Below are 71,457 nucleotides of genomic sequence, written 5' to 3'. Positions count from 1 at the left end.
CTGCATCCGAAATCTCTTCACCCCCAAATTCTTCACCCCAAAATCCTGCCATACAAAGCCCTTCATCCAAAGCCCTGCACCCTCAGATCCTGCACCCCAAACCCTGAAACCCAAATCCTGCACCCCAAAACCTTCACTGTAAACCCTTCACCCCAAACCCTTCACCTTGCAACTCTGTCCCCCAAACCCTTCACCCCCCAACCCTACACCCCTAAATCCCACACCCCCAGATCCTGTCCCCAAAACCCCAGACCCTGCACCCCCAATTCTGCACCGCAAAATCCTGTACCCCCAGATCTTGAACCAACAGATCCTTCCCCCAACATCCTGCACCCCCAAACCTTTACCCCCAAATCCTCCACCCCAAAACCTTGCACCCCAAAACCCTTTACCCTAAAAGCTGCATCAGCAAATCCTTCCCCCCAACAGCCTGCACCCCCAATTCCTGCCCCACCAAACCCTGCACCCCCTAACCCTGAACCCAAAATCCCTCACCCAAAAACCCTGCACGCCTCAAATCTTTACCCCTAAACTCTGCACCCTCGAAATGTGCACCCTTAAATTCTGCACCCCCAAATCCTGCACCCCAAATCCTTCCCCAACACCCTGATGCCCCAAACCCTGCACCTCATAAACCTGAACCCCAAATCCCTCACCCAAAATCCCTGCACCCCCAAACCCTGTACCCCAAAATCCTGCCTTAGCCAACCCTGCACCCCAAACCCTTCACCTCAAAATTCTGTCCCCCTAACCCTTCACCCCCCAACCCTACACCCCTAAATCCCACACCCCCAGATCCTGCCGCTCAAACCCTGAAACCCCAAATCATGCAGCCCCGGATTCTTCTCTCACAAACCCTGCACCCCAAAACTGTGCGCCCCCAAATCCTGTCCCCCAAAACAATGTGCCCCAAACCTTGAACCTGCAAACCCTGCACGCCCAGGTCCTGAACAGCTGAACCCTGCACCCCCAAATCCTTTAACCCCCAAACCCAGCAACCCCAAACCTTGTATCCCCAGATCCTTCCCCAAACACCCTGCACCCCCAAACCCTACACCCCAAATCCTTCACCAACACCTTGCACCCCCAAAGCCTGCACCCCCTAACTCTGAACCCCCAATCCCTCACTCAAAAGCCCTGCACCCCTCAAACCCTGTACCCCCAGATCCTTCCCCACAACACCCTGCACCCATAAATCCTGTACCCCCAGATCCTGCAACCAACACCCTGACCCCCAAAACCCTGAACCTCCAAACTCAGCCCTACCAAACCTTCACCCTAAAATCCTGCACCCTAAAATCCTTCTCCCCAACCCCAACCCTGCACACCCAAATCCTGCACCCCAAAATACTGCACCCCAAACCCTGCAGGCCAACCCCGGCACCCCAGAGCCCTTCAATGCAAAATCCTGCACCCCCAGTTCTGAACACACAAAACCTGTCCCCCCCAAACCCTGCACCCCAAAGCTTTGCACCCCCAAATCATTTTCCTTCAAATCCCACACCCAAAACTCGTACACCCCAAGATCCTGCACCCCAAAACCCTGCCCTCTAAACTTTGTACCCCCAAACCCTACACCCCGAAACCTGCAGTCCCAAACCCTGCATGCCAAAATCCTGCCCTACCCAACCCCTTCAGCCTAAACCCCTGTACCCCAAGATCCTGAACCCTCAAACACTTCATCTCGAAAATCTGTCCCCCAAACCCTTCACCCCCCAACCCTGCACCCCTAAATCCCGCACCCCCAGATCCTGCCCCCAAACCCTACACCCCACTACCCAGTACCCCAACACTCTTCATCCCTAACCCCTCTACCCTCAAATCCTCCACCCTGAAGCCCTGCACCCCAAAACCCTTTACCCTAAAACCTGCACCAGCAAATCCTTCCCCCCAACACCCTGCACCCCCAATTCCTGCCCCACCAAACCCTGCAACCCCAAATCCTGCCCTGCCCAACCCTTCACCCCAAATCCCTTCACCCCAAGATCGTGCTGCCCTAAACCCTGCACCCCCAAATCCCAAGTAAGCCTGCAGCACAAAAACCCTGAACCCCCAAGCTCAGCCCTACCAAACCTTCACCCTAAAATCCTGAATCCCATAACCCTGCACCCCCAGACCCCTTCACTCCCAAATCCTGCACCCCAAACCCTACCCCACGAAACTTTCCACCCCCAAATCCTGCCCTACCAAGCCCTCCACCCCAAACCCCTGCACCCCAAGATCCTGCTGCCCTAAGCCCTGCAGACCCATATCATCCTTCCCTAAACCCTGCACTCCAAAACACTGCACCCCAAAACCCTGCACCCCTAAATCCTGCTCCTCCAAACCCTTCCCCCCCAAATTTTAACCCCCCAAGACCTGCACCCGCAAGCTCTTCACCCTAAAACCCCACACCCCCAGATCCTGCACACCCAAATCTTGCTCCCCCAAATCCTTCCCCCAAACACCCTGCACCCATTAAGCCTGTACCCCCAAATCCTGCACCCCCAAGTGCTGAAACTTCAAACTCTTCACACTCAGAGCCTTCCTTGCCCCACCGTGCAACCCCAAATCCTTGCACACCCAAATCCCCCAAGTCCTGAACCCCTGAACCCTGCACCCTTCAAACCCTGCACCCCAAAGCCCTGCACCCCCAAACCCTGCAGCCCCACACTCTGCACCCCAGAACCCTGCACCCCCCAAATCCTCCCATCCTATGTACCGGACTCCCAAACCCTGCACCCCAGAACCATACACCCCCAAATCCTGCACCCCTATATTCTGCACCCAAAGATCCTACTGCCTTAAACCGTGGACCCCCAAATTCTGCACACCCAGGTCCCTTCCTTCCTTCCTTCCTTCCTTCCTTCCTTCCTTCCTTCCTTCCTTCCTTCCTTCCCAAAACCTGCACCCCAAATCCTGCCCTACCCAACCCTTCACCTCAAACCCCTGCACCCCACAGTCTTGCTACCCCAAATCCTGCAATCCCAAAACCTGCACCCAAAATTCTGCGCCCCAAACCCTGATCCCTGAATCATCCACCTCCAAACCCTGCACCCCCAAATCCTTCCCCAACACCCTGCACCCCAAACCCTGCACCCCCAACCCTGAACCCCAAATCCCTCACCCAAAAACCCTGCACCCCTCAAACCCTGCACCCTAAACCCTGCACCCTCTAACCCTGAACCCCAAATCCCTCCCCATCAAACCCTGCACCCCCAAACTCTGTACCCCATAACCCTGCACCCCCAGATCCTGCACCCCCAGATCCTGCACCCCCAGATCCTGCACCCCCAGTTCCTTCCCTCACACACCCTGCACCCTCAACCCCTGCACCCCCCATTCCAACACTACCAAACCGTGCAAACCCAAATCCTGCCCCCCTCAACTCTGCTCCCCAAACGCCTCACTCCAAACCCTGCACCCCAAAACCCTCACGTGAAAGAGCGGGAGTGCGGGGACAGGAGCCGCCCCACAGAGTGCCCAGAGAGCGGGTTCTGTGACTCTGCCCCGGGAACGAGCGACAGGAGGAGAGGAAACGGCCCCAGTGGTACCAGGTGAGGTTCTGACTGGAGCCTGGAAACTGTTCCTCCCAGCAAGGGCTGTCGGGCACTGAACGGGCTGACCAGGGCAGTGCTGGAGTCGCCATCCCTGGAGGGGTTTCCGCCTGAGCTCCTGAGGGACGTGGGGCAGTGCCAGGGGGTTGTGCTTGGACTCCAGCATCTTCGAGGCGTTTGCCAACCAGAATGGTTCTCGGATGCCGTCGCACACTCAGTTTTCACATTGTCATGGAGCCCGAAGGTCACCCCAGGGTTTGGCTCAGCGTGTTCTGGAACATTCTCAGTGGGTCGGGTCTGTGTCAGGAGTGTGGTGGAAACGGAAAGAGAGAAGCTGGAGAGAACAGTGGGGAGATGGAGGAGCAAGAGTGAAGGTGAATACCAACCTGCACCCATAAATCCTGCACCCCCAGATCCTGTACCAAACACCCTGCACCCCAGAACTCTGCACCTCCAGATCCTAAACCCTTAAACCCTGCACCCCAAATCCTCCCCCAAAAAACAATGCACCCCCAGATCCTGCTTCTCCAAACCCTGCAGCCCCACACTCTGCACCCCAGAACCCTGCACCCCCAAATCCTTCAGCCCCACAACGCAGACTCCCAAAGCCTGCACCCCAGAACCCTGCACCCCCAAACCTCTGCACCCCAAATCCTGCACCCCAAACCCTACCCCATTAAACTTCCCACCCCCAAATCCTGCCCTACCAAGCCCTCCACCCCAAACCCCTGCACCCCAAGATCCTGCTGCCCTAAACCCTGCACCCCCATATCATTCTTCCCTAAACCCTGCACCCCAAAATGATGCACTCCAGAACACTACACCCCAAAACCTGGCACTCCAGAACCCTGCAAACCCAAATCCTGTACCCATGAACACTGCACCCCCAATTCTTCCACCCCCAGATCCTTCCTTCCTTCCTTCCTTCCTTCCTTCCTTCCTTCCTTCCTTCCTTCCTTCCTTCCTTCCTTCCTCCCCAAAATCTGCACCCCAAATCCTGCCCTACCCAACCCTTCACCCCAAACCCCTGCACCCACAGTCTTGCTACCCCAAATCCTGCAATCCTAAACCCTGCTCCCAAAATTCTGCCCCCCAAACCCTGATCCCTGAAACACTCCACCTCCAAACCCTGCACCCCAAAACCTGCACCCCTAACCCTGAACCCCAAATCCCTCACCCAAAAACCCTGCACCCCAAGATCCTGCTCCCCTAAATCTTGAACACTCAAACCTTGCACCCTCAAATCTTGCACCCCCAAACCCTGCACCCTGAAAGCATTCATGACCAAATCCCACGCTCTAAAATCCTGCACCACAAACCCTGAAACCCAAATACTGCAGCCCCAGATCCTGCACCCCAAAACCTTCACTGCAAACCCTTCACCACAAACCCTTCGCCTCACAATTCTGTTCCCCAACACCCCCCAACCCTACACCACTAAATCCCGCACCCCCAGATCCTGCCGCCCAAACCCTATGCCCCAAAGCCCTGCACCCTCAATTCTGTACCACAAAATCCTGCGCCCCCAGATCTTGAACCACCAAACCCTTCCCCCAGCACCCTGTACCCCAACCCTCTACCCCCAAATCCTCCACCCCAAAACCCTACACGCCAAACCCTTTACCCTAAAACCTGCACCAGCAAATCCTTCCCGCCAACAGCCTGCACCCCCAGTTCCTGCCCCACCAAACCCTGCACCCCTACCCTGCACTTCCGTTCCTGCTCTCCATAGCCCTGCACCCCGAAAATCTGCGCTCCTATATCCTGCACCCCCAATCGCTACACCCTAAATCCGTCATCCTCAAGTCCCGAGGCTTGAACCCCCAAGCCCTGCAACCCCAAATCCTCCATGCCCATGTCCTGAACCCCTAAACCCTGCGCCCCCAAATCCTTGCCCCCCAATCCTGCCAAACAAAAGTCGACACCTCTAAATCCTGCACCCCAGTATCCTGCCCCTCCAAAACCCTACACCCCCTAAACACTGCACCCCAAATCTGCACCCCCAAACCCTGCACTCCCAAATCCTTCACCCCCAAGGCCCCCCAGGCCGTCACCCCTCAGATCCTGCACCCCTGAAATCCCGTTCCCTAAGACCCTGCACCCCCAGGTCCTGAAACCCAAACCCCTGCACCCCAAAATGCTGCACCCCAAATCCTGCAGGCCAACCCTGGCACCCCAGAGCCCTTCAGCGCAAAATCCTGCACCCCCAGTTCCTGAACATGCAAAACCTGTCCCCCCGCAAGCCCTGCACCCCAAAACCTTGCACTCCAAATCATTTTCCTTCAAATCCCACACCCAAAACTCGTACACCCCAAAACCCTGCCCCCTAAACTTTCTACCCCCACACCCTGCCCCCAAACCCTACACCCCAAAACCTGCAGTCCCAAATACTGCACCCCAAAGCACTGCACCACTCAACCCTACGCTCTTAAATCTCGCATCCCCAGATCCTTCCCCCAACACCCTGCACCCCCAATTCCTGCCCACCAATCCCTGCACCCCCAACCCTGCACCTCCGTTCCTTCTCTCCACAACCCTGCACCCCAAAATCTGTGCCCGTAGATCCTGCATCCCCAATTGCTGACCCCTAAATCCCGTCATCCCTCCCCCAAAAACCCTGCACCCCAAAAGCATTCATGCCCAAATCCTGCAACCCCAGATCCTGCCCCCCAAATCCTGCACTTCAAAACCCCGTACCCCCAAATCCTTCAGCCCCATTTCCTGAACCTCCAAACCCTGCAGCCCCAAATCCTGCGCCCCCAAAGAGTGCATCCCCAAACCCTGCACCCCCAGATCCTTCACCCAAAAACCCTGGAACACCAAATCTTGCAACGCGAAATCCCTCCCCTAACATCCTGCACCCCCAAACCCTAAACACCCAAATCGTCCACCCCCACATCCTGAACCCTCAAACACTGCTCATCTAAACCCTGCACCTCTTAAATCCTACACCCCAGAATCCTGAACCCCCCAAACCATTCACCCCCATATCCTGCATCCGCAAACCCAGTACCTGGAAATCCTGCCCTCTAAATGCTGCAACCCAAAAATCTGCGCCAAACCCTGCCCCCCCAAACCCTGCCCCCCAACAGTGCACCGCCAAATCCCTGCACCCAGAAAGCATTCATGCCCAAATCCTGCATCCTAAAATCCTACACCCCCAAGCCCTAAAACCCAAATCCTGTACCCCCAGATCCTGCACCCTAAACCCTTCACCTTGAAATTCTGTCCCCCAAACCCTTCACCCCTCAACCCTACACCCCTAAATCCTGCACCCCGAGATCCTGCCTCCAAAAGCCTACACCCCAAACCCTGATATGCCAATCCGGCACCGCCAGATGCTGAACCCCAATCCCTACACTCACAAACACTGCACCCCATATCCTGCACCCCAACATCCTGTTACCCTAAACCCTGAACCCCCAAATCCTGCAGCCCCTGATTCTTCTCTCACAAACCCTGCACCCCAAACCCCTGCACCCCCAAACCCTGAAGCCCCAGATCCTTCCCTCCCATACCCTGCAGACCCAAATCTGAATCCCCAAATCCAGAACTCCAGGGTCTTGCACCCCCACACCCTGTACCACCAAATCAGGCCCCCAAAACTCTGCACCCCTAACCCTGCACCCCCAAATCCTGCACCTCTAATCCTCCACCCCCTTAACACTTCACCCCCAAAACTTGCAGCATCAAATCTTGAACCCCCAAAACCTCCCCCATCCAAACCCTGCACTTCAAAATGCTGCACCCCGAATCCTTCTCCCCAACACCCTGCACCCCCAGATGCTGACTTCCTTCCTTCCTTCCTTCCCAAATCCTGCCCCCCCAAATCCTACCCTACCATACTCTTCACCCCAAGCCCCTGCACCCCAAATTCCTGTTACCCTCAACCCTGAAACCCCAAATCCTGCCCCCCAGATCCTGCACCCTCAGATCCTCTGCCAAAAACCCTGCACCCCAAACCCTGAACTCCCAAACTCTGCACCCAAAGTCCTGCACCCTCAAATACTGCACCCCCAAACCTCACCCCAAAGTCCTGCACCCCCAGATCCTGCTCTACCAAACCCTTCACTGCAGACCCCTGCACCCCAAGATGCTGAATTCCAAAGTCTGCACCCCATAATCATCCAAACCCTGCCCCCCCAACAGTGCACCCCCAATTCATGCCCTACCAAACCCTGCACCCCCAAAACCTTCACCTCAAGACCCGGCACCCCAGAATCCTGAACCACCAAATCTTGCCCCCACAAATCCTGCCCCCATAAATCCTGCACTTCAAAACACTATTCCTGAACGCCCAAGTCCCCCACTGCCACGTCCTTAATGCGCAAAATGTGCACCCCAGATCCTCACCACCCAACCCTGCACCCCCTAATCTTCCACCCTCTAATAATGCACCCCTAAACCTCACACCCTGAAACCTGCACCCCCAGGTCTTGAATCCCCAAACCCTGCACCCCCAAATCCTGCGCCTTTAAATCCTGCCCTCCTAAAACCCAGGACCCACATAATTTGCCTCCCCAAACCCTGCACCCCAATACCCTGCACCCCCAAACATGGCACCCCCAGGTCCTGAATACCCAAACCCTGCACCCCCAAAGAATTCACTCCCAAACCTTGCACCTCCAAGTCCTGCACCTCAAAGTCCTGGAAACCCAGGCCCTTCAACCCCATCCCTGCAACACCAAATCCTGTACCCCAAATCCTGCCCTACCAAACCTTTCACTGCAAACCCCTGCACCCCAAGACTGTGCTACCCTCAACACTGAAGCCCCAAATCCTACACCCCCAGATCCTTGCCTCCCAAAACTCTGCACCCCCACATGCTGCATCCCAAATCTCTCACCCCCAAATCCTTCCCCACTGAATCACAGCATCCCAGAATGTGAGGGGTTGGAAGGGACCTGGAAAGCTCATCCAGTGCAATCCCCCCATGGAGCAGGAACACCCAGATGAGGTTACACAGGAAGGCGTGTACCCCACCGCCCTGCACCCTCAAAACCTTCACCCCCAAACCCTGCACCCCAAAACTTTACACCTCCACATCCAGAACTCTGAAACCCCGCACCCCCAAATCCTTTGCTCTAGTGCTCTGCACCCCACACTCTGCAATCTTAAGTTTCCCCCTCCAAATCCTGAACTCCGAAACTCTGCACCCCAAAACCCTGCACCCCCAAATTCTTTCCCCAAACCCTGCACCCTTAATTCCTTCACCCCCAGTTCCTGAACCCATAAGACCTGCACCCCCAAACCCTGCACCCTAAACCTTGCACTCTTAGACCTGACTTCTAAACCCTGTACCCCCAAACGGCGCACCCCCAAATCCTGAAGCCCCAGATCCTTCCCTCCCGTACCCTGCAGACCCAAATATTGAACCCCCAAATCCTGAACTCCAGGATCTCAAACCCCCAGACCTTGTACCCCCAGATCAGGCCCCCAAAACTCTGCATTCCCAACCCTGCACCCCCAAATCCTGCACCTCTAATTCTCCACCCCCTTAGCACTGCACCCCCAAAACCTGCACCACCAAATCTTGCACCCGCAAATCCTGACTCTCCAGATCCTGCACCCCCAAAACCTGCAACTTCAAAAGCTGCACCCCAGATCCTGCCTCCTACAACCCCAAATCCTGCACCCCAATACCCTACACCCCCAGAACACTGCACCCCCAAACCCTGTACACCCATATCCTGCACCTTAACACCCTGCACACCCAAACGCTTCAGCCCCTGACTCCCAAAATCCTGTCTCCTCTAACCCTGCACCCCAGAACCCTGCACCCCCAAATCCTAAACCCCTTAACCCTGCACCCCCAAATCCTGCAGACCCATGTCCCGAACGTCTCCCAATTCCAGCACCCCAGACCCTGCCCCCCCAAAACCTACATCCCCAAATCCTGCACCCCCATGTCCTGAACACCCAAAATCTGCACCCCCAAATCCCTTAACTCCCAAAACCTGCAGCCCCAATTATGCCTCCCCAAGACCTGCACCCCCAAACCCCACACCCCTAAATTCTGCACCCCCAAACCCCTGTACCCCAAATCCTGTCCCCCACAAGTTGCACCCTAAAAACCTGCACCTCCTTATCCTGTCCTACCCAACCCTTCACCTCAACCCCCTTCACCCCAAGATCCTGCTGCCCTAAACCCTGCATCCCCAAATCATCCCTCCCAACCCTGCCCCCCAAACCCTGTCCCCCTAAAGCCTGACCCCTAAACCCTGCTCCCCAAAACCCTGCTACCCCAAATCTTGTACCCCCAGATCCTGCACCCAACACCCTGCACCTACAGATCCTAAACCCTTAAACCCTGCACCCCCAGATCCTGGCCCCAAACGTGCACCCCAAACCCCTGCACTCAAAGATCCTACTGCCCTAAACCCTGAACCCCCAAATTCTGCACCCCCATACCCTGTAGTCCCAAATGAGGCCCCCCAAAACCCTGCTTCCCCAGCCTAGCACCCCGAAATCCTGCACCACGTAATCCTCCACCCCCTTAACACAGAACCCCTAACACCTGCACCACCAAATCTTGCACCCCCAAAACCTCCCCCCTCCAAACCCTGCTGTCACGGTTGAGACAGACAAACGACATAGACCAAATTCTTTCAAGATGAAAGTGAAAGGTGCCATTTATTGCTACAAGTGCATTTTTATACAATTCTACCAGTTCATGTGTCTTTTCACTATTGGTTACAAGTTACAGCACTAACATCTCATTGGTTAATTTTTCTGTCATCCATGTTATTCTTCTATCCCCTTCTCTCTCACGGGTATAACTCCATATCTCCGGATACTCCTTTACTCCCACCCTTCTCAAGGGTAAATCTTAATATCTTCAAGGCTGATCTCTACTCCCGTATTTTCTGTCAAGGATTCCACAGACCCGCTGCAGCTTCCCACAAAAATCTTCCCGGCGCTCATCAGAAGTCCTAGCGGAAATCCTGAAGGAATTGGACAAAGCGGAACATGGTGGGTATATATCGCTCCTAAGCAGAAGATTTGGGAAGCTGAGCTTAGGTGCACGCCTGGACAAGCTGTAGCCTACACGGCAGGAAGGGATCGATCAGAGCAGACTTTTCCTGGGCTGCAGGCCCGGCCTGGCCAGGAGCAGAGCAGCCCCAGCTCCCCGGCCTGGTCCAGCCCGGCTGTTCTTGATGTCTGAGGACTCTCAGTGACACCCTGGGGACAGGGACAGGGCAGGCTGGACACCCAGCCTGAGGCCAGACACCAGACTTAAAGGCAGCTAAGAATGAAGGGCTCTGAGTTCAGACCCAGGCGGTTCAGCTCTCCCTTTCTAGTTGTGTCTTAGATAACCTGGTGGTAGTTTTCCTCTTCTTTTGGGGGACACTGGGCTCCTAACTGCCACTTGTGAAAGTGCCCAGAATACAATAGCAGAGCTCGCAGTCCAGTCCACCCTGTGTGTCTGTCACTCTTCCCATGGGATGGAGTTGGCGTGATGGGAAGTGCTGCTCACTAGGGCTCTTTCCCTGGCTGAACTGGCTGCAGCACCTTCCTGTCCTCGGGGAGGGAAGTCATTTACCATCATCTTGCAGTTTGCCAAAAGCTCACTGGGTGGAATATGAACAAGATCACATGCAGTCTCCTAGTCCCTCAGCAGGTCAGGATTTGCTGTCTGCTGGTAAACTGGAAAGTGTCGAGCACTTAAATTTTTCTCCATGAATGACACGTTGTTTGGACTACTGACTGGATGCAGCCTCAAATGTCCAGGCTTTGTTTCTAAGTGTTATTAATGTATTCTGAGAAGTATTGCCATCTGAAGATATTGTGTCTCTGATGAGAAATGGTTGCTTCTAATTAAACCAACCCAATTCCTTTCTAAAGAGCTGGACCATGAGACTGTGGAGAAGGAGGCATTTCAGAAAGGAGGCGGCCATGCTGTACCAGTCTCTGATGAAAAACCGCGGGCAATTCAATCACCAGGCACGCTAGGTAATTGCTGACCTTCAGTCACGCAGTGTCATAAACCAACGTAACTCTGACAATTTGGGAATGAGCCCATCTGAACCACGCTCAGCAGATGATGGGGAACACGACTCTTATCGACGGTACCTCCCGCAATCCCTGCATCCCAGAGCTTGCCATGAGTCCCCCCAGGCACAACAGAGGGGGATCCCTCCTGTCAGCTGAGGTCCAAAGGGATGTGCTGAGAGATCGAGCATGGGTTAGAGGGAACCTGCACCATCCTCCCGCATCCTCTGTGCCTGAGCCATGCTGAGAAAGGCTTTACCTTTCTTTGATTCTTGGCAGTGCTGTCCAGCCCCAGGGAAGCCTGAAACACCGAGATACATGACTTTTTTCAAATTTCCAGGCACGGAGCAGCCTTGCAGGGAGCCACCAGTGGGAGACAAATCCTGAAGGCTGGGGGCATGCAAGCGGTGCAAAGCTGGAGCAAAGGCAAAGAGGGAGAGCGAGGTTCGGGTGCCCCCCGAGAGGGCCCAACTCTGTCCTCCTGGGCTGTGGGTCCCCTGGGGAGGGAGAGCTGGGGGCGGCATTCCCTGACACAGGGATGGGTTTTGTCTGTCTCGCTCAAAGGGACAGCTGGTCAAACAGCTGCGCTCCCCCACCTGCTCTCCCTCTGCCTCGCGCGGTCTGTCCAGTGGGACAGCTTGTCCCAAAGGGTCGGAGGAGCCTTCGTGCAACAGCACGAGTGAGCCTTGGAAAGGGAAGGTGGGCGAGCGCAAAAGAAATGGTGTGCAAATGGGAAGGATCACCAAGAAGGGGGAACAAAGCCCGCACTCTGGGAAAACTGGATTATGGCCATGCCAGAGTGTAAGCAAAGCTGAGAGGAGAAAGAGAGACTCCAGAGTGCATCAGTTTGCGTCAGCTTTGGGAGTTTCATTTGCTTCTTCTGAAACCAAGGAACCGTTGCAGCCCCAGTATGTTCACTGGTTCAGAGATGCTGACAAAGTGAGAAAGCACATTTCCCGGCAGTGTCAGACTCCTGTGAGATTACCCGTAGTGTACGGGCACACTAACATATGGAATTGTTCCTCCAGGTCGGGATGACAACAGAAAAATTGTGGAACGTTACGTTTCCCCGACGTACTGTGGAGAAGGCTTCCTGGTGATCTTCCTCTGCGTGCTGTTTGGGGTGATAGTGTGTTGTGTGTTCTGGTTCTGGATCAGGAGACAAAAGTGAGTTGTTGGGGTTGGTGTTGCCCAGCTTCTATATCAGATGGCTACTGTTAGCCATGAGCATTTAGAGGTAGGGTATTCTGAAGTGCCGAGTCAGTTACTGACCAAACTCCACTGAGAGTTCCACTGAAAGATGTTTTAACTGGCCTCTCAGTTCCTGGGCACTCTGTCCCGAAACCTGTTCCTACTGTTGCAAGCGTTAGTTACAACTGACTCTGCCTCAACAAGAGCAGCCCTGCAGCCAGACATCGGCAGAGCAAGGTCAGGAGCAAAAGCGAAGGATGACATTGCCATGGCAAGTGAGAAGCGCAATGGAGACATCTGCCTACCAGACAACCCACCAGCAGAAATCGCCCTGTTGGGTGCTGCTGCAAATCCCAGATGTTCACCTCAGCCCAGGTGTCCCAGCAGCTCCGGCCGCAGCTCCCCCGTGCAGCGGGTGCCCGCACCCCACCGTGCCCAGCGCCGCCCCGCAGCCTCGCACCCGCCGGCACCGCGGCCACGGCGGCGCCTCAGCAGCCTCTTCTCTCCGCAGGCGCCGCAAGCAGCAGCCATCGCCTGTGCCTGGAAAACTGGGGCAGCAATAAATACGGATCAGCAGCACAATGTCTGGGTCGTAATGGCAGCCAACCCAGGAATTCACCGATTCTGGGCCAAACCTCACATCGGGGCACGCAGGGAGGTGGGCGCCTGCGGTGCCGGCAGCCAGAGAGCTGGGCACGGGACCCGCCGACGGGCTGGGGGAGCCCAGCTTCCCTGCCGGGACCAGCCTGCCAAATTCTGAGCCACAGAGGAACAGACGGGACTCATTAACAGGTCATCATCCCCAGCTCTGCCCCCCGTGCCAGCTCGCTCTGCGGTGCACAGGACGGGGGGATGTGTACGGCAATACCAGCCCCAGCCCCTCTGCTGTCCGCACACCATAAGGCAAAGCCGTGGATAAAGCACAGAGTGGCACAACGCTGGTATCAGACATCTGTTCTGGTTGTGGCTGCGATGCGGTTAATTTTCTGCCCAGCAGCCCATGTGGTGCCGAGGGTTGGATTTGTGACCACAGGTGTCGCAGCTGCGAAAGCTGTTTGTGTTCGACTGCGTGGGCAGGAGACGGACCCAGCGTGCGGTGCCTGGGGCCGGGTGCTGAGCTGGGCTGTCCCTTGGGCACTGACAGCTGGAAGGCTCCTGGAAAAGGAACGTATTTTAAGGAGCATGTAAGGAACGTTTAATGAAGATCCGTTGTTTTTACATAACCGAGGACCTGCCGCCTGAGCCCAGCCTGGGGGAAGGACCGAGAGACATCGGACTGTGAAACCTTAATGTAAAACACAGTCTCTTCCCGGAACATGTACTGACACCTGTATACAAACCGACACCTGTATTGACAAGTTAATTTAGGGGGAACTGTAGCCAAAGTACCAAAAATCCATGTCTTAAATGGATTGATAAGGGGAAGGGTATTGTGTGCGTCGGGATAGTCTGTAAACCCTGCACTACCAACCAATGGGGAACAGGGGAGGGAAACTGCGGACGGGATTTTGGGGATACAAGCAGGGGCTTTTCGCCCTGTTATGTGTGCCGACCTTCAGGTAGAACACCCGGTCTTGCAAAATCGTTATTAAAATGTGCTTTGCCGAGAGATCCTGCCTGGGCCTATTACATTTGCAAAATAATCGTTTCCTACAAGCAGAAACACAACCTCCTCATGTTTTCCTCAGCATCTGCTCCAAACTGAGAGTCCGTGGGAGCCAGGAGGATCCGCCTGAATCCAAGTAGCAAGACAGAGGTGTTATAGATTGCCGAACTAAAGTAAATGTGCTAATCAAACCAAGAATATGTTAGCAGTTGATGATTCACTGATTTGTGTAAATGTTAAACCGCCATATTTTGCCACATTCTATTTCTTGCGGTAAAGATGTTGCATACTCTGCTTTGCAAGTTTTGGCGGGAAAGATGTTGCACACCCTTCTTTGCAAGTTTTGGCGGGAAAGATGATGTGTGCTTATGGGGAGGGGGGATGTGCTTTGCTGTGCGGGGAAGAGCGATTGACAGCATAGCAACCCGTCTGACCAATCAGGAAGAAGATCTGGGGTGTGCAGTTACAGTCGGTATATAAACACTTTGTTGCTGCAATTCAATTTGTGTGCCTTTGGGTGCAGCAGTGACCCCCCGGCCTCCCAGCGCTGTTTTGCTCATTTATCTTTAATAAAAATTATTCTAAATTCCTTTGAGTCATACTTGACTATAACAATTTGGTGCCGTGACTGGGATCCAGACCTCTGTGCTGCGGGATCCTATCTCCAGGAAGGACGCCTCCATCTAGTGATGGTCCTGGGGCTAGGGTCCTGTGTCATAGACCCTGGATATCTGAACCAAAGATAAGTGAGCAAAAGAATAAAACTGCAGTTCTTCATAATCTTTGCGCACGGAGACCCGGGCGAAGACTCAGCAGAGTGTAAGTGACTCCGTTTGGTCGGGAATTGAGAACCCATAATTTTCGCGTGCGAAGAGCCAAACGAAGGAGTGAGGAAAGTGAGTCCGTCCGGTCGGGGAAGGGACCCGAAGTGCAGAAAGGCACTTTGGGAAGGCGGGGCAGGAGTCCCCATAGGCGATCCTACATCCTACTCGGTTGGGTGGGAGTTGGTTGTTTGTGTGACAGTGAGAGTGTGACTGAGACGGAACCTGGTTCCGAAGCGAGCGCGGAGGTCTGCTAACCGCGGTTCCAATCTCCCGCGAGGGACTTGGCCGGTGAAGGACCGAAGCGATTCCTATAGGCTTTGTGGGTGGGTAATAGATCCAAAACCCCTTACAAAACACTTTTATACGAACAATCAGGAACGAGTTAAATGAGGTCAAGGACCCTAGGAGAATGGGGCAAAAGAAGAGTAAATCTTCAGACCCCATAAGGAACCCAAGTGTTAAATTACCTGAGATTCCACCAGATAGTCCTTTAGGTATCATGATAAAATTCTGGGACGACTACCCATCTAGAAGAGGGAAATCGAGAGAAAAGATGGTACACTATTGTATTGAGGTTTGGGGCGGAAAACAGATCAGGAGGGACCATTTATACTGGCCAGCATTTGGATCATTTGAGGACTGGATTTGCCAAGCCTTAAATATCTATGTGAATAGTAAAAAAACGTTTAGCCTGGAAGAAAGCGAACATGCTAGTTTATGGATTAGATCTGACACCAGAATTCATCTATTTACATTATAGGAGAACAAGAAAGAACAGAAGAAAAAGGGCTGGGAGTTAGACGATTCACAATTATCACCCCTGCCCTATATCCCACCTCCAGCTGCATCTGCCCCTATTCCCCCTTCAAATTTTGATCCTCCTACCCTTCGGTTCCCGAATCAATATACCCTAGCCTTGAGCGCCCCCCATCCACTCCATTAGCAAGTGAAAATAAGAAAGTGACCAGGAGCCAAACCAGAGAAAGACTAGAGAATGTGTTACATCCCTTAAGGGAAATTGCTATGGGAGGGCCACAGCCAGGGGTGGGTTTGTATCAGTCCCCCTGAACTCAGGAGATGTAAAAGAATGTGAAAAGGAAATGGGGAACCTACTAGAGGATCCTTTAGGGGTTTCTGAGAGATTTGATCAATTCCTGGGCCCAAACATATATACTTGGGATGAAACGCAAGCAATTTTAAGAATTTTATTACTATGGAGGAAAGGGATATGATTAGGAGAGCGGGAATGAGGAATTGGGGCCAGAGACATCAGCATGGTCCGGGCACAGACATAAAATGGCCGTTCCAGCGGCCTAATTGGGACAATCAGAATCAAGAACACAGAAATCATATGTCCGATTTACGAGATATGATAATTCAAGGTATTAGGGAATCCGTCCCTAGAGGACAAAATATAAATAAAGCCTGTAATGAACATCAGAAAAAGGATGAGACACCTACTGAGTGGCTGGAGAGATTGAGAAAGAGCTTACAATTACATGCAGGGTTAGACCCCGAATGCCCAGTGGGGCAAGCACTCCTTAAAACACAGTTCATAGCAAAATCTTGGACGGATATTAGAAAGAAATTAGAAAAGATCGAAGGTTGGCAAGAAAGGGGTCTAGATTAACTATTGAGGGAAGCACAAAAAGTATATGTACGGAGAGAAGAGGAGACTCAGAAAAGACAAGCTAGAATATTAGTTGCTGCTGTAAGAGAAGGACAAAAAGGAACCAGGGACCAAAGACCGTGGGCTTCCCAAGGGAATAGAGGACAGGGTACACTAGAGAAATGAGAACAGGCCTTTCCAAAAGAAATAGAGTGCTTCTACTGTAAAAAGAAGGGACATTTACAAAGGCATTGTAGGAAATGTCTGCTTGATGAAAAAGTATTTAGAGAAGATTAGGGGGGGTCAGGGGCTCTACTTGCTGGGGACCCAACGAAATTTTAAACCCTTACTAAACCAAAAACTAAACTAGGAATGGGTCCTCCGCAACAAGAACAATTTAAAGCTGTAAATAATCTTTTTCAGTGAGTATCTGTTTGAATGTGTTGCAGTTTTGTAAGTCTTTACCTGTTGTATGGGATAGTAAAATTTTGTGTGTAAAAGCCTTGCCCAGTCCAGCTTGCTGGAGCAGCGGGGGGGGCAGGTGCAGATGTGGCTCCAGCTGCGCTGACCTGATTTGTCAGGGAGACCCAGATGTGCCTTCACCCAGCTGAGCCGTGGGCTCAAAGGCGCAATGCTAAAATCAAGGTATTGTCTTGAATGAATGTAATTGTGATCTGTTTGTATGTTTGGACTTGGTATGTGGTCTGTGTGTCTGAGCTCAGTATTTTAGTTTGTATATATTTGGTACCAAAAGTATTTTGTTACAGACGTAATTACAAAATGGGAACAGGTTCTGAGACTAAAAATATCACCTTGCTCTCCCTTTTAAGATGCATCTGTAAATTAGTGGGGGAGAGTGATTTGAATATAGAGTTCTAGGATTCGCTGTATTTCAATTTAGTGTTGTTTCAGGGATACACTGATTCAGATCTAAATCTAATGTAAGAGATCGATGCTTAATATGCTGTTTATTAACATCCATAGGAAATTACACAAGATAGAGGCTGAGGGGTGTGACTTCCAGCCAGAGGATCAAGTATTAATAAAAACTTGGAGAGAGCTCACTGGTCCCTCGTTGGGAAGGGCCTTTTTGTTGTTCTTCTCACCACAGATACTGCGATTCGCACAGCAGAGCGAGGCTGGACTCACGCATTCTGGGTCAAAGGACCAGTAGAATCGACCTCCACCAGGTGGACTGTCACGTCTGAACCAGGAAATCTTTGAATGAAAATAAAGAGAAGCGGTCTGGCAAGCGAATCACCCTAAAAGGGCTGTAAGAAAAATTTTAGGACTAAAACTATAAAACAAATGCACTCAATATATTAAGATAAGGTGCTGTATTCATGATTGTAATTGTTTTCCTTTTGTCTGTTATCGTTATATACTGTAAAGAAAAGTGGTATTACCATTGCAGTTACAATAACATTTCCCGAGGGTTGTGTCCTAAATGTATGCAAGAAGAACTTAAAATAACTCGAACTAGTGGCCGTATTGCTGGCAAGCTAGGACAACTTAAACTAGACTTTGAGGGCCAAGACTATTGGGATTCAAAGGGTTTTTGGGAGCTCTTTGAAAAAGGAGTCAGAGGAGAACTACAAAGTCGTGGTCAACCACTCCGAATGGTGTGTCAGAGAGTAGTCAAGATTCCTTGTAATCTATCCCCGATAAAAGCTAAAGCGTGGGAATCTGTAGTTAAGAGATACGACAAACGAAAATTCCCACCTGGGGCTCCTGAAGAATATCCTTGCTGCCGAGAAGATGGACCACCTCGCTGCTGGAAGCGACCCAGTAGGCGAAGGAGGCAGAAAGGTAAAACGGTGGGGCATGTTAATCAGGTGGAATTCTATGTTGAGTTTACTACAGATGCTCAGTGGGATTATACATCCATTTTCCAAGAGCTTCCAAAGTGTGAAACGTGGCCATAATAAAGATTATCCTGTAGCTCGACAACAATACTGCACTGCTAAACAAATGTTAAAAATCGGCTTAATTCTTCTTATAAGAATAGATGCAGTATGTGGAATTAATTTTAATAATCCACAACAACCTTATGAATGGATCCTTCAAAGATGGGAAGATCAAACTGTAATTAAGCGAAATATAACCACAGGATCTCCCAGGTTTTTTTTTGTTTCCCTTTGTCAATTAGCACCTATACAACCCTGTTTAGACCAACAAGCTTGCTATTTTTGTCCTGCCTCTAATCCAGGAAAAAGTTATTGTAACTATCCTAATCATTATTATTGTGCCTATTGGGGTTGTGAAACTATTGCCTCTGACTAGGCACCTCCTATGAAGGATAGGTTTTTAACCGTAGCCTGGGAACCTGTGAGATCTACCCCCCTAGTAGTTAATTTATTTAGAGGCAAGTTGATAGGGCCTGCTAACTGTAAACATTTAACACTCACAGTTCTACAACCAGAAGATCAAGGATAGCTATTGGGAAAAGCTTGGGGAGTCAGGCTTTGGGAATCCAGGACAGATAGGGGGGGTTTGACACGAATTAATAAACAAGTAATTACCACACAGCCACAAGCTGTGGGGCCAAATATAATAATAAAGAAAGATAAGAAAAGCAAGAAAAATAGTACAGTTGCTCCTCTCCTTAAAGAAACCTTAGCCCCGACCAAGAATCCTAATGTAGATGAGGAAAGGACTCCCCTGTTCAAATTCACGCAGGCAGCACACACCACCTTGAATAATACTGACCTCAACATGACCAAGTCCTGCTGGTTGTGTTATGATGCTAAACCTACATTTTTATGAAGGAATAGCCCTGAATGGTATATATAATCTATCTGAGTCAAGAAACTACTGTAGATGGGAACAAAAGATGGTGGGAATCACTCTTCAAGATGTAAAGGGGTAGGGGACATGCCTAGGAAAACTGCCACCTATAAAAGAAAAACTTTGTAGTTATAAAATAAACACAACAGTGATAGCTTCACATAAATGGGTAATACCAGAAACAGGTGGGTGGTGGATATGTTCCAGAACAGGATTAACCCCATGTGTATCACTGAGAGTGGTTAATAGTAATACTGAATTTTGTATTCAAGTTTTAGTGGTCCCACGAATACTTTATCATTCTGAGGAAAGCATGTATATGCATTGGAGTACTGAAAATCATAAGATCCAGAAGAGAGAACCTATAACAGCTATTACTATAGCCACGTTAATAAGCTTGGGAGTAACTGGGGCTGCAACGGGGATATCATCTTTGGTTCACCAACAACAGGGTTTTGCCGCTCTCCGAGCAGCTGTGGATGAAGACTTAGAAAGGATTGAAAAACCTATTTCTTATCTTGAGAAATCCTTGACTTCCCTCTCTGAGGTAGTCTTACAAAATCAAAGAGGGTTAGATTTATTATTTCTGCAGCAAGGAGGGGTATGTGCAGCTCTAGGAGAAGAATGTTGTTTTTATGCTGACCACACAGGAGTCGTACGAGACTCCTTAGCCAAAGTAAGAGAAGGATTGGCACAAAGAAAGCGAGAGACAGAAGCTCAACAAGGATGGTTCTAATCCTGGTTTAATCAAGCACCCTGGCTAACAACCTTGATTTCCACTCTATTAGGGCCTTTGATAATGTTAATGTTAGTTTTAACGTTTGGACCATGTATTCTCAACAAGCTCTTAACCTTTGTTAAAAATAGAATCGATACAGTACAACTCATGGTAATAAGACAACAGTATTCGGAAAAAGATGAAAATGATCCTGTCTTAAATGCAGCACAAGAAGCTGTAACCCAGTTTGATCAGCAAATTAAAGGATAAAAAGAAAAAGGGGGGGTTGTTATAGATTGCCTAACTAAAGTAAATTTGCTAATCAAACCAAGAATATGTTAGTAGTTGATGATTCACTGAGTTGTTAAACTGCCATAGTTTTCCATATTCTGTTTTTGCAAGTTTTGGCGGGAAAGATGTTGTGTGCTTATGGGGAGGGGGGATGTGCTTTGCTGTGCGGGGAAGACTGATTGACAGCATAGCAACCCATCTGACCAATCAGGAAGAAGATCTGGGGTGTGCACTTACAGTCGGTATATAAACACTTTTTTGCTGCAATTCAATTTGTGTGCCTTTGGGTGCAGCAGTGACCCCCCGGCCTCCCAGCGCTGTTTTGCTCATTTATCTTTAATAAAAGTTATTTAAATTTCTTTGAGTCCTATTTGACTATAACAACGAGTTGCATACTTTGAACTGTGTGCTGAATGAGCTGAATGGAACGTGTTCTCATACAAAGTAAAAACACGAAGGCCACTATGGCACAGGAAGAAAAGAAGAACATTTGCTTAATCCGCGGTCCTCCAGGTAATCCTGTGTGTAAGCCAACCCAGGCACATCACAAGAAGAGCCAAAGGCCACGAATGCAATTGCAAAGAGCCGGTTTTATTTTAGTTACCTCAGATGTCCCTGTCCATAGCAGGCATTGGGAAATATTTCTGTGGGTGGTGGGCAGGGTGCAAGAGAAAGCCCACTGATGGCACAGCCAGGTCTCAGGCCTCCGGCCGAAGGGAGAGCAGCAGAGCTGGAACTCCTGCTCGCAGCAAGGGCAGCAAGCAGAGGGGCCAGAGGCTGCCGCCAGGGTCAGCAGTGGGGCAAATCCCCTGGGAGAGGCTGGGTCAAAGTGGCGGGGGCACGGGGGGCAGGGTAGAACAATGGGACCATTTGTGACCTGCCCTTGTGGCAGCGAGCGATGCACAGCACTGGCACGGCAGCCCCACAGTGTCCAAGACTCTCACGAGGAAAGGACGCGAGTTGTGTGGCTTGTTCAGGAGCCGCTGAACACAGAGGACGTGCTTCCTTGCAAACCCCGGCACACCACGCTCCCAGCGCCAGGGTGTTTCCCCAAAGCTCTGCCGCCTCCACCAGATAAGAACACTGGGGCTGGATCAGCTCCATAGGGACCCCAGGGGACCTGGGCCTGGCAGGCAGACCCTTCTGGAAGAGGCTGGGGGAAAAAGAACCGGCTCCAGGGCCAGGGTGGCTAGGTGGGGACTGACCACTGGAAAAGAGCATCCTGCAGGAGATGGCCCCACCGAGGTCTTGTCATTGTTCATTCCTCACAGGGTTTCCCCAGTTCAGGAAACCCTTTGAGTGCTTGGTGCACTGAACCTTGCACACACCTCAGAGGGCCCAAGGACTGAGCAGGGGAACTAGCGGCTGCAGTGGCAGAGGCCAGGGGCTGCGTGGCTGGGCAGCAGATCTGTGGAAATGGCTCTGGTGGTCCCTGAGTTTCATTAGGGAAAACATGAGCCAGCAGCAAAGGCAGCCAACAGCATCCTGGGCTGTATGAGCAGGAACACAGCCAGAAGTGGTGATTATCCACCCCTGCTTAGCACCTTTTACACCGCACCCTGCACAGTGACAGTGAGACATCGACAAACAGGAACCATTTTACTGGAGAGCCACTAAGGTGCTAATCTTCCAGCTATAGGCACAATAATAATGATTAGGATAGTTACAATAATAATGATTAGGATAGTTACAATAATAATGATTAGGATAGTTACAATAACTTTTAGTTACAATAACTTTTTCCTGGATTAGAGGCAGGACAAAAATAGCAAGCTTGTTGGTCTAAACAGGGTTGTATAGATGCTAATTGACAAAGGGAAACAAAAAAAAACCTGGGAGATCCTGTGGTTATATTTCGCTTAATTACAGTTTGATCTTCCCATCTTTGAAGGATCCATTCATAAGGTTGTTGTGGATTATTAAAGTGTTTGCATGATTTCCCTAAGGGTATCGGTATCTACAATGAGAACAAAAGCCTAAATGTAAATACAAATATAGATATGAACATAACTATAACTATAACTATAACTATAACTATAACTATAACTATAACTATAACTATAACTATAACTATAACTATAACTATAACTATAACAACTATAACTATAACTATAACTATAACTATAACTATAACTATAACTGTAGCTATAACTATAAATATCTGCAGCAGAGCCATCTGTACCTGTGGCAGGCCTTCTGGCAATGCCAATGCAATCCGTATTTGCAATACACAGTGTGATCCCAATCCACAAGTACAAACTGAAATGGTTGAGATGAAGAGTGCTCTTGCAAAAGTGTGTCCCCGAGGTGCATGGACACTGCCCATGTGCCTCTCCAGAGACTGGCAGGGGCTGGATCCCCTTCTGAGAAAAGACTCCTTGCCAGGGAGCCACATGCATGGGAGAGAGGGTGGAGGGATCACAGAATCAGAGAATGGTTGAGGCTGGAAGACACCTCTGGAGAACATCTGCTACAACCCACCTGGTAAAGCAGGTTCACCTTCAGTAGATGACACAGGAATTCGTCCAGGTGGGTTTTGAATGTCTCCAGAGAAGGAGACTCCACAACTTCTTTGGGAAGGCTGTTCCAGTGCTCTGGCAGCCTCAAAGCAAAGAAGTGGATATCAGTGGGAAACAAAGGGATGGCTGGTGGCTTTAGTGAAACCTTGAAACCATGTCTGAAACCAGCAATGGAAAACAGTTGATGTCTGTGGGTTGACAAAGATGAAGAGGATTAACCTGAGAATGCAGCAGGAAGGAAGGCCCCTCCTGTGCAAATCAGGGATGATAAAGATGTTTCGATCTTGTGTGCATGCCTCAGCCTGGCAGATTGGAATGCCCCCTGCTGGGGGTGGCTGTGCTCAGTCATCCACGTGAGCTCACCTTGCTGACCTGCACCGTTGGTTGAAATCTCTCCAGTCCCATGGATGGGTAAGAGTGTAATTTGCCCAAGTAAGCCCTGGCTTGGTCCCCATCCACCATGGGTTCTTCTGCTCCAGAGTCCCAAGAGTCCTGCCTCAAAGCTCACAGGCCTGGGAGCCCTTGCTGGTGGTAACTGAGGCAAAGAGGTCATAGGCCATCTCAGATTTTTCTACTCCTACTGTTACTAAATTCAGCCATGGTCCCACATTCTCTGTTTCTTCTTTCAATGTTCCTGATGTAGCAACAGCTCATCTTGGTTCCCATTGCATTCCCTTTCCATTTTCAACTGAGTGTTTATAACGATAACTGTTGTGTCAGAAATATGTTCACCTTGAAGACAAAGTCTATCCAGGCACACTGTGAAAACGATTGGTGTGTTTCTTGACTGTATCATCCTGGGTGTGAGTAAAGACCCCAGTGTGATGAGCTTCGTGTTCACACAATGCCTGCAACTGTTTGATAGAGGAGGGGCAGACCTTGCCTCTCTGATGGTATCTGATGACTGATGGCACCAGTCAATGACACACAGGCAGCAAATCGCAACCCCTGTGTTGTCATCTGGGGTGTCTGTCACACACCTGCCCCAAATGCGAATTGCTTTCCTCTAAGTCCTCTGCTGTTCCTGCAAGCCCTGGCATCCCATGTAGCTCTGTGGGTCTGGATTTTATGTGAAACTGAGTAGGTACCTGAGTTCTGTAAGTCAATGTGGGGATGAACATGAGGGAACTGCCAATGTAGTCAGCTGTGATCTTGTAAGTGCAGCAGAAAAAGAGAGACACTGAGCTCTCTCAGTGCCGCATGGCTCATACAATTAGGGTTAATAGCTGCATAGGCTGCCCTGAACATGATGAGTAGGAGTTAAAGAAATGTAGGAACAGGTTCGGTTGCCCTTATTTTGGGCATCAGCTGCCGCTTCAGTTGGCCAAAGAATATTCTCAGCATCCTCCAAGAGGATGCCCAGAGGTGTTGCCCTGTCTCTATGAACTGCTGCATTTGAGTTTGGAGGTACCTGTGCATATCTTAGACCTCCTCTGGCGTGTCACAGCTCCATCCACAGTCCTCCATCTTCATTAATCAGCATGGGAGTTTAGAAAAGGAGCTCACATGCAGATGCCTATTTTGTGAATATCTGAAAACCAAATGAAAGAGGAATCCCACCTCCTGTGGGTTTGTGGAAGGGGTGGGAGGGAGCTGAATGCCCTTTGAGCCCCAGGACTACAAACCCGGTATGAGATGCATCAGTTGACTCAGATAAATTCCTTCTCTCAACAAGGGTAAAGAGATGGCCAAGAGAAAGTGATTCTTGGACCTAATGCATTTCCTGATAGGAGAAATTTCACTGCAGAAACTAGAAGTTTCCCTCCCACTAAGGGAAGAAACATCAGTGATGACTTCAGTCATTTTCACAGCGGGTTCCCCCGGAGCCCCAGAGACACCTGGAGGGAGCCCAGAGGGGACAGAGAAAGGGACATCATGTGCTGCTCCTGTGCTGCTGAGCTGGGCTGGGCTCCTGGCACAGAGGGAGCTCATGGAAGCGGCAGCGCTGCAGAGAGACAGCTCTGCCCAGGAGCAGCTCCTCTGCACACGCAGCAGGGAGGGGAGAGGAGCCAGGCAGAGAGAGGTTAAAGGCAATTTAGCTTGGTAGGTTGCTGAGGGCTCACTGAGAGAAATTTCTTCACGGTTCTAACATGGTAAGTCTCTGGCTGCAGGAAAATGCAGATGTGGTTCCTGGAGGGATCTCCTAAAGCTGGTGCATCCCCCAGTTTACAGGATCTGTCAGGTTCTCTCACAGTATTTCTGTTGAAGAGAAGAACGTGCTCCAGAGCAGGGCTTCCCTGCTGCCCTCTCACAGGGACAGGGCATGATGGCATCTTCTGCTGAGGGTGATTGCAGGGTGAGCACCCAGGGGTGCCCAGGGCTGTCCTGCAGAGCAGGGTCCCTGCACCCCAGGGCTGTGCCGGGACAGGGACTCTGCCACCTGCCAGGGTCAGCGCTCAGCCTGCCCGGGGAGATCCCCACGGTGCTGTGGGGAGAAGCTCACACTTCCAGCTCAGGTGCAGAACGTTTACAACAGGAGGTTTCAAGGAGAAGATTAAGACAAGGAGTACTATAAAGATTAGGAACTTCCCTGAGTCTGTGTTTTCAGACTCCTACTCCTGGGGAATGGGTGGAGAGAAATGGAAAGGGAGCTCTTAATTTTAAACAAATGCTTGAGACTCACCAACTGCAACTGAGTGGTCAGCAGGTCTTTCAAGTGAACCCTGACGTGCCTTCAGCCTCTCCTTTGCCTATGCAGAACCAGCATCAACTTTGCTGCACCCGTTATGCTTCATCTGACCCATCTGGTTTTCCAGCCTGCAAACAGGAAGATGCTGCCAGGCAGTGCCCTGTAGGGCAGGTTTCTGTAGGGCCAGGGTGAGTGCACAGAGGGTGGGATGGGGTCAGCGAGCACTGAGAGGGAAAAGACATGGGACAGGGAAACACCTCCCAGGAGGAAAATCTCCAGGAATCAGGGATGTGATCTGGGAAGGAGAAGAAACCAAAACCAGAAATGCTGTTGCATGGAAAACACTGAAAACTCCATATGGGCAACGAAGATGATTAAGGGAGTGGAGCATCTCCCTTATGAAGAAAGGCTGAGGGAGCTGGGTCTCTTTAGTTTGGAGAAGAGGAGACTAAGGGGGGACCTCATTAATGTTTATAAATATATAAAGGGTGAGTGCTATGAGGATGGAGCCAGGCTCTTCTCGGTGGCAACCAATGATAGGACAAGGGGTAATGGGATCAAGCTGAAACACAAGAGGTTCCGCTTAAATTTGAGAAAAACTTCTTCTCAGTGAGGGTGGCAGAGCCTGGACCAGGCTGCCCAGGGGGGTTGTGGAGTCTCCTTCTCTGGAGACATTCAAAACCCGCCTGGACATGTTCCTGTGCGACCTCACCTGGGTGTTCCTGCTCCAGCAGGGGGATTGGACTGGATGATCTTTTGAGGTCCCTTCCAATCCCAAACATACTGAGATACTGTGATACTGTGATATGCTCCCCTGCAGTGCAGATCCCTCCTCTGAGCAGCCCCCTCACCCCCTCTCCCCCCAGCAAAGCCTCTGCCCTCAGGGCCGGGGGCTCCAAGGCATGAAGCAGCTCCTGTGCAGCCAGAGCTCCAGTTCCTCTGCAGAGCACAGGGGCTGAGAGCAGCTGCCCGGCAGTGTTGGTGTCTGGGAGGTGGCTGCACAGCTGGGGAAGGGTGACGCTGTCTGAGTGCCCGGCTGCCTCTGCCCTGGCCTCTCTCACACCCACCCTCACCGCATTTTCCTTCTTGCTCCACTGCTCTGTGTTCTGTTGCTGTGATCCTGTTCTTGCTGTCAGGCTCCCTGGGGATGGGAGTTTCAGCTGCAGAGTCACAGCCTGATCTTGTGGGTCCTTTCCTGCAAGTGTGTCCATGGGAACAAGTGTCCCAGCTTTTCTCTGACCTGTGGGGCTGTGGGCAATGCAGTCTGTGGGGCTGGGAAATGAGCTGGGTCTCCCTTAATCAAATGTCATTATTAGAACACTTGGCTCTGTCCTTGAAGTTTCCTTCCAAGCCGTAAGCTTCCCTCCAGGATGCAAACCTGTCCTACAGCATCTTCGTGTTATCTGAAACTCCCATGGAGAAGCACCGAGATGCTACGACAGAGAAAATGCTGTTGGGTTTGTTTGATGAGCCATGTGTGTCGAGGGCTATACGTAGGATGCTGAGATCTTAGGAAAGGGTGAGACTTGTCATGGTCTGAGGTGGATCCCTCTGCTCTCAGCAGTGCCTGGTGGCTTTGCAGGGTAACATGGGGGTGTGATCAGCCTCCATCTCAGAAAGGTGCCAGCCCAGGGCAGCTGGAGCAAGACAGAGGGACAGACCAGCTCCCCTCATTCTGCACTAGGTCACAGACCATGCTCCTGCCTCTTAGGACCTGCTCTGTTCTCCCTGAGTGCAGCAGAAATGCTGATGGTTTCTGACATCCAAGAACACTCTCCAGGATCAGGGAGAAGAAGCTGCTGCAACAAAAACCAAAACAAACTCTCAAGCTGTATTCTGCCATCTCAGTTCCTTATGACTGGGACTGCAGATGCTGACAGGCCCTTCTGCACCAGGAGTGGTCCCATCTGACAAGGTTGAACCCCAGGACCGGCCCCTGCCCCCCGTTCCCATGCCCCCTGCTGCAGAGCAGGGCTGACTCCTCGGCAGCCAGCGGGCACAGGCCCTGCTCCTCATGGCACCTCCAGCCAGCACCACCCAGGGCTCAGACACGGAGCTGAAGGAAGGTCTGGAAAAGGACAAGGGGGTGTGGAGCAGGGGGAGGGTGCATGAGAAATGGCTTTGATTTTGTTCAGAGAAGTATCCCGTAACTTGTCACTGTCTTTTCCTCCTGTGACAGTGCCATATATCCAGAGGCAGCAAATGTCCAACAGCAGCTCCATCACCCAGTTCCTCCTCCTGGCATTCACAGACACACGGGAGCTGCAGCTCTTGCACTTCTGGCTCTTCCTGGGCATCTACCTGGCTGCCCTCCTGGGCAACGGCCTCATCATCACCACCATAGCCTGTGACCAGCACCTCCACACCCCCATGTACTTCTTCCTCCTCAACCTCTCCCTCCTTGACTTAGGCACCATTTCCAACATTCTTCTTAAAGCCATGGCCAATTCCCTCTGGGACACCAGGTCCATCTCCTACACAGGATGTGCTATACAGGTATTTTTTTTATTTTTCTATGCTGCAGCAGAGTTTTATCTTCTCGCCATCATGTCCTACGACCGCTACGTTGCCATCTGCAAACTCCTGCACTACGGGACCCTCTTGGGCAGCAGAGCTTGTGTCCACATGGCAGCAGCTGCCTGGGCCAGTGGGTTTCTCATTGCTCTGCTGCACACAGCCAATACGTTTTCACTGCCACTGTGCAAGGGCAATGCTGTGGACCAGTTCTTCTGTGAAATCCCCTCAGTCCTTAAGCTCTCCTGCTCACATTCTTGCTTCAGAGAAGTTTGACTTAGTGTGTTTAGTCTTTTCATAGAATTTGGATTTGTTATGTTCATCATACTGTCCTATGTGCAGATCTTCAGGGCCGTGCTGAGGATCCCCTCTGAGCAGGGACGGCACAAAGCCTTTTCCACGTGCCTCCCTCACCTGGCTGTGGTCTTTGTGTTCACCAGCACTGCTGTGTTTGCCTACCTGAAGCCCTCGTTCTTCTCCTCCCTATCCCTGAACCTGGTGCTGGCAGTTCTGTACTCAGTAGTTCCTCCAGCAGTGAACCCCCTCATCTGCAGCATGAGGAACCAGGAGCTCAAGGATGCCCTGTGGAAAGTGATGACTGGATCTTTTTTCTGAAGCTTTAAACTGCCCATCATCTTCTGCATAACAGTTGTAGTGTAAATCATTGCAGACCCAGCCTTTTTTTGTTGTAGTAGTTTTTATTCTTTTAATTGGAATAATGTTATCATCCCATTTGTTACTCACTTCCCGCTTTTATTTTCTGACTGAATGTCTGCAGAAATGAGGAGGGGTGCTCTCTGTGTATTGAAATAAGTTCAAGAGCCCTACAGATACTTTTTTAATTTTTTTTTTTTAATTCTATGATGCTTCCTCTAAGGTTTTTTTTTTTTTCACAGCCACAGTTCCTGTGTGCATGAGAGGAGGGGAAAAGAGTCCCGCATGTCAGCACTGCCAAGGAGCACCAATGCTTGGTCTTAAGGACTATTCTCTTTCCACTCCCACGCTCTCCTTCTAATCCCTTGTGTTGGTGTAAGACCTGAGTGCTCTGGCAGCTTGGTCAATGTCCTGCTGCGTGTCAGCCCTGTGACTGCAGGCAGGGACAGGCAATGGGCACTTGTGTGACAGAGCTGGCCTCCAGAACAGAATTTCTATGGAGACAGCTGATCTCCTCAGTGCAGTGCCTGAAGGTTTAGGTCTTCTGCCAAAGTTTTCCTCAAGAACATGCCAAATAAATTGACCCACAGATATAAATACCGGTGAAGATCTAATAGTGTGAGTATGCAGGGTTGGGACACACAGCAGTGTGTGGATCTCACTGCCAGGCCTCCTGCCAGAGACCTGAAGGACCAGCAGAGCAGGGTCTGGTTTGTGCCCCTCTGTGTTGGGCACCCTGTGGAAGCTGCCCCAGGACAATCTTAGAATCATAGAATGTCCTGAGCTGGAAAGATCATCGAGTTCAACTCCTGTCCCTGCACAGGACACCCCACAGTTCACACCATGTGTCTGAGGATGCTGTCCAGTCTCTTGAACACTGTCAGGTTAGGGCTGTGACACCTCCCTGAGGAGCCTGTTCAGTGTCCAGCACCCTCTGGGTGAAGAACCTTTTCCTCACGTCCAACCTAAACCTTCCTGGCACATCTTCTTGCCATTCCTTCAGGTCCAATCATTAGTTGCCAGAGAAAATAGCTCAGTGCCTGCCCTTCCTCCTCCCCTTTGAGGAAGAGGTAGCCGCCAGTTTCCTCTTCTTCAGGCTGAACACTTCAGCCGCTTCCCTCCAAACCCTTCACCAACTTCATGGCCCTCTTCCGTAGTAGCTTAATATCCTTTTTATCCTGTGGTGCCCAGAACTGCACACAGTGCTCCAGGGTGCTCCAGGTGAGGCCGCACCAGTGCAGAGTGGAGCAGGACAATCCCCTCCTTGACAGCCATCAGTGCTTTGCTTCCCTCTTGGCTGCTTGGGCACACTGGTGGCTCATGTCCAACTTGCCGTCCACCAGAACCCCCAGATCCCTCTCCATGGAGCTGCTCTCCAGCGTCTTGTCCCCCGGACTGTATGTACAGCCAGGGTTGCCATGTCCCAGGTGCAAAATCCAGCACTTGCCCTTGTTGAATTTCATGCAGTTGGTGATTGCCCAGTTCTCCAATTTGTCCAGGAGGGCCTCTCTGCCCTCCAGAGTGTTGACAGCTCCCCCCAGTTTTGTGTCATTTATGAACTTAGTATTCCCACAAGATGAGTCTAAGCCATTTATAAAGACATTGAAGAGTGCTGGCCCTGGGATGGATGCCTGCAGAACCCGCTAGTGACTGGTCACCAGTCCGACATGACCCCATTTACTAGAACCCTTTGAGCCTGGCCCGTCAGCCAATTGCAGACCTGCTGTATTGTGTGTTTACTCAGCTGTGTGCTGGACACAGCTTTGCTGGAATCCCAAAAGATCACATTGACAGGTTTCCCTTGGTCAACTAGATGGGTAACCTTGTCATAGAAAGAAATTAAGTTGGTCAAGCATCACTTTCCCTTCATAAACCTGTGCTGATTGGGACCAATGCCTGTGGTATTGTGCAGGTGTTTTTCAGTAACTCCCAGAACAATCTTCTCCATGATTTTGTGAGGAACAGAAGTGAGGCTGACAGGTCTATAGTTGCCGCAGTCATCCCTGTTGCCCTTCTTGTAGATTGGGACAATGTTTGTCAGCTTTCAGTCAACTGGGACCTCTCCAGATTCCCAGGAGCATTGAAAAATCACAGAGAGGTGTCTCGCTATGATGTCAGCCAGCTCTTCAGGCAACCTTGGATGAATCCCATCAGTCCCCATCGATTTGTAGGGATCTAACTGGAGTAGCAAATCCCATACAAGTTCCAGATTGATTAGGAGTTTATCATTCTCTCAGCCATGGTTTTATAGCCCAGAGTTACATGGGCCCCCAAGCCCATCTTTGGTGTTGAAGGCCGAGGCAAAGGAAACATTAAATGTCTCAGCTTTGTCTATCTCCTTGTTAATATGGTGAACATACTCATCAAGTAATGGGCCAATGTTATTTCTAGTTTGCCTTTCACCATTAACATATATTAAATTTCCTTTTTTATTGTCCTTCACAGTACTGGCCAGCTTCAATTCTAATTGAGCTTTGGCAGCACACATTTCCTCCCTGCAGTGGTGAGCAGCATCTCTGTAGCCCTCCCGCATTGTGTGACCTTGCTTCCACTGACCGTGTAATTTCTTTTTTCGCTGTATTTCAAGAAGAAGATCCCTGCTCAATCAAGCTGGCTTTTTGCCTTGCCTGACATATTTTCGGCATTTTGGAATTGCCTGGTCCTGTGCTCTTAGTAGGCAGTACTTAAAAAGTGACCAACACTGATGGACCCCAACACCTTCAAAAGCTTCTTCCCAGGGAATCTTACTACGTAGTTCTTTGAGCAGCCTGAAGTCTGCTCTTCTCATATCTACTGTTAAGGTCTTGCTAGCAGTTTTCCTCCCGTTAGCAAAGATTTTGAACCTGGCTGCTCCGTGGTCGCTGCGGCCAAGGGAGCCACCAGTCGCCACTGACCTTTCCTGGTTGGTTCCCTTAGTACCTGCACCAAGAAGTTATCATCCAGATGCTTTAGGAATCTTCTGGACCTGTTGGTGCCAGCTGTGTGATATTCCCAGTTGACATCTGGCAAGTTGAAGTCCCCCATAAGGATAAGGGCAGATGACTCAGAGGCTTCACTTAGTTCCTTAAAGAATAAGTCATTAGTGTCACCATCCTGGCTGGGTGGCCTTTAGTGACACCCACGACAGCATGCACTTTATTTATGTGTCTCTTAATCCTTACCCAGAGGTTCTCAACTTTGCCATCACCAACTGCCAGCTCCATGCACTCCAGCCTCTCAGCTACATGCAGTGTTGCCCCCCACCTCTCCTACCCTGCCTATCCCTTCTGAATAGCCTGTAGCATCCATCATGGTGCACCAATCACAGGATTCATCCCACCAGGTTTCATTAATGCCAATTATATCCCTGGGACCAGGTCAAGGCTTCTAGTTCATCTTACTTGTTCCTCATGCTGCACACGTCAGTGTAGAAACACTTCAAGTGTGGTTGGTTGTGGCGCAGTCTGAGAAGTATCACTGCCAAGCACCTCCTCAGGTTTTGGTGTCCATCCCACTGCTCATCACTGACTGGCCTGGTACTGCCCCCTTCCCCCTTCCAACTGAGTTTAAAGCCCTGACAATCAGTCCTGTTAACTCCTGAGAAAAGGACCCTTTTCTCCCTCTGTGAGAGGTGCATTCCATTGAGTATCAGAAGATCTGGCAAAGGACTGACTATCCCATGGTTGAAAAACCTGAACTTCCATCGATCACACCAGTCACTTAGTCATGTGTTGAATAGTTGGGCCTGCCTGTTCCTTTCTGTATTCCTGCCCACTACTGAAGGGATGGAGGAGAAAAGTGCTTGAGCACCTGAGCCATTGACGAGCCACCCCAAAACTCTGAAATCCCTTTTGATTTGCTTAATACTACTTTTTCCTATCTCTTCCCTGGCAACATTAAAAACCAATAGCAGGTAATAGTCAGGGGACCTTACCAGCCTGGGGAGTTGTTGAGCCACACCTCTTACCCTGGTCTCAGGAAGGCAGCGACTTCCCTGTGGGTTGGGTCAGGCTGGGACATGGGGTCCTCTGCTCCCTTCAGAAGGGAGTCACCTGTGACAGTTACCCTTCTTTTTCTCTTTACATGTGAAGTTTTAATGGGTTTTCCAGGTTTCATGTGGGTTTCTTAGAGGACCCCTCCTTCCCAGAAGGGTCTTCATCAGTGAAAGCACAGGGTAGTTGAGTAAAGTCCTGATGGACACTGCTGCTTTTCTGACTCTGCACTAAGTCACTGGAAGCTCAGACTTTTCCACTGTTCTCTCTCAAGACTATTCACATTTTCACTCATAAAAATTAGGAATTCTACCCCTAAAACCGTGAGTCACCAGATGTGAGGGTAGAAAATAAAAAGCACAGAAAAAGTTATTATGAAGACATGCTAAACCTTTCCTCTGCAGCCCAAGCTCTTGACAGTCATGAACTTTTCCATTAACAGTGGATGATATTTGACATTCGCTGTGAATGTCAGAGCTGCCACAACCCAGCTCCCGTGTCCCCACTGCAGCAGAGCAGAGCTGGCTGCTTGGCAGCACACGGGCAGAGGTTCTGCTGCTCACAGCACACTCAGCCAGCACAGACCAGAGAAAGGAAATGCACTTAAATTGGGGCAATTTTTCAAAAAATTGAGTGGCTTTGGTTACTGGAGTCTGTCCTAATTTTAAGCTGTTTTTTTCTTTTTTAAACAGAGCCCACATGCCCATCAGCAGCAAATGTCCAACAGCAGCTCCATCACCCAGTTCCTCCTCCTGGCGTTCGCAGACACACGGGAGCTGCAGCTCTTGCACTTCTGGCTCTTCCTGGGCATCTACCTGGCTGCCCTCCTGGGCAACGGCCTCATCATCACCACCATAGCCTGGGACCAGCACCTCCACACCCCCATGTACTTCTTCCTCCTCAACCTCGCCCTCCTTGACCTGGGCTTTATCTCAACCACTGTCCCCAACTCCATGGCCAATTCCCTCTGGGACACCAGGTCCATCTCCTACACAGGATGTGCTGCACAGGTATTTTTTTTCTTTTTCTGTGCTATAGTAGAGTTATATCTTCTCACCATCATGTCCTACGACCGCTACGTTGCCATCTGCAAACCCCTGCACTACTGGACCCTCCTGGGCAGCAGAGCTTGTGTGCACATGGCAGCAGCTGCCTGGGCCAGTGGGTTTCTCGTTGCTCTGCTGCACACGGCCAATACATTTTCACTGCCACTGTGCAAGGGCAATGCTGTGGACCAGTTCTTCTGTGAAATCCCTTCAGTCCTAAAGCTCTCCTGCTCATGGTCCTACCTCAGGGAAGTCAGGCTTCTTGTGGTTAGTGTATTAGTAACATTTGGGTGTTTTGTTTTCATCATACTGTCCTGTGTGCAGATCTTCAGGGCCGTGCTGAGGATCCCCTCTGAGCAGGGACGGCACAAAGCCTTTTCCACGTGTCTCCCTCACCTGGCTGTGGTCTCCCTGTTTTTCATCACTGGCACATTTGCCTACCTGAAGCCGCCCTCTATTTCCTCCCCATCCCTGGACCTGCTGGTGGCAGTTCTGTACTCAGTGGTGCCTCCAGCAGTGAACCCCCTCATCTACAGCATGAGGAACCAGGAGCTCAAGGATGCTGTTTGGAAACAGACAACTGGATTTCTTCGGAAGATATAAACTGTCTCTATCTTCTTCTACATATAAGTTGTAGTCTAACTCATTGCACGTTCTTCCTCTCTGCAGTATTTTTTGTGTCCAGTTGTGGTTTTTTTATTGTGATAATGTTGCAATTCCTTTTGTAATGCATTGCCTGCTTTTCTCACTGAGTGGCTGTGTCAATGAGGAGCCCTGCTCTTTGTGTTTAAGCAAAATAAAGGGCCCTTTAGTGAACTTTTTTCTGCTGACATCCTTCCTTCACAGCCTTTTTGGACCTGCAGGGTCAGTTCCTGTGTGCACGGGTGGAAGGGTAAAGAGCCTTCACATGGCAACACTGACAGGGAGCACCAGTGCTTGGTCTTCCAAAGCTGTTCTCTTTCCTCTTCAACACTCTCCTTCTGATCCCTTGTGTTGGTGCAAGGCCTGAGTGCTCTGGCAGCTTGGTCACTACGACTGCAGGCGGGGACAGGCAACGGGCACTTCTGTGACAGAACAGTCCAAATCAGAACTCCAAATCAGAACTCCAAATCAGTCTTTTCATAAAGAAAGGTGATCTCTTCAAGGTAGTACCTGATGGTTTATATCTTCTTACAATGTTTCTCTCAAGCATATGCCTACAAAAGTGTCCTGCAGATGAAAACACCAGTGTACAGCTGAACAGCGTGTGTGTGCAGGGCTGGCACACAGCAGTGTCCTCTCACAGCCAGGCTCCTGCCAGAGACCTGCAGGACCAGCAGAGCAGCGTCTGGGCTGTGCCCAGGTTTACTGGACACCCTGGGGAAGCTGCACCAAGGGCATTGTCATGGACTGACCCATTACAACCTCCTGCTGGGCTCAGGGCCTGTCTCAGGGAATGGCCAGCCCTGCCCAGCCTCTCTCCTGGCCCAGACCCTGGCAGAGCCTGGGGCAGCGCTGTCTGTGACCCCACAGCTGACACGGCCTCTCCAGCAGCTTGGAGAGGCTGCACAACAGGAGAGCAATGGGGTGACAAAGCACCAAGGACTGATGTGGGCATCACACTGGGAGACCGTTCCCCACCCCGAATGTACCCTGTCCTGTGCTGAGCCTGAACCATGGGGCTGTGGGACCATATGTGGGACAGCAGGGCTGGGCTGTCACAGCACAAGGTGCAGACAGGGGCCACAAAGCAGCTGCCAGGGGAGACAGCAAGAACAGGTACAGGCAAGGAGTTCATGTGCATCGCTTTTGCTGAGCAGGGACGACTTTCCGACACTCACCTGGAGTTGGTGGCTAAGAGAAAATTCAAGAGCAAACCAAAAGCTTCAACAGCTGCGTTAGAGACAAAGGCTGAACAAGGGAAATGTGGGGCTGCTGCTGGGTGGGGAGGGAAATTTGGTAACAGCAGAAAGTGATGCTGGGTCTGAGGGACTCAACGTCTTCTGTGCCTGGGTCTGTACTGAAAGACACTCCCAGGCCTCTGTGCTTGATGAAGGGGTTCAAGGAGGAGAAAAACACATCTTGGCAGGAACCTCAGGAAACCCCAGCAGGACAAACACCAGTGACTGCCCCTGCAGGGGACTCACCCGGCAATGGCACAGGCTGGGGCTGCCTGGCTGGGAGCAGCTGTGGGAAAGGTTGGGGTGGGCAGGGATCTGGACAGGAGGCAGCGTGAGCCCTGGTGCAACGGAGGCCAGGAGCACCCTGGGCTGTGCCACCAGGAGCACGGCCAGGAGATCGAGGGAAGGGATCCTCTGGAATTCTCCATCCAGATCTCAGATCCCAATTCAGGAAAGGTACTGACAAGCTGGAGTGTGTTGAGCAAAGGGCCTCAGGCCAGCCAGGGACTGGAGCACTTTGCCTGTGAGGAGAGGCTGAGGGAGCCGGGCTTGTCCAGCCCAGGGAAGGGAAGGCTGACAGGGACCTCTACAACTAATTGGAGAGATGTCAGTGGGACACTTCACGATGAAGATTTCAAAGAAGATTTCATAAGGGAGGGTTTTTTTCTTTCAACAGTACTTTCTATAATTTTTTATTTTATAGAAGAGGTGATAGCAGCATTCTACACTGGGCATTGATCCAGAGGGTCACCTGAAGACACCTGGGCAGGCAGGAGAACAGTCCCTTAAGGTCAGACACTGTATGGACAACCTCGCTCCTCATCCCTCCACCCCCAGTCTGCCAGTTCTTTCCTTGGCCACCTGGGACTTGCATCACTTCTCCTCACATCAGACTTCACCACTGAGCTCTGCGGGTGGATGGTGCAGCTCCTGTACACCAGCTCCCACCTGCTCTCCTTGGAGACCTGGCTGCACACAGGCACTGAAAGGTTTCTGTTCAATGCCAACAAATAAGCACAACACAGTTTAATAGAGTAAAACACCTTCCTCAACTCTATGTCTAAGCTGGATCTGGTGAGGTCCACCTTCCACAAGGGACATCCACACAAGAACTGTTTTAGACAGAGTTAGGAAAGGGTAGATATAAACACAATTAAGGTGTTGACTAACATGTTAATTAGAGCTGTGAAGACTGGGGCAAGTTTGTAACTCCCTGAAGCTCAGAGCAGAAACCAGACAGTTGAGAGGCCACTGAATAACCAAAGAGGAAGCGGAGGAGAAAACCTGAGAGTGCTGGGAAGGGTGTGTGTCCAGACAGTCTGCTGGAAAGTTTTCCTTGGACATGGACCTTTAATCAGGAGAGCTGGCAACTCCTGAATGATGAGGGAGACGAAATAATAGAGTGTTGGTAATAGAAGTACAGGGGAAGACCAATATTTGTTCTCTTCCCCTTAGTACGCTTCCCGGTAATTCACTTTTTGACATTTTTTTTAATATGTAAAAAAGTAACATGTAAAAAGCTTGTCTGTGTAGCTGAAGACATGTGTGTCTTACATCCATTTCTATTTCTGGAAAACACTTTCCTTTTTGAAGAAAAGAAAAGCCCCCAAAGACTTTATGTTGACATCTTTCTTTGCTTTGAGACTTTGTCTTCAGTTCTTATTTTAATTTTCCTTCACATCAGCTGACATCCAATGGTCCTACAGGCATTAAGCCAAGATCATTTTGTGTCTTGCATAGCGCCCCATGCCCTCTAAACCTTCACTGCCCAGGACTCCTCACACTTTGCCCAGAGCAAGTCACACTGAGGTGTTGGCTGGTTCACTGGTTGAGATGTTGGTTTAGATGGTCACCTACAGCACAGCTGGATTCATGTCCCATAATGGTCTGCTCTGACCAGTTAGAAACAGAGCCCAACATCACAACGGGATCATAAGACAAGTGAGGTTGAAGGGACCTCAGGAGTCTGCAGTCCAACCTGTCACAGACTGGGCCAGACCAAGGTGTTGAAGCCTTGATTCAATCAGAGATTGAAAACCTGCAAGGACAGAGGCTGCCCAGCCTCTCTGGGTGACCTGAGACAGCACTTGGCTGAGCTTCTACGGCCTCACAGTTGCCTTCAAAGGGCCGAATGCAATTTTCGGACTGTATAAATGTAAATACTAATACGTGGCCCCTGGTGAAAATGAATTTGACACCCCTGATCCAGGGAAAAAAGTTTTCCTTATGTCCTGGCTGAACCTCACCTCTTTTGTCCTTCTGCCATGCACTATAGTGAAGAGCCTGGCTCTGCATTCTCCATCACCTCCTCGTTGGCACCAATTAGAGTCCCGCAGACTTGAAGAAAATTACAGGAAAAGATATGGCTCCTTAGGGCTTTTTATATTTTAATGAGCCCCATGGTGTATTTGGTGCTGAGTCCTTGAACCTCAGATACCAAGAGCAGACTGAAGAATCTCCTCAAGAAGTCCAAGTCAGGAGCAAACTCCAAAGTACCTTGAAGCATTAACAGGTTCCACTGAGGCCATTGCTGACAAAGCCTCCCCAAGGACTCGTTAGAACAGACAATTGGAGGCTGTGATTGCATCAGGCAAAGTGCAGCAGCTCTGATGCTGAGAAGACCCTTGGTTTGTTTGATGAGGGAGGATGGTCAAACCCTGACCCCCTGCCCCTAGGAAGGGAGATCCTGTCCCTCACATGTGTCTCAGGGCTCTTGCTGGGGATGTGGGGAGTGCGACGCCAAGTGAGGGACAACGATGTGACACCTCCCAACCTCCCTCAGGGAGGTGCAAGGAGCAATGAGGCCCCATGGCCATGACAACGATGTGTTCAGGGCTCAGTGGCAGGGATATCAGCCATAGCCAGGGGATAAAGACCTTGGGTCATCATTCAGCCTCACCCTTGGCCATCTCTACCACGGTCCATCCTACACTGTGCCAGGCCTGTGGCTGTTTCCCCACAGGCTGCAGACACCCATGCACTTCCCCACCTTGTTCTCACCCCAGTACGTCCCCACCTGTGCTGCTGTCTCTCCATCCTCACCAGCTGTTCCTTGAAACACAAAGTCATGGCTGATCCAGACTCCCTCTGAATGACCACAGCACTGCGCTCAGAATGACATTTCTTCATCCGGAGCTCCACTCTGGACCTCCAGAGCTGCAGGTTTTTACAGCTTTCCTTTCTCATACTGTTTCCCACTACCAAAAAAAGTGTCAGCATCTTGGAAAGTGCTTTTCAGATTTCTCTAGCTACTGCTATTCTTCCCTGTCATGGTTTTACCCCAGCCAGCAACTCAGACCATGATAGTTGCTCACATAGTTCCTCCACTCCCCCAAGCGGGACAGGGGAGAGAACTGAAAGGGAAGGGACAAACCTGTGGGTCGAGAAAAAACAGTTCAATAAGACAACAATGTAATAATAATATACTACTACTACTAATATACTAATACTAGAGCACATTTCTTATGAGAAGGGACTGAGAGACCTGGGTCTGTTTGGCCTGGAGAAGGCTGAGAGGTGATCTCATCAATGTTTATAAATATCTTAAGGATGGATGTCGAGAGGATGGGACCAGACTCCTTTCAGTGGTGCCCAGCGATAGGATGACAGGCAACAGGCACTGAAGCACAGGAGGTTCCATGAGGAAAAACGTCTTTACTTTGAGGGAGGCAGAGCCTGGCCCAGGCTGCCCAGGGAGGTTGTGGAGTCTCCTTCTCTGGAGACATTCCAACCCGCCTGGACACCTTCCTGTGAAATCTACTGTAGGTGATCCTGCTTTAGCAGGTGGGTTGGATTAGATGATCTCCAGAGCTCCCTTCCAACTGCAACCATTCTGTGACTCTGAGTATAAACCTGGAGTGTGATGCCCCAGTTTACTCAGCTGGATGCCTTCCCTTGGCAGGAGTAAAGGAGATCCGTTCCTGACCCTCCCTGGGTGTCCTGAGTAACGACGGGACAATGAAACGGTGATTTCTGGACCTAACTCTAGTTTTGACAGGAGAAATGACACAGCTGGGAAGAAGTGGAATGCCGTCTTTGCCTCAGTCTTTTATAGTGAGACCAGTTGTGCTCCAGCTACACACCCCTGAGCCAGAAGACAGGGACGGGGAGCAGAATGTAGCCCAATAATCCAAGGGGAAAGGGTTGGTGACCTGCTACACCACTTGGACACACACAGGTCTATGGGGTCAGATGGGATTATGCGGGCTTCTCCAAAACCAGGTTTCCCACTGACCCAAAACATGTCAGTGACTCACGCACCTGAATAAAAGGGATTTGGGGCAGAGACAACACGGGGTTCAATCCCTTTCAAAACACAGCGCTCCAGTGTTTGAGGGTCTGGAACGGGACGCGGGGCCCGGCGCTCTGCAGCCGCTCCCTGACCCCCGGGGGCTCCTCTGCCGCACCAGCCCCGGCCCGACGTGGCTCCGCCCGGCCCGGGGCTGGATGCGGGAAGAGCCCGGAGCTCCCAGCCCAGCTCCTCCTGGCCCGCCCCGGCACCGCGCTCGGGAATCCAGGGGCCGAGAGCTGATCCCGGGAACCGGGGAACCGACCGGCGCTCTGCCCGACCGCCCGCACACAGCGCGCCGCCCTCGGCGAAGGACCCGTTACCATAGCGACAGGGGCTGCGCCGCGCAGGGCCGGCCTCGGAAAGCCCCCGCTTCCATAGCAACGGGGTGTCTGCTGCACCGCCTGACTACAAGTGTCCCCAGAGCCCAGCGTTGGGCTCTCCCCGCGGCCCGGCTGCTCCCGCCCGGTCCCCTCGCTGCTCTGTCCCCAGAGCACATCCCGCTGAAGGGACCAGAGCGGCCCGGCTGTCACTCCGGGGCTGGAGCAGCCTTGCAGCACCTCTGCAAGTCGTTTTCATACAGCCCCGCAGAGCTGAACAATGTTCAGCCCCGTCTGCGCAAAGGGGTGAAATAAATAACTTACGCTTTTTCTATGGATAAACAACATTTAATCCGATTCCTTGTGTTCCTTAAACACGTGTTCATGAGAGCATAAGCAAAACAGCGCTGGGGGCGCGGGGGATTCGCTCCTCCCAACACGCACACCTTCTAACAATAAGAAGTGTGCTTAAATACAGTAAGGTGTTACATATTCATAATAACCCCAGGAATGACTATACATATTCATAACTTTTCCCGCTTCTTATTAAAATGAGTCTCAGGTAACCATTTCCATATTCCCCTCCCTGACCCTCCCCTGTTGCACCTGTGCAGGGTCACTTGGTGAATTTGAGGAGGGGTCTTTGGATGAAGCTCCTTCAGTCACAGTGGACTTTGTACCTTTGGCTCATTATGATGAACTGGCTGGAACCCAAGCTGCCAAGTCGACCAAAACCAGACTGGCACCCCCCTTTTTGCTGTAAATCTTGGCTATCTTGTCTCCTCAAGGTTGCAGCTGGTGCTGTAAAACTTCTTATCTCAGCATTCGATCAAGTCCTGCTTTTTTCTTAGCACAATTGGTTACATATTGCTCTAAACTAGATATTCATTATGTGGCTTAAAGTGTTAGCTTGTTAGTAGGCCCTTATTATATAGTTGCTTAACCCTTAAAATGTTAGTTCCCTCTATCAATATGACTTCATAAACAAGTTTCATTACTTTTCACATAGAACTTAACCACCTTTCCCATTTTCCAGGTTCAGAGGCCGTGCCTCATTTGGCTATACCTGTAAACATTAAACATCTTAGCACGAATCACAGCTGCATTTCTCACAGGGGCGTCTCTCACTGGTGTCTCTGTCTTGCTACTTGGATTCAGGCGGATCCTCCTGGTTCCCATGGACTCTCAGTTTGGAGCAGATGCTGAGGAAAACATGAGGAGGTTGTGTTTCTGCTTGTAGGAAACGATTATTTTGCAAATATAATAGGCCCAGGCAGGATCTCTCGGCAAAGCACATTTTAATAACGATTTTGCAAGACCGGGTGTTCTACCTGAAGGTCGGCACACATAACAGGGTGAAAAGCCCCTGCTTGTATCCCCAAAATCCCGGCCGCAGTTTCCCTCCCCTGTTCCCCATTGGTTGGTAGTGCAGGGTTTACAGACTATCCCGACGCACACAATACCCTTCCCCTTATCAATCCATTTAAGATATGGATTCCTGGTACTTTGGCTACAGTTCCCCCTAAATTAACTTGTCAATACAGGTGTCGGTTTGTATACAGGTGTCAGTACATGTTCCGGGAAGAGACTGTGTTTTACATTAAGGTTTCACAGTCCGATGTCTCTCGGTCCTTCCCCCAGGCTGGGCTCAGGCGGCAGGTCCTCGGTTATGTAAAAACAACGGATCTTCATTAAACGTTCCTTACATGCTCCTTAAAATACGTTCCTTTTCCAGGAGCCTTCCAGCTGTCAGTGCCCAAGGGACAGCCCAGCTCAGCACCCGGCCGCAGGCACCGCACGCTGGGTCCGTCTCCTGCCCACGCAGTCGAACACAAACAGCTTTCGCAGCTGCGACACCTGTGGTCACAAATCCAACCCTCGGCACCACATGGGCTGCTGGGCAGAAAATTAACCGCATCGCAGCCACAACCAGAACAGATGTCTGATACCAGCGTTGTGCCACTCTGTGCTTTATCCACGGCTTTGCCTTATGGTGTGCGGACAGCAGAGGGGCTGGGGCTGGTATTGCCGTACACATCCCCCCCGTCCTGTGCACCGCAGAGCGAGCTGGCACGGGGGGCAGAGCTGGGGATGATGACCTGTTAATGAGTCCCGTCTGTTCCTCTGTGGCTCAGAATTTGGCAGGCTGGTCCCAGCAGGGAAGCTGGGATCCCCCAGCCCGTCGGCGGGTCCCGTGCCCAGCTCTCTGGCTGCCGGCACCGCAGGCGCCCACCTCCCTGCGTGCCCCGATGTGAGGTTTGGCCCAGAATCGGTGAATTCCTGGGTTGGCTGCCATTACGACCCAGACATTGTGCTGCTGATCCGTATTTATTGCTGCCCCAGTTTTCCAGGCACAGGCGATGGCTGCTGCTTGCGGCGCCTGCGGAGAGAAGAGGCTGCTGAGGCGCCGCCGTGGCCGCGGTGCCGGCGGGTGCGAGGCTGCGGGGCGGCGCTGGGCACGGTGGGGTGCGGGCACCCGCTGCACGGGGGAGCTGCGGCCGGAGCTGCTGGGACACCTGGGCTGAGGTGAACATCTGGGATTTGCAGCAGCACCCAACAGGGCGATTTCTGCTGGTGGGTTGTCTGGTAGGCAGATGTCTCCATTGCGCTTCTCACTTGCCATGGCAATGTCATCCTTCGCTTTTGCTCCTGACCTTGCTCTGCCGATGTCTGGCTGCAGGGCTGCTCTTGTTGAGGCAGAGTCAGTTGTAACTAACGCTTGCAACAGTAGGAACAGGTTTCGGGACAGAGTGCCCAGGAACTGAGAGGCCAGTTAAAACATCTTTCAGCGGAACTCTCAGTGGAGTTTGGTCAGTAACTGACTCGGCACTTCAGAATACCCTACCTCTAAATGCTCATGGCTAACATGAGCCATCTGATATAGAAGCTGGGCAACACCAACCCCAACAACTCACTTTTTTCTCCTGATCCAGAACCAGAACACACAACACACTATCACCCCAAACAGCACGCAGAGGAAGATCACCAGGAAGCCTTCTCCACAGTACGTCGGGGAAACGTAACGTTCCACAATTTTTCTGTTGTCATCCCGACCTGGAGGAACAATTCCATATGTTAGTGTGCCCGTACACTACGGGTAATCTCACAGGAGTCTGACACTGCCGGGAAATGTGCTTTCTCACTTTGTCAGCATCTCTGAACCAGTGAACATACTGGGGCTGCAACGGTTCCTTGGTTTCAGAAGAAGCAAATGAAACTCCCAAAGCTGACGCAAACTGATGCACTCTGGAGTTTCTCTTTCTCCTCTCAGCTTTGCTTACACTCTGGCATGGCCATAATCCAGTTTTCCCAGAGTGCGGGCTTTGTTCCCCCTTCTTGGTGATCCTTCCCATTTGCACACCATTTCTTTTGCGCTCGCCCACCTTCCCTTTCCAAGGCTCACTTGTGCTGTTGCACGAAGGCTCCTCCGACCCTTTGGGAGAAGTTGTCCCACTGGACAGACCGCGCGAGGCAGAGGGAGAGCAGGTGGGGGAGCGCAGCTGTTTGACCAGCTGTCCCTTTGAGCGAGACAGACAAAACCCATCCCTGTGTCAGGGAATGCCGCCCCCAGCTCTCCCTCCCCAGGGGACCCACAGCCCAGGAGGACAGAGTTGGGCCCTCTCGGGGGGCACCTGAACCTCGCTCTCCCTCTTTGCCTTTGCTCCAGCTTTGCACCGCTTGCATGCCCCCAGCCTTCAGGACTTGTCTCCCACTGGTGGCTCCCTGCAAGGCTGCTCAGTGCCTGGAAATTTGAAAAAAGTCATGTATCTCGGTGTTTCAGGCTTCCCTGGGGCTGGACAGCACTGCCAAGAATCAAAGAAAGGTAAAGCCTTTCTCAGCATGGCTCAGGCACAGAGGATGCGGGAGGATGGTGCAGGTTCCCTCTAACCCATGCTCGATCTCTCAGCACATCCCTTTGGACCTCAGCTGACAGGAGGGATCCCCCTCTGTTGTGCCTGGGGGGACTCATGGCAAGCTCTGGGATGCAGGGATTGCGGGAGGTACCGTCGATAAGAGTCGTGTTCCCCATCATGTGCTGAGCGTGGTTCAGATGGGCTCATTCCCAAATTGTCAGAGTTACGTTGGTTTATGACACTGCGTGACTGAAGGTCAGCAATTACCTAGCGTGCCTGGTGATTGAATTGCCCGCGGTTTTTCATCAGAGACTGGTACTGCATGGCCGCCTCCTTTCCGAAATGCCTCCTTCTCCACAGTCTCATGGTCCAGCTCTTTAGAAAGGAATTGGGTTGGTTTAATTAGAAGCAACCATTTCTCATCAGAGACACAATATCTTCAGATGGCAATACTTCTCAGAATACATTAATAACACTTAGAAACAAAGCCTGGACATTTGAGGCTGCATCCAGTCAGTAGTCCAAACAACGTGTCATTCATGGAGAAAAATTTAAGTGCTCGACACTTTCCAGTTTACCAGCAGACAGCAAATCCTGACCTGCTGAGGGACTAGGAGACTGCATGTGATCTTGTTCATATTCCACCCAGTGAGCTTTTGGCAAACTGCAAGATGATGGTAAATGACTTCCCTCCCCGAGGACAGGAAGGTGCTGCAGCCAGTTCAGCCAGGGAAAGAGCCCTAGTGAGCAGCACTTCCCATCACGCCAACTCCATCCCATGGGAAGAGTGACAGACACACAGGGTGGACTGGACTGCGAGCTCTGCTATTGTATTCTGGGCACTTTCACAAGTGGCAGTTAGGAGCCCACTGTCCCCCAAAAGAAGAGGAAAACTACCACCAGGTTATCTAAGACACAACTAGACAGGGAGAGCTGAACCGCCTGGGTCTGAACTCAGAGCCCTTCATTCTTAGCTGCCTTTAAGTCTGGTGTCTGGCCTCAGGCTGGGTGTCCAGCCTGCCCTGTCCCTGTCCCCAGGGTGTCACTGAGAGTCCTCAGACATCAAGAACAGCCGGGCTGGACCAGGCCGGGGAGCTGGGGCTGCTCTGCTCCTGGCCAGGCCGGGCCTGCAGCCCAGGAAAAGTCTGCTCTGATCGATCCCTTCCTGCCGTGTAGGCTACAGCTTGTCCAGGCGTGCACCTAAGCTCAGCTTCCCAAATCTTCTGCTTAGGAGCGATATATACCCACCATGTTCCGCTTTGTCCAATTCCTTCAGGATTTCCACTAGGACTTCTGATGAGCGCCGGGAAGATTTTCCTATTTCTGCCTTATACTTTGCTCTTTGGGGACCTTAACAGAAAGTGTAAAGGTAAATTCCTCACAAATAAAACCCTGAAAACGAGAGCTTAGCCTGTCAAAGCAGACTGCTCACCCCTGCGATGCCAGGCGAGCTGTGGCACAGGATCCAGCTGAGGAGCTGGAAGAGCCCTCCCTGTACCCACACCTGCAACTGAACACCCACCGCGAGTTTCCATCATACATTGTGATACTGGTAAGAGGAACAAAAATCTTTTAGAAACCCCAAGGCATGATGTAGCAAGACCAGGCATAATGTAAGAGAAACCTAACAGAGAAACAACAGCTCTATAGAGACTGGGCATGAGGCAAAGCGGGATGTCCCTGGCTTGCAAGCCGGGAAAGTGGAATGTTCCACTCAATGGAGAAAGAGCTACATGACTTTTGCTGGGTAGCAGCACAAAATGACAATGTGCATGCTCAAGAAATCAGGTCAAGAAGCCAACACCGTGGGTGGGCACCAGCTGTGAAGACACCGGGGACCACTAGAGACCCCTGATGCAGACTCTGGAATACCAAAGATGGAATTCCAGCAGAGGGCGGCTTATGGAAATAACTTACGTTTAACGCATTAACTAAGCGGTAGAAACAAATGAATATGCCACAGGTATTTGTAATAAATACCAAGAAATGTGAATCAAGTGCACGCTCGATTAAAGAGCAATCGTCTGAGTGTCCGGCACACTGTAATGAAAGTGCTGCTATTTAACACTTTAAAACTGCATTAAAGAGTATCACATAAGGGTATCACATAAGGACACGGCACAATGCAGGTCCGTATTCTCACACTCACAAGAGATGTCTCACCCAGCTTCGGGTTTTGACCTGGCAGCTCTCGAAGTAAAAACCCATGACGTACCCATGCGGTGGTCCCAAGTTTCAGCCCTGGAACCCAGCCCAGGAGTTGGATACGCATCACGTCCAGCCATGTCTGCAAACAGACAGAACAGAGAAGCTCCCATGAAATATTTCAATGCACTTCTTTAGATCTGAACAACAGTGAATGCAGTTCAAGCACGGGATTGCTCCATGGCATTGGTGTCCACCTTCCACTCTGGAGCGCTGTGAGGTTACCAGGTGCCCGGACCATGCTGGTCTAAAGCAAACTGGGCACGGAGCTGCTGGGAGAAAGGACTCCCTGGAGCCCACACCACGTCTCAACTCAAGCCCAACAAGCCCACTGGCTTTGCAGCCGGCACTGGAAACAGCGCAGGGTCAGAGAGGCTGGGAAAGAGCTTTGCCTGGCAGAGGGCACATCACTGGGCTTCACCCATTCCCTCTCTGCTCTTCCGCACATTTGAGCGTAGGCCAAGAAAATATTAAGTTAAATTTCATATGAACAGAATAGTAAAACCTGAATGCTCACTCATTCAAGCGACAGACCTGGGGCATTGCCCTGAGGCTCCCAGACAAGATCCGTCTGGGAAGTCGGGTGGCCATCAGCCACAGGCGCAACTGTAATCAAGCACATTTCCATTAGATCTTGTCATCTACTTCTTTCTCAGTGACCTGCAGTGACTGGAGGGGGGTTCAGGTAATGACATGGCACCCAGACGTGGGTGGAGACTCCCAAAGCTGCAGAGGAGCTGGGGTGACATGTTTGCTGGCACCTGGCAGCTCTCAAAATACTGTTTCCAGGCCATGTGCAACACCCGTCAAGGACAATCATATGACCCCACAGGGATTTCCTGCTGGGAGATTTCTACTGTGCACAGAAGAAGCCCCCACAAAAGCACTGGAGGTAAAAAACGATCATTCCCACATCTCATGGAGAAGAACCCGCTGGGCAGTGAGAGGCTGCACCAGCGCTGCCCCCTCTGTTCCCCAGGCTGTGCGTCCCATGAGGACCTGGGTTCCCCAAGGAGAGCACTGCAGGGCAAGAGCAGGAGTGCTCCTGTTTTCCTAAGCAGACATCTCCCAAGGACAGACATCCCGGGGCTGAAAGGCAGGATCCAGCTGGGAAGCATCAGAGCCCCAGCCGCGAGCACGGCCATGACCAGCCGGGGATGAAGTGCTCCCACAGGCTCTTGTTTGCCCTGCAGTGCCGCTCCGGCCCCAACATGCGGGCTGGGGGAAGCTGCCCCAGGGCAGGGTGGCACAGGGACAGCTCTAGGGACAGTGTCTCTCCTGGCAGCATTGCTCCCGGCCCCACCTTTCAGCTGGAAAATGCTCCCACAGCAGCTGCAGCCCCCCGGACCTCTCTGTGGGGCCTCTGCCTCCCACTGCCCATGGAGCTGCCACGGCTCACCTGGCCCAACCCGGCCCCATGTTCTCCCAGCCCTGCCCCACCACAGCCCAGCCCCACTGTCACCCCCAGGTGCTGCCAGGGCTGGGTGCTGGCCCTTGCTGACCCCTACCTAATCCCCATCCTTGCCACGGAGCAGCCCCGACGTCCTGGACTTGCAGGGCCACCAGGAGGAGGAAAAACAGGAGAGTGGGGGCTACGGCCCCCTGCATCTGGACCACGGCACTGCTGCTCCTGTTGCTGGTGCTGCCACCAACGTTTCAGCCACTGCCACCACTGCTGCTGCTGGCAATGCCACCACTGCTGCTGCTGCTACCGCCGCTGCCAGCACTGCCGGAACGGCACAGCGCTGCACATCAGGACGTTGCACAGCACAGCTCTGTGACCTCATAGCCCAAGGTGCAGCCCAAGATACAATGGGCCTTCTGGCCTGCAAGCGCACATGTCGGGCTCATGTCCCATCTTTCATCCCCCAAGGCTATTCCCTGGCTTAAGAATTTATCCTCCATGCGCTCCAGGATGCTCCTGGATTGCCAACAGCTCATCATGCTACTTTTCCAGCAGGTGGCAGGTGGTTGAAGTCCCCCAGCAGGACAAGAGCCCGCAAACACAATGCCTCCTGCAGCTGGGGTAAGAGGCTTCATCACTAGTCTCGCCCTGACCAGGCAGCCTGTCACAGACACCATCCACATGGTTTCCTTTGTTGACTTGTCTCCGATTGTTACCCACAAGAAGCTTTAACCTGCTCGTGGCTGTTCTTCAGACACCGGCACCAGCGCTGATCTGCTGGGCAGCAGCATGGGGCGCCTTGGCCCGGGGTAGAGTCCATGCTCCAGTGCCAGCTCTGCTGGCCAAAGGTGTCATTAGCTCCCCGACATTGCAGCGCAGCTACAGGACAAGGAGAACTGCTGAGCTTCTCACTTCGCCAGCCAGGGAAACCTCCCTCCCTGACATGGAGCCCTTCTGCCTCTGCCATTCCTGCTTCCAGCCTGCTTGACCCCTTCTCATCCTCCATGAGGAGAGCTGAGGTGCTTCAGTTGCTGCTGCTAAAAGGTAGAGAAGCAGAGCTTCCCTGGTCACAAATTACCACTGCCGAGCGGTTACAACTGGAATTTCTTCTTCACATCAGAGCAAACACGCAGCTGAGCAGAGCAGCCTGGACTGAGTGCCAGGACAGTGGAGGGGAGTGGAGCAGAGCTGCTTTGTCCAGGACAGAGTCCTTACGCCCTTCTTTCCTTGGCTGTTTGGACCAGGCTTTTCCACGCAGCTCAGCTACCGCAGGGAAGGGAAACAGCCTTCAGCATCTGGATGTGTTGGTCTGGGCTCTGAACAGTTTCCCCCTTCATCCAGGCTTGAGTGGCCTTTGCCCTTTCTTTGCAAAGGCAGCCTTCAGGAATCCTTTTCCAATTTGTAATTCTTCTTTTTCCCTGATCACCTGAATTCCTCCAGGTCTTAAATATATATTATATAAAAACATGTTTAAATATTTCCTATTAAGCCCTGGAGTTTAAAACTGAAACATGGAAGCCACAGGCTCTTCAACCTCAGGTAAGATGTCTCTACCCCAGAGGTGCCTGAGGCAGCGGATGTTCTCAAATGTCTTGAGCTTGGACCCAGACTTTGCTCTTGCCTTGGTCTGTGAGTGCTGCCCTGTCCGATGGCCACCCCTGCCCTGTGGCCACCAGCAGAAGCCTGTGGGCACCGAGCACCCTCCTCCTGCTCCAGGCAGCTCTCCACGCTCATGTCTTGGGTTTCTGCGGCCCGTGTTTCCAGCTCGTGCCTGTGTTTCCAGGTTGTTCCTGTGTTTCCACATTGTTCCTGTGTTTCCAGCTCATGCCTGTGTTTCCAGCTTGTGCCTGTGTTTCCAGCTCGTGCCTGTGTTTCCAGGTTGTTCCTGTGTTTCCACGTTGTTCCTGTGTTTCCAGCTCATGCCTGTGTTTCCAGCTTGTGCCTGTGTTTCCAGCTCATGCCTGTGTTTCCAGGTTGTTCCTGTGTTTCCACGTTGTTCCTGTGTTTCCAGCTCATGCCTGTGTTCCGAGGTTGTTCCTGTGTTTCCGGGTTGTTTCTGTGTTTCCAGGTTGTTCCTGTGTTTCCAGCTCATGCCTGTGTTTCCACGTTGTTCCTGTGTTTCGATGTTGTTCCTGTATTTCCAGCTCATGCCTGTGTTCCAAGGTTGTTTCTGTGTTTCCAGGTTGTGCCTGTGTTTCCAGCTCGTGCCTGTGTTTCCAGGTTGTTCCTGTGTTTCCACGTTGTTCCTGTGTTTCCAGCTCATGCCTGTGTTTCCAGCTCGTGCCTGTGTTTCCAGGTTGTTCCTGTGTTTCTACGTTGTTCCTGTGTTTCCAGCTTGTGCCTGTGTTTCCAGCTCGTGCCTGTGTTTCCAGCTCGTGCCTGTGTTTCCAGGTTGTTCCTGTGTTTCCACGTTGTTCCTGTGTTTCCAGCTCATGCCTGTGTTCCGAGGTTGTTCCTGTGTTTCCGGGTTGTTTCTGTGTTTCCAGGTTGTTCCTGTGTTTCCAGCTCATGCCTGTGTTTCCACGTTGTTCCTGTGTTTCGATGTTGTTCCTGTATTTCCAGCTCATGCCTGTGTTCCAAGGTTGTTTCTGTGTTTCCAGGTTGTGCCTGTGTTTCCGGGTTGTTCCTTTGTCCCCAGCTCGTGCCTGTGTTTCCAGGTTGTTCCTGTGTTTCCACGTTGTTCCTGTGTTTGCAGGTTGTTCCCATGTTTCCAGGTTGTGCCTGTGTTTCCACGTTGTTCCTGTGTTTCCACATTGTTCCTGTGTTTGCAGGTCGTTCCTGTGTTTCCAGGTTGTGCCTGTGTTCCCACATTGTGCCGGTGTTTCCAGGTTTGTGCAGGGTTTGCTGGCGTTAGATGTTCTCGTGGGGCTGGAACAAAGGCTCTAATCCACAAATCACCAATTTCTCCTGCAGACACTTGTCTGCGTCTCTCAGCATGTGTCCCAAGGGAAAGGTCTAACGCATGCAAACATGCTGCTTTTACGAGCTGGTTCAGAGCAAGAGTACTTTGGGCAGTGTGTTAATTGACCCTGGTCTGACATCTGAAACGTGGTGAAATGCCAAAGAACATCCTAAAACTGTCCCCAGGACTCTCTGGTCTCTGCTGAGAGCGTGCTGGCAAGGACCCATCTGCTTTCACGGTGCAGCGTTCAGCTCCGATTGCTCTGTGGGCATTTTATCTGTCCTCAGCCAGGTGCGCAGTACGTTTCAGACAAGGAACAAGACAACTCCAGGGAAAAGTGAGCAATCAGGATCCCAAGCTGGTGTTTCTTAAGGCAATTGGGAGAAAATGTGCAGGTAGAGCTGTCTGCGTTGCTTCACCTTACGATTTCAGTGCTCTCCTCTAGTCTGAATCTTGTAGGGATTTTGCCGAGGCATAAAGACTAAACAGAGAAAGCAGATCTTCCTCACACACAGAAACCCCCTCCCCATGTCTCAAGGGGAAGAGAAAAAATCTTCGGGAACACCTTGTTTTATTAAATGTGTATCAGACATCCAGTATCAGTGGAGTGGTGTACAGTGAACAGCGCAGTCCAAACGTGGCTGCACACGCCTCAGGCTTGATCAGCATCACCTGTGAGAGATAAAGGAGAAAACAGTGATCACAGGCACTTGTTATCACTTGTCTGGGTGCCTGTTCCCTGCATGTCCCCTGGGGCCCAGTGCTGTTTCAGGACAGTCGCTCTGCGTCCCTCTCTGTCCCCTTTAGGTCAGGGCTGACTGTGGGTGCAGCGCAGTTCAGCGTCCTGGCCCAGCAGACGTGTCCTCAGCGACAGCATCTGCCAGAACAAGATGCCGATGTGCGCCAGCCGCTCCTCATCACGCAATGCTGTACGTGTGCCCTGCAGCCTCCAGCTCGCTGCACCTGTTACCGTGGCACGCTGTTGGAAACCTCAATTAGCAGAGCATTCAAGATGTCCTGATGCTGTTATTTATTGGCATTTCCTTCTCGTTTTGGGGAGGAATGTGAACAAAAGAGAATAACAGTTTAGCAAGAGGTAAAAGACATCACTTAAGTTTATTGTTTTTTGGAGGTTTTTTGAGGACAGTAAATAAAAAATCTGAAAAGCTCATCACAACTGGTGTGAACAGCTTGTCGCTCCAGTCCAACCCTCCTGCAGCTCAGCAGGCCCAGCAGAAGAGGAGATGATTCGGGGTGGCTTTGGCAAAGCAGCGCAGGGGCAGAACACGGCTGCCTTACCCATCCTGTGCCGTATCTGCCGGGCCCGGTTTGACAGGCTGGTCTGCAAGGTGAATTCAGGTCCCCATGGAGCACCTGGGAGTTCTGGTTTTGAAAACATCCAATTCTGTCTTTGAAAACTGTGATGGCCTTGAGGCCTCCCTATTCTTTGCAAAACAAAGGCCTCATTAATGGCATGTGTTATGCCTTAAACAGCTGTTTTTTTGCAACTTCTGACAGGAATAGATAAATGCTGCAGTAACAGAACTTCTGTTTGCTCCTCAACGTTTTTGCAAAAAGAAGGTATAAATTTTTGAGATACGAATGGTGTTTCTTCCCAATCCTCATTCCTGATTGAGCAGGAATCAAGGCAGGGTCATTCAGCGATCACTGAGAAATAACAAATCAACAGCTACCTGTAGAGGACAAAATTACTCGCTTCCAGGCACTTTTGAGACCACCAACCTTTTTTCTGAGACACCCAACCTATTTCGGGAAAAATCTTAATTAGCACGAAGAGCAAGCAGAGGGACGAGCTGCCCTCTCCTATCTCACAAGCAAACGAACTAGAGCCTAACAGCTCCTCACTCGGGACTCTGGTGTGTGTGCGGCATTATCGAAGTTTCATTGCACCCACCATCAAGAGAATTGCAGAGACCATTGATGGATCAACTGACCTTTGGAGTGCTGAAATCTTACTTTTCCTCTGTTATCTTAACCTATCACTCTTTTCCTCTCTTTCTAACTTTATTATGGGCACACAACAGTAACGCTCTTGTGTGCTTTGTTGTTGAAGTCTCGCTAAGTTTTATGATAGAGTTACAAACTTTTGCCAAGCCACTATTTGCTGTAATTTTTAGTAAATTTGTGATTTAATTGAATGCCTCCAGTAATTGTCATTATTCCGAGTTACTGCACAGCTTATTGAAACGTTAACTCTGCTCTCACCTCACTGATTCAGATGGGACGAGAGGCAGAGCCTGTTTGGGAGTTGTCACAGTCTGCGGACAGAGGCCAGCTGGGGGCTGGGGCCCCAGGGGTGGGGCTGTTCCTGCCCTGGTGCTCACAGCTTGGAAGGGGCTTTCCAAAATCCTGCTGGGAGGAGCCAGATGTGGCCACCCCCAGCACAGCCTCAAGGTCTGCTGCCGACCTGCCCTCAAATCATCTCTGCCCAGCTGGACATTGCCCAGGAGTCACTGCCAGTGTTGCTGTTCTTCTTGGGGCCAGAGCTGTTCCTGTGCCAGGAGAAGACTTCACACAGAGCCTTGGCTGATGGGAACAGTTCCCACCAGCTGTCCAGCTCTGGAAGGTCCAGATGCCACAGAGGGGACGCTGACTGGTTGTCACTTCTCTTGCAGGAACAGGATTTAGCAGCAGGAGGGAGGCAGGACAAGAGGGTCCATGAGGTCAGAAAGCACAGCAGATGGCTGGTACAGCCATGATGACAGCAGAGGGAGAAGAGAAAGAGATGCAGTGACCTGGCTGGAACAGTGCTTCTGATGTAACACCTGCCACACGAACACAGAGACAGAGGCATTGGTGGGATCGAGCTGCTGAGATTAAAGTGGCTGAGGTAGATTTGCACTGGCAAGATGAAGGTGATTTATTTATGACCTTTTGGGCCCATGATGCCTCAGGTCATTGAGGAAGGAATGCAACATGTGGATGGGCTCGTGATCGAGGGGTGGACTCGACCATGGACGCTGTTGCACAGGTTATTCACCATTGTGAAACATGCGCTACAATCAAGCAAGCCAAGTGGTCAAAGCTTGTGTGGTATCTGGGGTGATGACTGAAGTGTAAATATGGCGACGTCTGGCAAATTGACTATATCACACTGCCACAAACCCGCCACGGCAAGAGCTCTGTGCTTACAATGGTGGAGCCACCACTGGATGACTGGAAACATACGCCGTGCCTCACGGCACTGCCTGCAACACTGTCCTGGGCCTTGAAAAGCAAGTCCTGTGGTGACACAGCAGCCCAGACAAAACTGAGCCAGACAATGGGACTCATTTCCAGAACGTCCTCATAGACACCTGGCCCAAGGAGCATGGCAGTGAGTGGGTCTGTCACATCCCCCATCGTGCACCAGCCTCCAGGAAAACTGAGCTGTGCAATGGACTGTTAAAGACTGTGCTCAGAGCAATGGGTGGTGGAACTTTTAGAAACTGGGATTCAAATTTAGCACCCGGGTGCCCAGGGCTGAGTTGAGCCTCCCAAGGGGACAACCTGCCCTGCCCTGCATGTGCTCAGCGCAGCTGCGGCCCTAGCCCGCACTGTCCAGCAGGACAGTGACGGGACAGGGCACGAGCACAGAGCTGGTGAGAGCCCCAAGCGTAGCCCACGTCTTTCACAGATTCATAGAATCATTTTTGTTGGAAGAGACACTTAAGATCATTGAGTGCAACCACAGCCTAACTCTAGCTGCCCCTGGCAGACCTGTGGCAAGTTGCTCCTGAGCGCAGCTCACATCTCTCCCTGGCGAGGAGCACATGAGTGCAGCTCATATCTTTCCCCATTGCTACTGGCAGACCCGCAGTGTCAAGGCGTTTCACCAGAGCTTCCACCTTCCCGAAAATGGCAGAGAGACTCCACAGGAAGGCCCAGCAGGAAACACCCCCAGCTGTCCCAGGGTGGCCTTGCAGGAGGAGGTTAGGGCTCCCCAGGAGGTCAGTGCTCCACCGCAGCCCAACCAGGTGGATGTGGTCCAGCCACCACAGATGGGTGAGTGAGGGGCCCTGATTGTCTGGGCAGTGTGGGGACCAGCGAGTGCTCCCTGCTCAACACCAAGATCACATTTCCCCACACGCTGGCAGGGAGTTCCCACAGGTGGTGGGCATGATGCTGCCTGAAGTCCAGGGCTGCTCCGAGCTGGGAGCCAGCCCCAGCACAGCCTCTGCAGGGAGAGGGGACCCAGCTCCTGCTCCAGGGCATGGATAGCGAGAGGCAGCTGGGTGGGCAGGAGGCAGCCGTGCTGTGGGACAGGGACCTTTTCTGCCCGTCTGAAGCGAGTTCCTCACCCGCTGCACTGGGGGTTTCCCTGTCCTGCCTGGCTCCAGCATTGCAGCCCATCTGCTTGGCACCTTCCAGCCCTGACACGCACGGGGAGACTGTGCCGGGAGAGCAGGCGCTGGGCTGGACAGAGGGCAGAGCTCCTTCCTCTGCTCTTCCTGCCGCCAGACCCTCTCTGCAGTCCTCCCTGCTCTCCTCCTTTATTAGATGCTGATTTGTTACCAGTGAAGGATACACGAACTTCATCATGGCCTTTCTCAGCGGTGCAGAAAAGGTAACCACGGCCATTTCAAAGGCAGCTGTGCCGGCATCTGCTGACAGGGGCTCTGCTGTGGGGCTGTTGGAGGGTGCTGGCTGGGCAGAGCTGCTTCTCCCAGGTCTTCACATGGCACTGCACCCCCCGTGCTGCGGTGCTGCTGGGTGTGTGTTCCCCATCTCACACTCACTGTTTGTCTCTCTGCTCCCTGGCTGCCAGGAGGAAACAAGCTGGCAGAGAATATCAAGGTGAGGGGATACCCAGTGACTCTGGGGAAGGGATCAAGGCCCCCGGCACCAGCACCGTGTGAGGACAATGCTTGGGCAGGGTCAGGGGCTGGTGGCACTGGGTGCGGGCAGCTGCTGGGTACAATCCTGGCTGTGCTCTGCAGGTGCTGCTGGAAAAGGAGCCCAGGGACCAGCTGCGCACGGGGATTTGTTTCATTGCCCTGGAGAAGTCACTGAGACCACAGTTCTTGCTAGAATTTGTCTGAGCTGCTCCTGAGCCCCTGCACACACAGAGATGCTACTGGGACAGGTCTGCAGGGCAGAGCTGAGCACACAGTGGGTGGGATGGGGTCCGTGACACTGACAGGGAACAGACTCAGGGACAGAGACACAGCTGCAGACAGGGACAGCTCCAGGCAGGAGAGACATGGGCAGGGAGAGGAAGCTGTTACCAGAAATGCTGGGGGGGGATTCCAGAACCCCCCTGCCATCCCCTGCAGTGCAGACACATTCCCAGTGCAACCCTCTGGCCTCTGCTCCTCCCCAGCAGAGCCTCTGCCCCAAAGCCATGGGGTCCAGGTCAAGAGTCTCCACCTCAGTGTCTGGACCTCCAGGCGAAGGGTTCCTGGAATGTGGTACGCAATAATGGGGCCAAAAGAACTTGTGAGTGCCATGTGAGTGGCAGCAGCACAGCCAGGTAAGGAGAAAGTTTCACAGCATGCCCGTCTGCCTTTCTGTCCTTGCTTTATTTTCCAGGAGCACTGCAGTGTCCTTCCCTGTTTCTCCACCTGTCCCTGGTGCTCTTGCTCTCTGGGGTTGGGGTGGGAAAGTGGGTCCATATTAGTTCTGACACCAACACAGGGCGTTTTGTCCCAGTGGTGTGTTCGTGGAAACTAGGTGCCCAAGCTGCATTTTAAGCTGTGATGAACCGTGTTTCTCGGTTGGTAGGAGGGCATTTTTCATGAGAAATGGCATGTTTATTTTGCTCAGAGAAGTCTCCCCTAACTTGTCACTGTCTTTTCCTCCTATGACATGTCCCCACCTTTACATGCAAAGGAAATATCCAACAGCAGCTCCACCAACCAGTTCCTCCTCCTGGCATTCACAGACACACAGGAGCTGCAGCGCTTGCACTTCTGGCTCTTCCTGGGCATCTACCTGGCTGCCCTCCTGGGCAACGGCCTCATCATCACCACCATAGCCTGTGACCAGCACCTCCACACCCCCATGTACTTCTTCCTCCTCAGTCTCTCCATCCTCGACCTGGGTTGGGACAAATGACTGAGTAGTTCAACAAGGGCAAATGTAAGGTCCTGCACCTGGGCAGGAATAACCCCAGGCACCAGTACAGGTTGGGGTGGAACTGCTGGAAAGCAGCTCTGCAGAGAAGGACTTGGGAGTTCTGGTGGACAATAGGTTGACCACAAGTCAACAATGTGCCCTTGTGGCCAAGAAGGCCAATGGTATCTGGGGTGTGTTAAGAAGAGTGTGACCAGCAGGTCAAGGGAGGTGAATCCTGCCCCTCTGCTCTGCCCTGGTGAGGCCACATCTGGAGTTACTGGGTTTAGTTCTGGGCTCCCCAGTTTAAGAAGGACAAGGAATTATTGGAGGGGGTCCAGTGGAGGGACACAAAGATACTGAGGGGTCTGGAGCATCTTTCTGATGAGAGACTGAGAGAGCTGGGGCTGTTCACCTGGAGAGGAAAAGCTGAGAGGGGAACTCATAAATGTTTATAAATATCTCATTCCTGCCGGCGTTCAAGCAGTTGGCCCGTCAAGAACCGGTGACCTTGACCTGGCTGGTGGCCAGTTTCCACCTGGCGGACATCTTGGTGACCTGGACCCACGGGGACGTCCTGCTGGCACCTGAAAGCATAGCCTCAAAGCTGGGGAGAGGCCTACACCGTCTACAGCCTCTTGGAGGTGCCAGCCAGCCAATGGCAATGTGGCTACACCTTCTCCCATGTCATTTGCCATGACGGGATCCCCATGAACTTCATCCAGAAGAATGTGGACAAGAGCTCAGGTAAACCCGCTGCTGTCAACATCTCGGTGTTTTAGGCCAATACTGATATCACCTGCTACTGGGTGTCACCAGGGGGTGGTGGGGGACATGGGGGTCAAAATGAAGAAAAAACTCCAGAGAAAACCTGCCCTGAAAAACTTGTATTTTGAACAAAAGGCCCAAAGCTTGGGTGGGCCTCATCCGCTGTTCCTATAAGCACGTTGCTGTGCAGGGGCTTTCCCTGGGCTCAGGGCAGGACATGCAGCGATGCTTTAGGAGTGGGCCTGGGCTGAGCCTTCCTGTGGGGGTGCACAGTGCCGGTGGAAATGGTGAATGGTCAACAGGGACCTGCCTAGGACTATCTCTGTGAGAGTTTTGGGCACCATGTCCCAGCAGACCGGCACCGCCAGCTTGCGGCCATACCTGAGATGACATCCCCGGAGAAGGGAGAGAGTCTGGTAAGGTGGCCAAGGACCTTCGTCATCCCCAGCTTCTCCCACCAGCCATTTCCAGCACTGGTTGCCCCCACGCAGGAGACAGCTGGCACTGGGAACGGGTCTGGCTCTGGGGGAGGCTGCCAGTGTTTTGTTATGGGGTGATGCTTTTTGTTGGGGTTATGGGGGGGACAGTGATCTGAGGGCTGTTGTTTGGGTCACAATGAGGGGAGCTTTCCCCATGCCTGACTATGCATTGTCCCATACTGTGCCTGCACAGAGGGGCTGTGGGACCATGTGCAGGGCAATGGGGCTGGGCTAGCACAAGGAGAGGGTTCTGACAGGGACCACAAAGCACCCGCTCAAGGTGACAGCAGGGACAGGCTACCAGAAGCAATTTCTCGATGTTGCCTTTGTTGTGGAGCCATGTTTGAAAATGTTCTGGGTTCTGCTGGGATGGATTTCATTTTCTTTATAGCAGCTGGCAGAGTGCTGTGTTTTGGGTTTGATATGAGAATAATGCTGATAACACACTGATGTTTTCGTTGCTGCTCAGCAGTCAGCTTCTACTGGTCTGCCAGTGAGAAGGTGGGGAGTGCACAAAAAGCAAGGGGGATACACAGCTGGCACAGCTGACCCCAACTGACCAAAGGGATATTCCATACAATACGACATCATGCTGAGAATATAAAGCTGGGGAAAGAAGAATGAAGGTGGGCATGTTTGGAGTTATGGTGTTTGTCTTCTCAAGTAACTGGCTTTCCTGGAGATGGCTGAACACCTACTGGCCAATGGGAAGCAGTGACTCAATTCCATGTTTTGCTTTGCTTGCATGCACAGCTTTTGCTTTACTTATTAAACTGTCTTTATCTCAACCCATGAGTTTTCTCACTTTTACTCTTCTGATACTCTCCCTCATCCCACCAGGGGGAAGTGAGTGAGCAGCTGTGTGGGGATATGTTTCCAGCTGTTGTTAAACCATGACAGAAGGAAAAGCAAAGCTCTCTTGTGTTGGAACGATAAAGGACTCAGCACTCCGATTCAATGTGAATCACTCAAAGCCCTTTATTACAGAAACAAGCCTCCTTATATATGCAACTATTCTCTGATCACGCGTCCACACTCCAAGCATGCATTCACTAATTGGATATCATCTATGTCCACGAGCTGTCCACGCGCTGGAATCTCACTGCTGATAGGTCCATTGATTTACATCATGTTGAGGCCTTGTTATTGTAGAACTGCTTCTCTCCCACGGCAGGTCCTGTTTTCAGCTTTTCGAGGTGACCTTGTAATTCCTTTGGGCCTGGCCGGTTCAACAACAAATCTCCATCTAACAGAAACCCATCCACACTCTTGGACTTGGTAGTTACAAGGAAAACCAAGAGCAAAAAGAATTGATTGCTGCATTAGAAACCAAGGCTGAACAAGGAAAACACAGGGCTGCTGATGAATGAGGAAGGGAATTTAGTAACAGCAGACACAGGTGGCACCGAGGGACTCAAGGCCTCTGTGTTTGTGTCTTTACTGACATGGTCTCTAGACCTCTGTGCTCAGGGAAAGGCTTCAAGAAGCAGAAGAGAACAAATTGGCAGAAACTTCAGGAAATGCAGCAGGACAAGCACCACTGTCTGTCCCTGCAGGGGACTCACCCGGCAGTGGCACAGGCTGAGTCTGCTGTGGGATCAGCCCTGTGGGAAAGGTCTGGGTGGGAAGGGAGCTGGACAGGAGGCAGCGTGAGCCCTGGTGCAAGGGAGGCCAGGAGCACCTGGACTGTGTGACCCAGAGGCTGGGGGAGGGGATTGCCCATGTCACTGCATCCAAATTTCAGATCCCAACACAGGAAAGATGTCAGCAAGCTGGAGTGGGTTGAACAAAGAGCCCCCAGGATCAGGGGCTGGAGCACTTTGCCTGTGAGGAGAGGCTGAGGGAGCTGCGCTTGCCCAGCCCAGAGAAGGTAAGATCTTTAGGGAACATGCAGCAGCATGGCCTTTGCCCAGGGAGACTGAGCCAGGGTCATGTCTGTGATACAAGACACAAGGATGAGAGGTATTGGGCTGGAACAAGGATCGGGCTACACAGAGGGAGAAACTTTTTCAACGTGAGGACAGTCAAGCACTGGGAGCTGTTTCCCAGGGAGTGAGCACCAGCTCTGTCCCAGAGAGTGACCAAGATATGGTTGGATAAAGCCCTGAGAAATCTGGTCTGACTCCGCTTTGAGCAGGAGGTTTGTCAAGACACCTCCTTCCTTCCTTCCTTCCTTCCTTCCTTCTTTCCTTCCTTCCTTCCTTCCTTCCTTCCTTCCTTCCTTCCTTCCTCCCTTCCTCCCTTCCTCCCTTCCTCCCTTCCTCCTTTACTTCCTCCCTTCCTTCCTTCCTTCCTTGGTGGTGTGGCTGTTGCTTGGAGGTCACCTCATGACGGTGCTGTGGTTGGCCAGGAGCAGGCTGGCATCATGACATTATCAACAACACCAGCTGTGAAGACTGGAGACACATAACTGAGCCCCTGGGCAGGCCATGTTCTGGGGTGAAGACACCTGAACATCACATGGAAGCACATGGGACATAACGTGAGGAACTGGGATGGGAAAGAGAACATGAGAGAAGGGACTTGTCCCAGCTTGGTCTCACCAGTAGCTGAAGAGCAGAGACATGAGAAGAGGCCAAAGTACCGGGAGACCTGGAGGGAAGTACTGGGGACCTTCTGGGTCATCGAGTCTTGCAAGGGCACAGTGCCAGGGGAACCCCTCAGAGATGCCATTGAAGGCCCAGATGACCTTGACGATGGCATCCCAACTACCAAGTGGTGGTACAAATGGAACAAACCTGAGACCAATGGGGAAAAAGTAATTGGTGACAGTTGTTAATTGGGGAGGGGCCTGGGGCACAGACAGGGAGGAACCCATCTGAGCTGGCAGGAAGAGGGGAGGGATGCAAGGGGTCAGCTGCAGCCGGGAAGGGGTTACTCAGTGCTGATCTGTCCGAACCCTAGGCCTGATCACATGGTGTGTCCTGCCCCCTTATTAAACACTGCTTCTGGCTATTTGCTCTGTGAGCTCATTAGTGTGTGTGTGACTGTATGTCTGTGCTTTGCTGGCCGGCTGCAAGGGGGGCTGGCTGGAAGAGAAGGACACCAGGATGGGGAGACACCCAAGGCTGGAGTTGCCAAGTGGGTAACCTCTCCAAGAGTGGATAGGACACCTGGGCAGACCCAAAATTCAGGCCCACACTGCAGAGAATGTGGGTAAGTGCTGCAGAGGATCAACAGACCATTCACGACTTTCACACCAGATCAGCCTGAGAAAGGAACCAGATGGGGACGGTTGTGTTGTCCATGGGGTGTGTGTGTTCTGTGGTTGGTGTGTTGGCTGCAAAGGTGCTGTTCTCTTTTGGTCTGTGGATGGTTTATTTTCCTTGCAACTACCAGTATTTAGCATTTCCCATTTGGGTGACTCTACCTTGGGTGATCTCTCACTTAGAGAGGCTTCAGTCACCGCTTACCCCAGGTACAGCCTGTCCCTGTAGCTCTCCAGAAAGCTCCAGGTTACCACCCTGGAGAAGTTCTTCTGCACTGTCAGAGCTCAGAAAGCCCTGGGTATCTACCTCACTGACCGCTCACGATCTTCATAGTCACCACACACCAATGAGTGAGTCCAAAATTCAACCCCCTTAGTCTCTGACAGCTATCAATGGGACCATGAACTTTTCTCTTCCAAATCCAAGGAGAGGAGGCCCTTCTGGGGAGAAATTCCTTGGGTTTGTTGTTGACATCAGCTTTGGAAGAAGAGACAAAATGTCAGTCAGTACACTGGGGGATCCCATTTTATTTCAGAGATGCTATGAGAGTGTCAGCTCTGCCCAGTGAGAGGCACACTTTTATATCAGTTAGAGAGAGTAGGTTCGTACGTCAAGAGAAGTATGATGGATTCAAACATCTATGTAGGAAAATAATAAAAACTAATAACTATAAAGAAAATTATTAAGAAAATAGAAAACACCAAACAAAGGACAAGCCTTCAATGGGGCTCTGTGGGAGTCATCCATGAAGAGTGATGGAAAATTTACTACCACTGAGAACCACATCTGCAAGAACTTTCCTGATAGACCCCTTGAGCTCCTGGTTCCTCATGCTGTAGATCAAGGGGTTCACTGCTGGAGGCACCACTGAGTACAGAACTGCCACCAGCAGGTCTAGGGAAGGAGAGGAGATGGAAGGGGGCTTCAGGTAGGCAAAGGAACCTGTACTGATAAACAGGGAGACCACGGCCAGGTGAGGGAGGCACGTGGAAAAGGCTTTGTGCCGTCCCTGCTCAGAGGGGATCCTCAGCACGGCCCTGAAGATCTGCACATAGGACAGTATGATTAATAGAAAACACCACCAAAATACAGAAGCATTAAACATGACAAACCCAGCTTCCCTGAGATAGGAGAATGAGCAGGAGAGCTTGAGGATCTGGGGGATTTCACAGAAGAACTGGTCCACAGCATTGCCCTTGCACAGGGGTACTGAAAATGTGTTTGCTGTGTGCAGGACAGCAATGAGAAACCCACTGGCCCAGGCAGCTGCTGCCATGTGCACACAAGCTCTGCTGCCCAGGAGGGTCCCGTAGTGCAGGGGTTTGCAGATGGCAACGTAGCGGTCGTAGGACATGATGGTGAGAGCAAAAAATTCTGCTGACATTAAAAACAAAAATAAAAACACCTGGACAGAACATCCTGAATAGGAAATGGCCCTGGTGTCATAGAGTGAATTGGCCATTGATTTGGGGACAGTGGTAGAGATGAATCCAAGGTCAAGAATAGAGAGGTTGAGGAGGAAGAAGTACATGGGGGTGTGGAGGTGCTGGTCACATGCTATGGTGGTGATGATGAGGCCGTTACCCAGGAGGGCAGCCAGGTAGATGCCCAGGAAGAGCCAGAAGTGCAAGAGCTGCAGCTCCCGTGTGTCTGCGAACTCCAGGAGGAGGAACTGGGTGATGGAGCTGCTGTTGGACATTTGCTGCCGATGGGCATGAGGACCTGTCATGGGAGGTAAAGACAGTGGCATTTCAAGGGAGACTTCCCTTAGGAAAAAAACTAGCTGTTTGTCATACAAAACCCCCTTCCTGAATGAGGGATGTGTCAGCTCATTCTCTGTTTCTACCAACTGAGAAACATGGTTCATCACAGTTTAAAATGCAGCTTGAGTACCTAGTTTCCATGAACTAGGACAAGATGTCCTGTGTTGGTGTCAGAACAAAAATGGACCCAATTTCCCACCCCAGCCCCAGAGAGCAAGAGCACCAGGGACAGGTGGAGAAACAGGGAAGAACACTGCAGTGCTCCTGGAAAATAAAGCAAGGACAGAAAGGCAGACGGCTGTGCTGCGAAACCTTCTCCTTACCTGACTGTGCTGCTGCCACTCACATAATGACACTGTAGGGCAAGTTCTTTCAGCCGCATTTTTGCATACCATGTTCCAGGAACCCTTCACCTGGAGGTCCAGGCACTGAGGTGGAGACTCTGGACCTGGACCTCATGGCTTTGGGGCAGAGGCTCTGCTGGGGAGGAGAGGAGACCAAGGAGTTGCATTGGGAATGTGTGTGCACTGCAGGGGATGGCAGGGGGGTTCCAGAATCCCCTCCCCAGCATTTCTGGTAGCAGCTCCCTCTTCCTGCCCATGTCTCTGCTGCCTGGAGCTGTCCTTGCTGGGAGCTGTTTCTCTGTCCCTGTGTCTGTTCCCTGTCACTGCCACAGACACCATCCCACCCACTGTCTTCCCTCTTCACACCTCCTGGCACCAGGCACTGCCCAGTGGCATCTCTGTGTGTGCAGGGGCTCAGGAGCAGCTCAGACAAGTCCTAACAAACACTGAGGTCTCCAGGCAGAGAAATAAATTCCTGTCACCCACTGCCAACCCAGCCAACCAAGAGTGGAAAAACTCAAAGCACATAATCTGGGAAAATGCTGCCTCAGTGTCCTTCACAAGGACTCTTCAAGTGTCCTCATAGTGAACTGGAGCTGTGAGCAGTTCCCTCTCAACAGCAGAAGGACCCTGCCCTGCCGGAGGTTGCTCCTTCCACCCACAGCTTCTCCCCTCAGTGTTGTTGGGATCTCCCCGGGCAGGCTGAGCGCTGACCCTGGCAGGCAGCAGAGTCCCTGTCCCGGCACAGCCCTGGGGTGCAGGGACCCTGCTCTGCAGGACAGCCCTGGGCACCCCTGGATGCTGTCCCGGTTCACACCCTGCAGCTGGGAGAAGGCAGCTGTCATGCCCTCTCCATGCAGGGAATCCCTTCTGAGGAGCAGATCCTTCTCCTCCACACCAACCAGGGGATGTGCCAGCTCTGGGAGATAATTGCAGGATCTTCATCTGCACCACCCTGCACCCAGAGACTTACTGTGTTAAGAGCTGTGATGATTTCTCCTCCAGTGAGCTCTCAGCTGTCTCACAACCTCAGACTGCCCTTCCCCTCTCTCTGCCTGGCTCCTCTGCCCTCGGTGCTGCAGGCAGAGCCCTCAGCCCTGCTGCGTGTGCAGAGGAGCTGCTCCTGGGCAGAGCTGTCTCTCTGCAGCGCTGCCGCTGCCATGAGCTCCCTCTGTGCCAGGAGCCCAGCCCAAGGCAGCACTTTACTATCCCCCCACTCCCACCCCTGTGCTCTGTCCAGGTGTCCCAGGGGCTCCAGAGGACCCTACTTGGAAAGAGTAGGTAATCACTGCTAGCAATCACTGTAAGTAATCACTGGTGTCCCCTCTCTCACCTCTACAGAGACTCTTCTTTCCAGCAGTGTCCTTTCTCTTCTCAGAGACACCGTTAGGTCTGTGACTCACCTTTCCTTGTCCCATCATTAGACAGGACAGCTGGACAGTGACAGGGAGGGATCTCCTTTCTGTGTGCTGAGAGAAGTGAGTCATCTTAGTTGATGACTCTTCCCAGCCCTGAGTCTAGAAGGGGACTCAGACCCCTCCATGCACATAGGAAACCCAGAGAGGGTGGGATTCCTCTTGACTCAGTTCATGTCTGTGTTGAAAATAAGCACCTCCATGTGAACACTTTGTCTAAGTCCCACTGTAATTAATGGAGATGGAAACCAGGAGATCAGAAACAAACAGCTAGTGACATTTGAGGTGCCAGAGGTGGTCCACAGTATAAGAAGATACCCACAAGCTGTAATGGAGCCCCCTTGATGATACAGTCATCGAAGTCCAATGACTTCAGAGTATACCTGGACCACAGGATGTCCACAGGAAAAACATGGTTAGAAGCACCTTGTTCTTCCAGGAGACCAGTACCCCCTCCACTACAGGCAAAAACTGGCCTCAGCCCATCAATCTAGCTGGTCCAAATCCCTCTGTATATGGCCTTCCTACCCCCCAGCCGACCAACACTTGGTATCTGCAAACTGACCAAGGATGCACTTGATCCCCTTGTTCAGATAACTTATAAAGACATTTTAAAAAACTGGCTGCAGCACTGAGCCCTGGGAACACACTCATGACCGGCCACCAACTGGATTTGGCTCCATTCACCACAACTCTTCGGGTGCAGCCCTCCAGCCAGTTCTTTACCCAGCAAAGAGTACACACATCCAAACCATGGGCAGCCAGCGTTCTTGCCTTGTCTTGCCCTTGCCCTTGCCCTTACCCTTGCCCTTGCCCTTGCCCTTGCCCTTGCCCTTCCCTATTTCCTCTCTTCTACTTTCCTCTACTTTCCTTTCCATAGCATTTTAAATGTATATATACCTCTAAACATGTGTATATATATATATATAATTGTATACAACCCAGTGAAATTACACATATATAACCATTATACATATAACATGGATAAAACCTTCTTTAATAAGAGCTAATTGAATGAACAATTAGAGTTTAAATGTGAATAGAAAGAGAAGGTCAATGATGGGTCGGTGTCCCCCACTCTACCTGGCACAGATGCACCCCCAGTTGTCTGGGGTGGGAGGAATTTCAACATGGTGGGGAAGACACAGACAAGCTGGATCATGCCCAAGGGCTTTGGCCGTGCCCAGGAGGCCACCAAAGGGTCCTGCACTTGGGTCACAATAACCCCATGAATGCTACAGGCTCCAGGAAGAGTGGCTGGAAAGTTGACTGGCAGAGAAGGATCTGGGGGTGTTGATTGACAGGTGGCTGAACGTGAGCCAGCAGTGTGCTCAGGCAGCCAAAAAGGCCAATAGCATCCAGGCTTGTATCAGGAATAGTGTGGCCAGCAGGACTGGAGAAGTGATCATGCCACTGTATGTGGCACTGGTGAGGCCCCACCTTCAATCCTGTGGTCAGTTTTGGGCGCCTCATCATAAGAAGGGCATTGAGGTGCTGGAAAGAGTGCAGAGGAGGTGACAAAGCTGGTGGAGGTCTTGGAGCACAAGTCTGATGAGGAGTGGTTGAGGGACCTGGGGCTGTTCAGCCCAGAGAGAAGGAGGCTGAGGGGAGACTTTATCACTGCCTATAGCTACCTGAAAGGAGGTTGTAGCATGGAGGGTGTTGGTCTCTTCTGCCAAGTAGCAAGTGATAGGACAAGAGGAAATGGCCTCAAGTTTCACCAGAGGATATTACGAAAAAATTCTTCATAGAAAGGGTTGTCAGGCATTGAAACATGCTGTCCGGGGAAGTGGTGGAGTCACCATGCCTGGAGGTGTTTAAAAGGCATTTAGACAAGGTTCTTAGGGACATGGTTTAGTGCCAGAGTTGGGTTATGGTTGGACTCAATGATCCTGAGGTTCTCTTCCAACCGAAATGATTCTATGATTCTGTTATTTCATCTGAGATACTAGATGATACAGATGTGAAGCAGAATATATCCTCTTTGAATCACTGGAACTCCTGGAACAGCTTCTCAGCTGTCATGACTTGTAGTTTCTCCACAGCCAAGATGAGTGAGTAGGAGAGATTTTCTTTGACTCACTGGAGTTGGCCAGTGAATTCTTCCACCATTGGTCCCTCTCCATCTTTCCTGTTCAGTACTGCCAATGGCATATGACAATGGTTTGCTCTGTACAACCTTCCAACACATGGGTCATGAGCGTTGACTTAACATGGAACTTCTGGTAACTGTGTGTTGTCCAGGTCACTATAAATCACCTCTATTATGGCCAGTTCCCTCATGTACTGGATACCTCTCTCCACGATAGCCCACTTGCCTGTGTTACATATAAGATCTTCCTTGAAGGGACATCTTTCCTGTATGCCTGACAGAAGTCACCTCCAGAAGCTGAGGGCCTGTGCCCCTTTTCCAATTGCTCCGTCAATACGTCTTTCCCTACAATTGGATCACTACCTGCCAATTCCAGGTTTTGGCCCCATTACCCTAGCGCTGGAGCAACCAACCAACAGTGTGCTCATCTGGACGATGCCCAAAATCTTTTTGCTTACCTCACAGCTCATTCAGGGATAGGGTTCAGGAGGCTGCCATCTCTTTCCTCCTCCTCTTCTCGTGATGGCTCTACTTCTTTACCATTCCTTAATAAATGAGCTGACTCTCACTTCCAAACTTTCTTCTTTTGTATAGGTGAGGCTGATGCTGGCATGGGTTTGTCCTCTTGCCCATCTGCAGTGCCTGTCACTGAGGTGTGAATAGCTGCAGTGCTTGTTGCTGGGGATTGAGTAGCAGCAGTGCCCATCGTGGGGGTTGGAGTAGCCACAGTGATGGTTGTGTTGTTGTCAGATCCAGAGACCTTCTTTTCCCCTCAGGGGTACTGCACAGTGTTGATCAGAGCTCCACAGTCACGGGTCAGGCCCCAGTATGTTGCGGTGATCTGTGGCTCCCTCGGATTGCCAGGTGACAACACACCTTTTACAAATATTCTGCTAGTTTTTTGGGATTCTGCACTTGTTCAGGGGTGCAGTTCCAAAGCACTGGAGGTGCCCACCATCCCAGGAATTTGTTGATGCTGTTCCACACACCCTGCCACTCACAACTATGCAACCTCGGGGCAGATCTCTGGGTGGTATTCTTAAATTACTTGCTACAAAAACAATACTCCCAAGAGACACAAATTGATGTATTTTAGCTACCAAGGATATTCAAGGTACTGATAAGCTATTGTAATGAAGGAGGAAGCATCACAGAAGAAGGTAGCAAAGGTACCATTCTCTATTTCCTCCAGAAAAAAACTTCTCAGACAAAGAAGTGTAATCACTAACTGTCTCCACAAGATGGTGCTTGAAGTACAGTAATAGCTTCAGTACAAAGCTCAAATACCAGATTAAGCTCAAGGTCAGTGTTCTAATAACCAGTTTCTAATAATCATTGCAGAGCACAGCAAACTGCAAAAGTCAACACCTATCTTTAAAATAATATAAAAACAGATGAATCAATATTGTGACCCACAACTACAACAGATATAAGTCCCTTAATACACTCTAGTCAATCTGTTATTATCTCAAGTTCTTCTTGTACCATGCCGTGCACCAAAAAGAACTGTTGTGGTTTAATCCAAGGTGTCACCTGGGACCACACTTCCTCTCACTCACTCCACCTCCCCAAGTGGGATGGCAGAGAGAATTGCAAATGAAAAAAACTCATGGATTGAGATAGAAACATTTTACTTGAACAGCAAAAAAAAGAGAAAACAGTAATAATAGTAATAGTAGTAGTAACGGAATATACAAAACAATTGATGCACAGTGCAATTGCTTAGTGCCTGCAATACCAATAGTCCATGTGTTCCCAAGCAGCAGTATTTGCCTCCTGGTCAGCTCTAATTTATGTATGGAAAATGACATCATATGGTAAGGAATACCCTTTGGCCAGCTTGGGTCAGTTGCCCTGGCTTTGCTCCCTCCCAGATTCTTGTGCATCTGGTAGAGCATGGGAAGAACCAAAACTTCAGTGTATTACCAACATGCTTCTCATACCAAATCCAAAACACAGCTACCAGAAAGAAAATTAACTCTATCCCAACCAAAACCAGGACAGTATCCACAAGTAAACAACACCTCTGCTATCCCAGGGGAAGATGTGGGGACCCAGCAAGATTGTGAAATGGAGACTGGAGGATGATTAACATCTCCTTCAGTAAAAGACCATGGATGATTCAATGTGGGCACTGAAAAACTCAACAAATCACAAGAAATTCTCTGAGCCCCTTCCACAGCTTCAGACCCCTGGGAAAGAGCTCAGTAACAGTGTGGCCCATCCAGTTGCATCTGCGTCTATCACTGAGCTGCACAGCCAGTGTTGAGTCACCCCATGGTCCTGCAGCCAACATGCTCTGCAGAGCATCACTGCCAGGTTGGGGCCCTGTGAGGAGCACAGGGAAGGGGCCAGGAGCACCAGGCCAGAGCAGAGAAGGGATGGGGGCAGATCAGACAGGAGTTGACCTGGGCTGGCAATGCCTTGGAGAGAAAAATGATGGTGTTCATCTACTCCAAGACAATCCCAGAGTTTAGAGTGCAGAGCCAGGAGTCCTTGCTGTCCTGGTGCTTCGCCAGGCCGGGGAAGTGGCTGGAGAAAGATTGGTGTCCACCTGTGATCATCCCTTATTGCCATCGTCCCTCCTGATAGGTGGCATGGAAAGGAAGTTTGAAACTGAAGAAAACATTCACCCAGAAACAACACCATTTTGCTCTGCTACTTCAGTCCTGGTGCCCAGCACATGTCCTTAAGACAAAATTCCCCACCCCTTGTGTATCACCTTTACCCCAAAAGTCACCCTAAAAAAGGCTCCTCCGCTGGGGCTGAGCTGAAGAATTGGGGTCCACCTGTGACCACAGGAAAGACAAGGCCTCTCCTGGGTCCTCTGTGGGGCTGGCAGCCTCCTGTGATCTCCACCAGAAAAGGCAGTATGCAGAGGAGAACTTAGGAAACTGTAGATCATCCACATGCCCATTGGAGGTCCTTAGGAAGAGTCACTCAGTCCAAATATCCAGCCCGGATTGTTGCTGCATGAACAGGCAGGAGAAACTGCCCCAGGTCCCTCATTCCAGACCCCATCTCCTCCACCCCAGACAGGCAGTGCTCTCCCCATTGTCACTGTGATGGTTCCAGGGACCCAAGAGACACCTGGGGGTAGATGTTGGGTAGGCGGTGTCAACCCAGTGCTCCCAGCAGGTCCTCTGCAGCCAGAGCAGCTCTACCTGATCAGAAGAGGGCTCACTGCTGCCTTTGGGGCCAGAGACTCTGTTTTGGGCTGGAGCCACTCGCAATGCCTGCTGGTGACTCCTAGACTGAGGGTCAAGATTTGGTGCCCTTCACCACTTCTCATGGTACCTCCTGCTGGGCTTTGTGCTACTGGTCACAACCCTCTGAGCCTGGATGTTCAGCCATTTCTCAGTGTTGCTAAACAGGAATATGGTCATGAGCATATTGGGCTGCACTGGGAGAAGTGTGGCCACCCAAGCAAGGGCACTTATTGTCCATCTTGACTGAGCACTGGTGTGGTCACATCTGGAGTGGTGTGTCCCAGTGTGAGGCTCCCCATTCTGGAGGAGCTTGGAGAAGCTGTCACTTGGCCAGAGGAAGTCTGCCAAGATAGGGTTAAGGGTTGTGTGAGCCAATGCAGGCAGGACACAAGAATAGCCACAAGCCACTAATGCAATCACAAAGAGCAAATTTATTTTAGTTAACTTGCTACTGGAGGAACAGCACCTAAACTCCCAGGCAGAGGTGACACAAGCGGGGACATCCCACTAACATAGCTTCATCTTTCCGCATGGCCTACATAATGTCCTTAAATGTAACTGAGTACAAGTAGCACAAAGATGTGTGCATGTTTTCCAAGAATATAACAGCAAAGGGGGTTGATTGTTAGCCATGTCCTATGCACGTGCAGTTTAAGCTGATGGAGGTCCGCAATTTATATGTACATTTAGAGCTGGAGCATGCAGCTCGGCAGAGGCCATATTATTTTCTTCCCTATTCTTATGATTTATGACTTAAGTGTATCAACTTTATTTTGCTCTTCTGTTAAGGCTTCACAAGGGGAATCTGTCTCCACTGAAGATGCAGGGATAAAAGTTTTGCCATGCCCTAAAAATCCCCAGACAGACAATTGTTTTACTGTGGCTGGTACAGAAAACTACTAGGCTGTTTGCTGTACCTTATCTGGTCTATTTCTAGTGTGTCCATGCCAAACTATTCCTAAAAATAGTACAGTCAATGTCACCTGATAGTTGAGAAGTCAGCATGAGAGGGCAGAAAAGCATGGGCAATGTTGTGGTGCATGGACATCAGTTACTGGCTCACTGATCAGGAAGATGAATTACATAAGGCCTCCTTCAGACAGATGGAACCAAATATGTCACCAGGTGTCTGTGTCTGAACATGTTCTTCCTGCCCTCCATCTCCGTTAATTAGCAAGAGAGCTGAGACAAGGAGGTCCTGTGCAGGAGCCTGTTTTGCACACATCTGATCTGAGGAAAGATGAATCCCACCTCCTGTGGGTTTGTGGTGTGCATGGGATAGAGCTAGCTCCTCTTTTGGCTCTAAGGACTACAAACTCAGCATGAGAAGACTTCATTGACTCAGCTGAATCCCTTCCCTCAGAACAGATAAAGGAGAGTCCT

General features: G+C 51.4%; 2 protein-coding genes across 2 annotated transcripts; one reads left to right on the top strand and one right to left on the bottom strand.

Annotated features, from left to right (window-relative positions):
- Positions 1–33,328: 33,328 nt before the first annotated feature.
- Positions 33,329–34,490, top strand: LOC135579956 (olfactory receptor 14A16-like). Its single transcript, XM_065070010.1, has one exon. The coding sequence runs from the start codon at positions 33,558–33,560 to the stop codon at positions 34,488–34,490; it is 933 nt and encodes a 310-aa protein (XP_064926082.1). The 5' UTR covers positions 33,329–33,557.
- A 26,494-nt stretch (positions 34,491–60,984) lies between these two features.
- On the bottom strand, positions 60,985–62,950 carry LOC135579983 (olfactory receptor 14J1-like). Its single transcript, XM_065070033.1, has one exon. It carries the CDS (start codon positions 62,948–62,950, stop codon positions 61,991–61,993), a length of 960 nt encoding a protein of 319 aa, XP_064926105.1. The 3' UTR covers positions 60,985–61,990.
- Between the last annotated feature and the right edge of the window lie 8,507 nt (positions 62,951–71,457).

This window comes from Columba livia, chromosome 7, assembly GCF_036013475.1.
Source record: "Columba livia isolate bColLiv1 breed racing homer chromosome 7, bColLiv1.pat.W.v2, whole genome shotgun sequence".
NCBI classification, from domain to species: Eukaryota; Metazoa; Chordata; class Aves; order Columbiformes; family Columbidae; genus Columba; species Columba livia.
Note: the sequence above shows the minus strand (reverse complement) of the source record. Positions and strands in the feature narration are given on the sequence as shown.

What these genes read in the sequence shown, in the direction of transcription:
- LOC135579956 (XM_065070010.1), top strand. Translation starts at nt 33,558, where the DNA reads ATGTCCAACAGCAGCTCCATCACCCAGTTCCTCCTCCTGGCGTTCGCA.
- LOC135579983 (XM_065070033.1), bottom strand. Translation starts at nt 62,950, where the DNA reads ATGTCCAACAGCAGCTCCATCACCCAGTTCCTCCTCCTGGAGTTCGCA.